This window comes from Brachyhypopomus gauderio, chromosome 7 (assembly GCF_052324685.1).
Source record: "Brachyhypopomus gauderio isolate BG-103 chromosome 7, BGAUD_0.2, whole genome shotgun sequence".
Classification (NCBI taxonomy): domain Eukaryota; kingdom Metazoa; phylum Chordata; class Actinopteri; order Gymnotiformes; family Hypopomidae; genus Brachyhypopomus; species Brachyhypopomus gauderio.
In genome coordinates this window covers 3,136,730-3,208,818 of record NC_135217.1, presented here as the reverse complement: position 1 = coordinate 3,208,818, position 72,089 = coordinate 3,136,730, and the positions used below count along the sequence as shown (strand labels likewise).

The 72,089-nt window shown below is 39.8% G+C and overlaps 3 protein-coding genes across 3 annotated transcripts; all 3 read right to left on the bottom strand.

The window, feature by feature from the left end:
• Positions 1-3,415: 3,415 nt before the first annotated feature.
• Positions 3,416-17,885, bottom strand: LOC143518353 (uncharacterized). Its single transcript, XM_077010793.1, has 15 exons — positions 17,857-17,885; positions 17,645-17,659; positions 14,965-15,150; positions 13,096-13,329; positions 12,783-12,973; positions 12,563-12,656; positions 11,586-11,771; positions 9,714-9,947; positions 9,401-9,591; positions 9,181-9,274; positions 8,227-8,412; positions 6,566-6,799; positions 6,253-6,443; positions 3,742-3,847; positions 3,416-3,612 (listed from the first exon to the last, which is right to left on the bottom strand). Exons 1-15 carry the CDS (start codon positions 17,879-17,881, stop codon positions 3,416-3,418), a joined length of 2,364 nt encoding a protein of 787 aa, XP_076866908.1. The 5' UTR covers positions 17,882-17,885.
• Positions 17,886-57,362: 39,477 nt separating this feature from the next.
• On the bottom strand, positions 57,363-64,866 carry LOC143518352 (uncharacterized). Its single transcript, XM_077010792.1, has 17 exons — positions 64,862-64,866; positions 64,665-64,737; positions 64,417-64,458; positions 64,025-64,049; positions 63,766-63,800; positions 63,367-63,408; positions 62,839-62,863; positions 62,580-62,614; positions 62,183-62,224; positions 61,655-61,679; positions 61,396-61,430; positions 60,999-61,040; positions 60,471-60,495; positions 60,212-60,246; positions 59,816-59,857; positions 59,435-59,459; positions 57,363-58,662 (listed from the first exon to the last, which is right to left on the bottom strand). Exons 1-17 carry the CDS (start codon positions 64,864-64,866, stop codon positions 58,586-58,588), a joined length of 630 nt encoding a protein of 209 aa, XP_076866907.1. The 3' UTR covers positions 57,363-58,585.
• Positions 64,867-66,786: 1,920 nt separating this feature from the next.
• On the bottom strand, positions 66,787-71,134 carry LOC143518351 (uncharacterized). Its single transcript, XM_077010790.1, has 6 exons — positions 70,987-71,134; positions 69,722-69,746; positions 68,063-68,467; positions 67,255-67,452; positions 66,950-67,143; positions 66,787-66,819 (listed from the first exon to the last, which is right to left on the bottom strand). The coding sequence occupies exons 2-6, from the start codon at positions 69,741-69,743 to the stop codon at positions 66,787-66,789; spliced, it is 852 nt and encodes a 283-aa protein (XP_076866905.1). The 5' UTR covers positions 69,744-69,746; positions 70,987-71,134.
• Between the last annotated feature and the right edge of the window lie 955 nt (positions 71,135-72,089).

The following is a 72,089-nucleotide window of genomic DNA, read 5'->3' as shown; positions in this document are numbered from 1 at the left end:
AATCTGAGATGAGAGAAGTAGGAATATTAGTCACATGTGCTCCTACACCTGTGATCATGTGACTAGCAAGACCGGGGTTTATGACATTAACCCTTTACTCGACAGACTGCTGCATTACACATGTATGGTATATTACATGTGTAATAAACTCAAAAAAACCAACTGGGTTTTTTAGACAGGGTTCTACAGCATGTCACCAGGAAGGTCTTAATCGAGGATTCAGTGAATTGACAAAGCAACAGTGAACAAGTCTTTTAGAAATTAGCAAAATCATAATCACTCAAAACCACATCATGTAATTTCACATCACAGTCTACCACTGAAACTCCACTGGACCACCAACATACACACACAGCTTTAGTATTAACAAACCTAAGAACATGGTTTATTATGGTTTATTATGATTACATTATTATATTATAATCATGTAATAATGTAATCATGTAATAAATTAATCATGTATTGATATTCTGATATTCCATATATCCATTTAAATTAAACAGAGTCTAGTACACTTCTCTGAAATAGTCCCAGTAGCCCACACCAAGGGTACAGATGATAAACCTGTGATTGACACTAAGTGTAGCCATTAGATAAAACTGAGATTAGGATAATTTAGGCTGTGATCACGTTGTGTTTGCATAGATTAACACATTTCTGTCTGAAGTATCTACTCACCTCCGTTTGTCTTCTTGTCAGGAGACACAAGGTTAATGTGCTTTCTCTTTCTGTTGGGGTTTTATATGACACAGACTACAGCAGTTGAATAGTCCAGTTAACACTGTACATCAATATACAGGATAAAACACATTCACATACATTTCTGTGTCAAATTCAAGGCATTTATTTCATATTTATTTATATCAGACCATTTTAATGCATTTCACAACTATGTTCTCAGCTTCATTTTTTTCTATACTGCATCAGGTCCTGATACTCAAATAACTGTTAGTAATCTCCCCTTTGGCCACCAGTGGTCCTCCATAAAACTAGTCACCATGGCTACCTGCACTACCTGCCTAACGGTCTTTTGTCAGTCTATATATATATATATATATATATATATATATATATATATATATATATATATATATATATATATATATATATATATATATATATATTAGTGCTGTCAATTCCAGGTGCCGTGATTGAAAGTCCTCACCAGGATTTTGCTCTGGCTTCCTGGATTTTGTTGATTCCACTAATTTTACCTGGATTGCTAATTAGAAAATCTAGCAAGCTTGAGCAAAATCCTGGTGAGGACTTTTAATCGCGGCACCTGGAATTGACAGCACTAATATATATATATATATATATATATATATATATATATATATATATATATATATATATATATATATATATATATATATGTGTGTGTGTGTGTGTGTGTGTGTATCCTGTCTTTGTAACAGTTGACTGCTGGTTATTGAATTCTTCATTTGGATTAGTATAACAGATTTTGAGTTTGTGCACTTTATCCATTAAATCCCCTGTTTTTCCTGAGACTGGCGTGATCGCTTCCTTTTTTATTTGCACTCCATGCCTGTCACAATTATATATCAATAATGATCAGCTTGCCAAATTTCATCAGCATGATCGACTGTACTCACAATACAGCTCAACCATCACAAGAGAATGAATTAGGAAACAGTTTGTCAAAAAATCTTTCCCTATATTGATGTGTACATGATCCACTGTCCCAGTCTATAGTCCATCTCTGAGTGTGAGGAACTTTGATCTAAGATAACTGAGCTTATCTGCTCTTATTTACCACAGTCCCTCTGCTAGTTAAAGTGTCAGTCTCCTCCACACCCTTCACCTCTGCTCTTTCATTCACTCTTTAACAAGATTAGACATTGTGCCTGATTTCATACCAATTGTGGTTATCCTCCATTTTATTAATTCTTTAATTATTTAACAATTGTTAGGGCTATAACATCTATCAACCACTTTAGCCCAGCGCGTTCGTTTGATGGGAAAGAGATAGCAGGAACAACATACCAAAATTATAGCAATACCAAAAAGGCCTTTATTAAAACAGAGATATATCTCGGGGATCTCACACATTCTAACATTTACATCAGAGAGATCCAAAGTTTACTGGTAACAAGCAGTTTATATACTACTCCTCCACCCCTTCAGTACTTTTGCATGGTCATCAGTGGCGTGCACACATAGACATCAGGTTGATTGACAATGAAAGTCTAGTATCTGATTGGCTGCAGTCGAAAATGATTGACACATGCTCCGCCCCTTACCCACGCCCACCAGGGCTCCGGCCTGCAGCCTTCTCACCTAATAGGGTGTCCTTACAGGCAGTTGGTGCAAGTCACCTTCTGTGGAGCTTATCAGTATAGAACATATTCTACAGACACTTCACTCCAAACTGTTCTTTGTTGCAACAATATGCTATGTGGCCCCTTGTGAGGCCCTTCTAAGATTATGAATAAACTTTAATACTTTATAGCAGGGTTAATCAACTTTATTTTTCTGCGGGCCAAATTTGGCAGATAGCTCTGACCTGTGGTCTGGGGGGCTTGGGGGTGTGGCGAACGGACGTTGTTGAGGAAGGGAGGGTGGCGAATGTTTATTTTCAATAGCCCTGAAATAAAATTAATTTTATTTAAAATTAATTCTCCCGTCAAAGTAAAAAAATATTTGTAATAATTTATTCTGGGTCCGGATGGGATGGTATTTGGGTCCGTATCCGGTTAATCAGGAATGAGATTGGGTCCAGACGGGACTGCGTTCGGGTCCGGATCCAGACCACGGTCCGCCTGTTAGTGACCTCTGCTTTATAGCAGCACTTATTTATTTAATTAACAATTATATATCTAATTTTAATGTAAATTTAGTGATGAGCAAAATATACTTTTGCTAATGTTATTGCTAAGCAAAAACCTATTTTCTCAACACTATTGATGTGAAAGGTTGCACATATACCAGTGCCAGAGACCAGTTTACATTTTTATGCATTTACTGTACAATAAAACATTCTGGAAAATGATTAATTTAACTGTTTGTCTTGCTGGATCTGATTAGAAGTTACAATGTGTTTTGAAACATTCAGTGTAGACGTTAAGATTTAGGAACATTATTATTTAACTATTAGCTCATTACTACAAGCATGAACTAACATTTAGACTACACCATAAAATCTGTAGAACACCAGTTTGTCAGTAATTGTTTTAATGGTTTCATAAACACATCAGCATCATCATAGTGGAGCAGGGTGTGAGATGGTATGTGGAAGTGTACTACATCTGCAGTTCAGGTCTGCTCCTGAACTCTGAAACAAGCAATAATTTGATATTCCATCTAATAGTGTACATTATACACAACACACACTTCCACAAGCATTTCTGTGTAGAATGAACTAAAGTTCAATGCTTATTGAAAATGTTTTTCATCATACTCTTTTAATGTATTCCACAACTCTGTTCACAGCTTCATTGTTCTCTCTACACTGCAGCAGGCCCTGGTCCTCATGGAATAGACAGTCCACTGTGGTCGTGTTCTCCCTGGTTACAGATCTGCTGCTGTCTGGTACAGTGTAGTATGGGTCAAATGTGTGATGGAGCACCACTAGAACAGCAGGCTTGGAGTCTGTGGACAGAGAGAAAGACTTGTTTTTGTGAGCAGGAATTTATCTAGTCAAACATGATGGAGCAGTGTGTGCCCAATATCTTCACAACGAAGAGGCTCAAAGTTAAGAGTGAAGAGGCTCAGAGTTACCTGCTTCAGTAATGAGCTTCAGTGCTGCTTCAATGTCAGTTCCAGCCCGAGACACAATGGGGCAGAACAGCAGAATGACATCACACTCCTCCACTGTAGACACCTCCTGCAGGTTTGGAATTTGTTTGTAGAGTTATTGTAATAAGTAGTCATGAGAACCAAGTGTTTTTCCACTTATGATGCAGAATAACTTAATCTGTTTTCTGAATTTCCTTCTGGAATCTAAAATTCAATAAAATAATTTATTGCAGGCTTCCCTTAACTGATTGTATGACCTAGAAACAGTACATAATTCACAAAACCGTTATACCTCTACAGCAGAGATTTCTCACAAATTCCAAAAAAAGTAGTAATTTAAAGCAATATTTTATTTTCAGAAAATGACAACTGGTGAACATAAAAAGATGTGGTGTTTTGAACCTTCAGTGTTACAAAGAAAACACCACATTATTAAACGCCACAATACTAATGCTTTAACTTGGAGTTGAGAAATCAGAATTTGGTAAAATAACCCTGATTCTTTCCATGTCAGCTTTGATGAATCTTGGCATTCTGTGTACCTCTGTCATTTCAACACTACTCAGTAAACCTGGTGTGGTTCAGGTGATCACCTAATCACTAGCCCATTAGGAAGAACAGACTTGGCTGTGTTTAAACTCAAAAGATACATCAACAGAAGCTCAGCACCTGAATATCTGGTACACAGTGATGGCTTAGTTACCTTGAAAAAGTAATCCGATTACTGACTACTGATTACTCCTTTTAAAAGTAATTTAGTTACGTTACTGATTACTTGATTTTAAAAGTAACTACGTTAGATTACAAGTTACTTTAGTAGTTACATTCAGCAGCAAAATTAATTTTTCCAATTTTTCACTTTATTGGAAGTGCATTTTAACAGTTACAAGGTATTGAAGCAGGTTCGGTAACTGAGGCAGAAACTGCTTAATCCAAAAATCCCAAGGAGGGAAACTTTATTGATAACGCAACTCTGGCACGCGCAGGCGCCGCCACCCCCAGTGTCACTTAAAGGTCTAAGACACCTTGAGTGACCAAGTGTCTGTCCGTTAGGGAATTCACAGTGAGCAGTAGTAGTCGCTACAGTATCTCCTGACATTACGTTTGTGTAGCTGCGCGGTATTTTGTAAATTTATTTGTAAACATAATACAAGCGAACTATTCAGTCAGACAGCTTGTGAAACGAAATACCATTACAATTTCAAGCATTTTAAAGTAGGCTACGTTAGCCAAAATTCCAGCACTTTTCAAACGTGGAACACAAAGCAACATCAAAATTCTTCAGGTAAATGTTCCTTCCCCTGTTTTTGAGGGGAATTTCTTTATACTACCACATATCGTTACGGTAGGACACTGCAAAAAATGACTTGTAAAACGTGCTCGCGCTCTCACAGGGTCACGCGCAGCGTGCGGAGTCGAGCGCTACGGTCAGACGCAAAAGTAGAACTGAGCCAAGAACAAAGCAAAAATATATATTTTTACTAGGGAAAATAAAAATAGTAACCTACAGTTACTTGGATAAATAACTTTAATCTGATTACTGGACTGGAAGTAGTAGCGCGTTATATTACTCGTTACCGAAAAAAGTGGGAAGATTAGAGTACTGACATCACTGCTGGTACATGGCAGTTGTCTTTCTCTAGTGGATTGTTCACGTTCTTGTGGTTTTTATTTTAAATATGCAAACCCAAGAGCTTAACTACGCAAAACAAACAACCAAGACCTCCGTCAAAATGACTGTGAGAAAAGAGCGAAAATAAAATGGCGAAGTAAACAACGTGCAGGGAAAAATTCATGAAGAACAAAAAAACTTGCGGAAAACTCAATGCGAATAACAACTTCAACTTCAACCAAACAAAAGATGCCAGGGGAAGTAGCTGGCTAACCGACTGTCGTGGTAAGTAACAGAAAAACCATTACCAACGCAACCAAAACATGACAACAACGGAAAAATTCAGGATGCCAAGAAGACGCAGGAGTGAAACCACTCGAAATAGTAGGACAGCAAAACTTCTCCCAACGGAGAAACAGGTGACTTGAGAAGTACAGTTGGATGCCACATGATACCAATTCAGAGACAGAGAAACTGGCTGCGTACTCATAGCAAGGCTACAAACAACTCGGCAATAACTAGCCGCAACTGAAGTAAGGGAACAGACAGCTGCAGCGCATCACCTCTGATTACGGAAGCTGACTCGTGGGCTCCCCCAAGTGGCCTCAGGTGGAGCGACCCTGGAGCCAGCCCTAACAGTTCTACTGCATGTGTCCTCTTAGCAGACATACCTTCAGCTGTCCCTACTTCATTCTTTCGTTTTTTGTCATTTCTCTTCGCTTTACTTTTTATCTTTGCTTGAATTGATGGACCAGCCGCTGGATTCTGAAACAAGCAAAACATTTGATATTCCCATTAATACTGTACAAAATATACAGCATTTCTGTATAGAATTAACTAAAGAGGGAATATGTATTATTAAATATATATTTCTGTCATACCCTTTTAATGTATTCCACAACTCTCCTCATAGCTTCATTGTTCTTTCTGCACTGCAGCAGACCCTGATCCTCATGAAACAGACAGTCCACTGTGGTCGTGTTCTCCCTGGTTACAGATCTGCTGCTGTCTGGTACAGTGCAGTATGGGTCAAATGTGTGATGGAGCACCACTAGAACAGCAGGCTTGGAGTCTGTGGACAGAGAGCAAGCCTTATCTTGTCAGCTTTATCTTTATTTTATGACTTTATCTTGTCAAACATGATGGAGCAGTATGTGCCCTATATCTTATCACAGTGAAGAGGCTCAGAGTTACCTGCTTCAGTAATGAGCTTCAGTGCTGCTTCAATGTCAGTTCCAGCTCGAGACACAATGGGGCAGAACAGTAAAATAACATCACACTCCTCCACTGTAGACACCTCCTGCAGGTCTGGTATTTGTTTGTGGAGCATTTGCAGAAAACGTTCATGAGCACCAAGTGTTTGTCCACTTATGATAGAGACTTTTTTGACCCTCTGTTGGGGACGGGGGCTCAATGACCATCTGGAGTCTAAAACCAAATAAGAGAATCTGCTGCAGGCTTCACTTCATAACTGTGGGTGTAACATGTAGGAACAGAACATAATGCACATAAACCTACATACTGTATATAAACTTTATACATTTCATACAGGACCACTGAGGTGTACTGAACAGGAGTGAGTTTCCCAAAATGTTCTTAGCACTAAGTACTTCTTAACCTCGTACGTTAGAACGAGGTTATGAAGTACTTAGCGCTAAGAACGTTTGGGGAAACACCCCAGAAGTGTAAAAAACAAAAAAATATGAAAAGATGAAAAAGCACAGGGAACATGATCTCTGTCATGGCAGAAAAAGGGACAGACTTCTTACAGCTCTGGAAATATAAAGTGACCACTGCAAAATTATTCTTTTTTTTTCCACACTTCCCTCCCTGCCACATTAGCCACTATGGCCCTGTACTCTGGAACTCCTTACCAGAGGAGCTCAGAGCATCCCTGTACACCTTTAAGGGCTCTCCACCTGGTCCTTTCTAGGTGAGCTACTGATCGTGTAGCACTTTTCACTTTTGACACTTTTTCGTAGACGTGACCAGGGACGGACTGGGGAGAAAAAGTTCCTGACAGACTGGCCCACTATATCTCGACAGACTAGCTCACTAATGTGTGTGTGTGTGTGTGTGTGTGTATATATACTGGCTATGAATCTATACATGACACATAGTGTATATGACAGTTTTATTGTCATATGGACAATATTACTATATTACTTCCAGCAATAATATGATTACAAAACCACATAGTGGCATAACAAAATAACTAACAAACCTAACAACTTTACCCTGACAAAATACTGGGGAAAACAACTGGAAAGATATAGAAACCTACATTGTTGACTCAGTGAGTAACCTCTGCAGCTTTTCTTTTTTCTCTCTCTCAGCTTTTCAGTGCCACCTTTACGTTTAGCAGTTTGTTTAGACCCTGACTTGGACTGTTCTATCTTTACGGCAATGCTGACTTATTTTTTCACATTTCAGTAGTGTCAACCGTGTCACGGAGGGATCATCTAGAGACGATTTCAAAGCCTAACAAATTAAGGGCTCTCCACCTGGTCCTTTCTAGGTGAACTACTGATCGTTTAGCACTTTTGACTCTCTGACAGGTAGATTTTTTCCCGTCTAAATTACATATTCGTTTTAATAATTACATATTCATTTTAATAATTACTTTAATTTATCATTTACATTTTCCACCTATTTCATTTTAATTGTATAAATTGTCTACAAATTGTCTGTAAAGCACTTTGATTTGCATGTATGTATGAGAGGTGCTATACAAATAAAGATATTTTTTTATTATTTTAATGCTAATGTTTTCATTACTACTTCACTTGCTGGAGCATCACAGTTGTCTTCCTCCAGTGTGTCAGTCACTTCCACCTGTGTACGTTTCCTCTCACCTGTCATGTCTCTTTCCATTCTTTCACCTGATACTTTTCTTGTGTTTTTATTCATCCGTTTTTTGTCTTCTACTTTCTGTTCAGAGCCAGCATGGTCCAGTGTGTTTCTAACGTATCTGGAACCTCCTTCTGCTGATACTGGTGTAGCACCTTCATCCTTCATGCTTACACCAACCTTTGATTTCCCTAAAAGAAAAAAACGCATAAACAGACTGCTGCCTTTGGACAATTGATTTTTACAATCCGTGAATCTGGCATTAGCGTGATACATATAAACTACACACAAACATGGGGTAAAAGGTGCAGGTAAGTGACCATGAATTAGGCCTTTCTTCATAGTGTAGAAGATGGGCAGATGAGCATATCAGAGTGGAGGATATTCATGATGAACAAGGTGGGTGTGGTTTGTTTGATCGGGTTGGTTCGGGTGTTCAAGGAATGTTTTGTAGATGTGACCAGGGACGGACTGGGGAGAAAAAGTAGCCCGGGAGTTCCTGACAGACTGGCCCACAATATCCCTACAGACTGGCTCACTAATGTGTGTGTGTGTGTGTGTGTGTGTGTGTGTGTGTGTGTGTGTGTATATATATACTGGCTATGAATCTATACATGACACATAGTGTATATGACAGCTTTTATTGTCATATGGACAATATTACTATATTACTTCCATCAATAATATGATTACAAAGCCACATAGTGGCATAACAAAATAACTAACAAACTTAGAAACTTAACCAATTCAGAGACAGAGAAACTGGCTGCGTACTCATAGCAAGGCTACAAACAACTCGGCAATAACAAGCCGCAACTGAAGTAAGGGAACAGACAGCTGCAGCGCATCACCTCTGATTACGGAAGCTGACTCGTGGGCTCCCCCAAGTGGCCTCGGGTGGAGCGATCCTGGAGCCAGTCCTAACAGTTCTACTGCATGTGTCCTCTTAGCAGACATACCTTCAGCTGTCCCTACTTCATTCTTTCGTTTTTTGTCATTTCTCTTCGCTTTACTTTTTATCTTTGCTTGAATTGATGGACCAGCCGCTGGATTCTGAAACAAGCAAAACATTTGATATTTCCATTAATACTGTACATTATTATACAAAATATACAGCATTTCTGTATAGAATTAACTAAAGAGGGAATATGTATTATTAAATATATATTTCTGTCATACCCTTTTAATGTATTCCACAACTCTCCTCATAGCTTCATTGTTCTTTCTGCACTGCAGCAGACCCTGATCCTCATGAAACAGACAGTCCACTGTGGTCGTGTTCTCCCTGGTTACAGATCTGCTGCTGTCTGGTACAGTGCAGTATGGGTCAAATGTGTGATGGAGCACCACTAGAACAGCAGGCTTGGAGTCTGTGGACAGAGAGCAAGCCTTATCTTGTCAGCTTTATCTTTATTTTATGACTTTATCTTGTCAAACATGATGGAGCAGTATGTGCCCTATATCTTATCACAGTGAAGAGGCTCAGAGTTACCTGCTTCAGTAATGAGCTTCAGTGCTGCTTCAATGTCAGTTCCAGCTCGAGACACAATGGGGCAGAACAGCAGAATAACATCACACTTGTCCACTGTAGACACCTCCTGCAGGTCTGGTATTTGTTTGTGGAGCATTTGCAGAAAACGTTCATGAGCACCAAGTGTTTGTCCACTTATGATAGAGACTTTTTTGACCCTCTGTTGGGGACGGGGGCTCAATGACCATCTGGAGTCTAAAACCAAATAAGAGAATCTGCTGCAGGCTTCACTTCATAACTGTGGGTGTAACATGTAGGAACAGAACATAATGCACATAAACCTACATACTGTATATAAACTTTATACATTTCATACAGGACCACTGAGGTGTACTGAACAGGAGTGAGTTTCCCAAAATGTTCTTAGCACTAAGTACTTCTTAACCTCGTACGTTAGAACGAGGTTATGAAGTACTTAGCGCTAAGAACGTTTGGGGAAACACCCCAGAAGTGTAAAAAACAAAAAAATATGAAAAGATGAAAAAGCACAGGGAACATGATCTCTGTCATGGCAGAAAAAGGGACAGACTTCTTACAGCTCTGGAAATATAAAGTGACCACTGCAAAATTATTCTTTTTTTTTCCACACTTCCCTCCCTGCCACATTAGCCACTATGGCCCTGTACTCTGGAACTCCTTACCTGAGGAGCTCAGAGCATCCCTGTACACCTTCAAGAAAAGCCTCAAATCCTCCATGTTTAGATCTGCGTTTCCTTAGGGGATTTCCATTATTTTATCATTTTATCTTATTAAATGATTTTATTTAATCATGATTAGATTACATTTCAGCTACAGAACACTGAGGACTACACACATTTATACAGCAACTATTTGTGAACCCTGATGGCTACGAGCTACGTCTAGAGATGTTTTCAAAGCCTAACAATTTAAGGGCTCTCCACCTGGTCCTTTCTAGGTGAGCTACTGATCGTGTAGCACTTTTGACTTTTGACACTTTTTCGTAGACGTGACCAGGGACGGACTGGGGAGAAAAAGTTCCTGACAGACTGGCCCACTATATCTCGACAGACTGGCTCACTAATGTGTGTGTGTGTGTGTGTATATATATACTGGCTATGAATCTATACATGACACGTAGTGTATATGACAGTTTTATTGTCATATGGACAATATTACTATATTACTTCCAGCAATAATATGATTACAAAACCACATAGTGGCATAACAAAATAACTAACAAACCTAACAACTTGACCCTGACAAAATACAGGGGAAAACAACTGGAAAGCTACTGAAACCTACATTGTTGACTCAGTGAGTAACCTCTGCAGCTTTTCTTTTTTCTCTCTCTCAGGTTTTCAGTGCCACCTTTACGTTTAGCAGTTTGTTTAGACCCTGACTTGGACTGTTCTATCTTTACGGCAATGCTGACTTATTTTTTCACATTTCAGTAGTGTCAACCGTGTCACGGAGGGATCATCTAGAGACGATTTCAAAGCCTAACAAATTAAGGGCTCTCCACCTGGTCCTTTCTAGGTGAACTACTGATCGTTTAGCACTTTTGACTCTCTGACAGGTAGATTTTTTCCCCTCTAAATTACATATTCGTTTTAATAATTACATATTCATTTTAATAATTACTTTAATTTATCATTTACATTTTCCACCTATTTCATTTTAATTTTATAAATTGTCTACAAATTGTCTGTAAAGCACTTTGATTTGCATGTATGTATGAGAGGAGCTATACAAATAAAGATTTTTTTTATTATTTTAATGCTAATGTTTTCATTACTACTTCACTTGCTGGAGCATCACAGTTGTCTTCCTCCAGTGTGTCAGTCACTTCCACCTGTGTACGTTTCCTCTCACCTGTCATGTCTCTTTCCATTCTTTCACCTGATACTTTTCTTGTGTTTTTATTCATCCGTTTTTTGTCTTCTACTTTCTGTTCAGAGCCAGCATGGTCCAGTGTGTTTCTAACGTATCTGGAACCTCCTTCTGCTGATACTGGTGTAGCACCTTCATCCTTCATGCTTACACCAACCTTTGATTTCCCTAATAGAAAAAAAACGCATAAACAGACTGCTGCCTTTGGACAATTGATTTTTACAATCCGTGAATCTGGCATTAGCGTGATACATATAAACTACACACAAACATGGGGTAAAAGGTGCAGGTAAGTGACCATGAATTAGGCCTTTCTTCATAGTGTAGAAGACGGGCAGATGAGCATATCAGAGTGGAGGATATTCATGATGAACAAGGTGGGTGTGGTTTGTTTGATCGGGTTGGTTCGGGTGTTCAAGGAATGTTTTGTAGATGTGACCAGGGACGGACTGGGGAGAAAAAGTGGCCCGGGAGTTCCTGACAGACTGGCCCACAATATCCCTACAGACTGGCTCACTAATGTGTGTGTGTGTGTGTGTGTGTGTGTGTGTGTGTGTGTGTGTGTGTGTGTGTGTGTGTGTGTGTGTGTATATATACTGGCTATGAATCTATACATGACACATAGTGTATATGACAGCTTTTATTGTCATATGGACAATATTACTATATTACTTCCATCAATAATATGATTACAAAGCCACATAGTGGCATAACAAAATAACTAACAAACTTAGAAACTTGACCAATTCAGAGACAGAGAAACTGGCTGCGTACTCATAGCAAGGCTACAAACAACTCGGCAATAACAAGCCGCAACTGAAGTAAGGGAACAGACAGCTGCAGCGCATCACCTCTGATTGCGGAAGCTGACTCGTGGGCTCCCCCAAGTGGCCTCAGGTGGAGCGACCCTGGAGCCAGCCCTAACAGTTCTACTGCATGTGTCCTCTTAGCAGACATACCTTCAGCTGTCCCTACTTCATTCTTTCGTTTTTTGTCATTTCTCTTCGCTTTACTTTTTATCTTTGCTTGAATTGATGGACCAGCCGCTGGATTCTGAAACAAGCAAAACATTTGATATTCCCATTAATACTGTACATTATTATACAAAATATACAGCATTTCTGTATAGAATTAACTAAAGAGGGAATATGTATTAAAAAATATATATTTCTGTCATACCCTTTTAATGTATTCCACAACTCTCCTCATAGCTTCATTGTTCTTTCTGCACTGCAGCAGACCCTGATCCTCATGAAACAGACAGTCCACTGTGGTCGTGTTCTCCCTGGTTACAGATCTGCTGCTGTCTGGTACAGTGCAGTCTGGGTCAAATGTGTAATGGAGCACCACTAGAACAGCAGGCTTGGAGTCTGTGGACAGAGAGCAAGCCTTATCTTGTCAGCTTTATCTTTATTTTATGACTTTATCTTGTCAAACATGATGGAGCAGTATGTGCCCTATATCTTATCACAGTGAAGAGGCTAAGAGTTACCTGCTTCAGTAATGAGCTTCAGTGCTGCTTCAATGTCAGTTCCAGCTCGAGACACAATGGGGCAGAACAGCAGAATAACATCACACTCCTCCACTGTAGACACCTCCTGCAGGTCTGGTATTTGTTTGTGGAGCATTTGCAGAAAACGTTCATGAGCACCAAGTGTTTGTCCACTTATGATAGAGACGTTTTTGACCCTCTGTTGGGGACGGGGGCTCAATGACCATCTGGAGTCTAAAACCAAATAAGAGAATCTGCTGCAGGCTTCACTTCATAACTGTGGGTGTAACATGTAGGAACAGAACATAATGCACATAAACCTACATACTGTATATAAACTTTATACATGTCATACAGGACCACTGAGGTGTACTGAACAGGAGTGAGTTTCCCAAAATGTTCTTAGCACTAAGTACTTCTTAACCTCGTACGTTAGAACGAGGTTATGAAGTACTTAGCGCTAAGAACGTTTGGGGAAACACCCCAGAAGTGTAAAAAACAAAAAAATATGAAAAGATGAAAAAGCACAGGGAACATGATCTCTGTCAAGGCAGAAAAAGGGACAGACTTCTTACAGCTCTGGAAATATTAAGTGACCACTGGAAAATTATTCCTTTTTTTTTCACACTTCCCTCCCTGCCACATTAGCCACTATGGCCCTGTACTCTGGAACTCCTTACCTGAGGAGTTTAGAGCATCCCTGTACACCTTCAAGAAAAGCCTCAAATCCTCCATGTTTAGATCTGCGTTTCCTTAGGGGATTTCCATTATTTTATCATTTTATCTTATTAAATGGTTTTATTTAATCATGATTAGATTACATTTCAGCTACAGAACACTGAGGACTACACACATTTATACAGCAACTATTTGTGAACCCTGATGGCTACGAGCTACGTCTAGAGACGTTTTCAAAGCCTAACAATTTAAGGGCTCTCCACCTGGTCCTTTCTAGGTGAGCTACTGATCGTGTAGCACTTTTGACTTTTGACACTTTTTCGTAGATGTGACCAGGGACGGACTGGGGAGAAAAAGTTCCTGACAGACTGGCCCACTATATCTCGACAGACTGGCTCACTAATGTGTGTGTGTGTGTGTATATATACTGGCTATGAATCTATACATGACACGTAGTGTATATGACAGCTTTTATTGTCATATGGACAATATTACTATATTACTTCCAGCAATAATATGTTTACAAAACCACATAGTGGCATAACAAAATAACTAACAAACCTAACAACTTGACCCTGACAAAATACAGGGGAAAACAACTGGAAAGCTACTGAAACCTACATTGTTGACTCAGTGAGTAACCTCTGCAGCTTTTCTTTTTTCTCTCTCTCAGCTTTTCAGTGCCACCTTTACGTTTAGCAGTTTGTTTAGACCCTGACTTGGACTGTTCCATCTTTACGGCAATGCAGACTTATTTTTTCACATTTCAGTAGTGTCAAACGTGTCGCGGAGGGATCATCTAGAGACGATTTCAAAGCCTAACAAATTAAGGGCTCTCCACCTGGTCCTTTCTAGGTGAACTACTGATCGTTTAGCACTTTTGACTCTCTGACAGGTAGATTTTTTCCCCTCTAAATTACATATTCGTTTTAATAATTACATATTCATTTTAATAATTACTTTAATTTATCATTTACATTTTCCACCTATTTCATTTTAATTTTATAAATTGTCTACAAATTGTCTGTAAAGCACTTTGATTTGCATGTATGTATGAGAGGTGCTATACAAATAAAGATTTTTTTTATTATTTTAATGCTAATGTTTTCATTACTACTTCACTTGCTGGAGCATCACAGTTGTCTTCCTCCAGTGTGTCAGTCACTTCCACCTGTGTACGTTTCCTCTCACCTGTCATGTCTCTTTCCATTCTTTCACCTGATACTTTTCTTGTGTTTTTATTCATCCGTTTTTTGTCTTCTACTTTCTGTTCAGAGCCAGCATGGTCCAGTGTGTTTCTAACGTATCTGGAACCTCCTTCTGCTGATACTGGTGTAGCACCTTCATCCTTCATGCTTACACCAACCTTTGATTTCCCTAAAAGAAAAAAACGCATAAACAGACTGCTGCCTTTGGACAATTGATTTTTACAATCCGTGAATCTGGCATTAGCGTGATACATATAAACTACACACAAACATGGGGTAAAAGGTGCAGGTAAGTGACCATAAATTAGGCCTTTCTTCATAGTGTAGAAGACGGGCAGATGAGCATATCACATATTGGAGGATAGAAATATATATATGGAGGATATTCATGATAAACAAGGTGGGTGTGGTTTGTTTGATCGGGTTGGTTCGGGTGTTCAAGGAATGTTTCGTACATGTGACCAGGGACGGACTGGGGAGAAAAAGTAGCCCGGGAGTTCCTGACAGACTGGCCCACTATATCTCAACAGACTGGCTCACTAATGTGTGTGTGTGCGTGTGTGTATATACTGGCTATGAATCTATACATGACACGTAGTGTATATGACAGTTTTTATTGTCATATGGACAATATTACTACATGGGTTAAAGCAAGAAATTTTCATTTGACTGAAAATTTTTCCTGGCAAAAGACAATGCTAGCAATTACTGAAAATGTGGTGTAGTTGGGACACGACCTCTTTTGCCTAATTCTACACAATAAACACATTTATAAAGTATATTTATCTAAACAGCCTGTGTAAGGAGAGAAGAGAGAATCTATGAAGCGACAAAATGCAACACCTGAGCAATAAATGTACATAAATCTGGGGGTCCTCTTCAGAAAACTATTTAAAGATCAAGTCAAATTTAGTGAATCCTGGTGAGTTTTAAAAGGTATGAAGCTCTCTTGTTTTTATCAAATTCACTATTCACAAAAACATAAGCCGTAAGATTACCTGCTTTAAGTAGGTATGTTACAAAAAAAATTACACTGGATAGAGCTTTTAAATACAAACAGAACAAAACCATCCATGTTAAGCCTGGTTTAAGCCATTATATTTGACGCGGCGCGTGCGGGCGCGGGCGGCGCGTGCGCCGAAAATGACGTAATCGCGGTGGCTCCACCCGTGCGCGAGAGCCTCGCGTGCTGGTGATTCGCAAGGTCGTGCTCCTCTCGAATTTTGTAACTTCGCACGCGCCGCGCCTCAGCACAATGAACAAAGTCATGTTTGCAGGGTTCATACACCTTTATAAGGTGGAATTAAAGCACTTGCACGTCACTTTCAAGGTCCATTTCAACACGTTTTCAATGTTACATTTAATTAAGTTAAATATTTATACATATACTCGAAATGATTCGAAATAATTCGCTTTTTATCACATTTTTTAATGGTTGTTTATTTTCAAAACACCCAATCTTAATGTCTTCACGTTCTCTCATGTTTCCTGGAATTACAAGAGGCTCGTATTTGTTAACGTAATGCAAGAAAACTGTTCAGTCAGACAGATATTTGTTGTGAAACGAAGTAGTTACAATTTCAACATTTTAAAGTACTTTAGCCTAAATTCCAGCACTTTTCAAACCTGGAACACATAGCAACATTAAAATTCTCCTGTTTTTGAGCGGTGTTTCTTTATACTACCACATATCGTTTCGGACAAGACTGCAAAACGAATGTGACGCGTCAACTAGCCTCCGCCGTTCGCGCAAGTTTGCACGAGGTGTACAGAGTCGCGCGCTACGGTCACGTCAGGCAGGAGGGAGGTCACTTTTCTACATAATGTCCGTAAATCTGAAGGCGGAATGACAAGTCAATCAAATGACACCGCCGTCATCCATCCAGCGCTGATGAGCGCCAGTGAGAATCATATTTCGGCCACAAAAGATAGCACGCACGCGCGTGTGGTTTATTATGATTTGACGGATTTTTTTCCCCAAAAAAATCAAATGACGGAAATCCGTCGTAGTGACGGAGAACTTTAACCCATGTATTACTATATTACTTCCAGCAACAATATGATTACAAAACCACATAGTGGCATAACAAAATAACTAACATACCTAACAACTTGAGCCTGACAAAATACAGGGGAAAACAACTGGAAAGCTACTGAAACCTACATTGTTGACTCAGTGAGTAACCTCTGCAGCTTTTCTTTTTTTCCTCTCTCAGCTTCTCAGTGCCACCTTTACGTTTCGTAGTTTGTTTAGACCCTGACTTAGACTGCTCCATCTTTACGGCAATGTGGACTTATTTTTTCATGTTTCAGTAGCGTCAACTGTGTCGCGGAGTGATCACATGATGAGTTAGACCCTCAGCAGTGTCAGTGTGCAACTGGCGTCTCTCTCTTGACTTGTCACTCGTGGGATACAAACAGGGAGATATCATTAATGTGGCATTAGTATGGACAAGGCTTTTCCAGTTTGTGACTACTTGTATTATTAAGTGTCACAGCTGCTGTATGTTTTCGTAGTCTGGCCCGGATTTTCTGGGACAAGTTGGTTTTTTTTCTGATCCCCGCTGCATAACGGCTGCCCAGCGGCCCGCTAACCCATCGGCCCACCAGAGCAATCCCCGGTAGTAATGTATGCAAGTCCACCCCTGGATGTGACCACTCACCACAGCCCTTTATTTCTGCAGTGAAAATGAGAAAGACCCTGTTATCTCCATATTATTCTTACGTGTTAAGTTCCATATTCAAATGACACTAGTCCATTAAAAAACAGAGTCAAAGTCTAAGATGAAAGAACTCTGCAGGACATTAATATATATGTGATTTGATCGGGTTTGTTCAGATGTTCCAGGAGTGTTTTGTAGATGTGACCACTCACCACAGCAACTTTTCATGGAGCCCATTATTTCTGCTGTGAAAAATGAGAAAAACCCTGTTATCTCCATATTATTATTATTCCATGTATTGGTGAGAACGCAGTCATATCAAACAGTAGGTAAATGTGCAGACAAAACAGTAATATAAACGTAACATCAGACTCTGAGATGAGAGATGTATGGTGCTCCTAGACCTGTTATCATGTGACCAGCAAAACCAGGTATTATTACATTATGCCAGTTTATGTTATTTCAATTGATTTTTGCTACGTTTGCTTTTTAAGCTATCTTAGAAAATTCAGTTCTTCTGATCATTAGAATATTAGTCCACGATATGTAGGCTATGCATGATGTATATCTATTTACTCCAGTAAACATACTATTAGTGATAACGCTTGTGAGGCATTCAAATTGTGCTTAAGTCCCTAAATCATATCTGACCATTAAATCTGATGCATTTAATGAATGGTCACACGACTGCAAAATTATTTTAACTGTGGACGAAGAGCAGGCGTCCAGCGGTTTCGCTCGCACACACATGCAGTTCTACGGCATGTTATCGTACATATTTGAAATGGAGATTCAACGGTTTGAAAAAGCAACAACGAACTGTTATTTTAGAAATCAAAAAGACCAAATCAAGAGTCAAACTGCACTCAAAACCACATTAAAAAGGGGGGACAGATCTAGTGGAAATCTCCTAGTTCAACATTTCACTCTCCCACAGACACTCTACTGGACCACCCATATACACAGACTGATTTACCATTTAATCACCTATGTACACAGTTTACTATGTCAATAAAGTTAATCTTTCATAAGGACACGAACGAAAAACCTGTGGTTGTTTTGGAAACTAGCTGTAGCCATTAGCTAGAACCGAGAATGATTTTTTTAGTTCGTGATCATGCCGCGTTTGCAGAGATTTTTTAACGCATTTCAGTCTGAGGTATCTACTCACCTCCGTTTTTCTTCTTGTAGTGAGACGCGAGACTAAAGTACTTTCACTTTCTCTTTGAATGACGTATTACACCGACAGTGTTGATACTCCAGGTAATCTCTCCCACCTGAGATAAAAGTGTTAACAGCTGTCTGTTTGTTTTACAGACGATTGAAAGTCTGGTTATTGAGTACACATACGTGTAAGCATAATGGTTGATTTTGTTTTATGCAGTATTTTTGTACAAATTCATTTTTTACTTCTTTCTTAATTACTACTACTGTGTATTGTGTAAGACTGCTTCCTTCAGAACATCAACCTGCCCTGGGACAGTGGATGGAAATTAGCCATTTGTCTGGCGCATTTAGATCATGAAATAATTATGTTGATTAATGTGTATTGCCCCTGTTTAAATAAAATAAATACAAATACAAATACTGTACATCAATTTTCAAAGCAAACACTTTCACACACATTTCAGTTTAGAATAAACTAAAGAGGGAAATTTAATGTCATGTCCCTCTAATGCATTCACAATTGTGCTGTTCTTTCTACACTGCAGCAGTGCCCTATCTTCATAGGTGTTTGCCATCCCCTCTCTGGACACCAGAGGGCGTCCTCTCCAGGTTCTTAAATAAAATGTGCCATATTTGACAATTGTGATTTTTCACCGCAATCAAAATTTGTCCTCCGCTTTTTACCCATCTGTGATCAGCAGGAGGTGTGTGTTGTGCCTCACACATTACACCACCTGGGGGTTGTTTAGCCCTCTTGTGTTTGATTGTATGTTTGTGGGTCTGTCTGTTATGCTGATTTGTTTGTTTGTTGTCTTATACCAGGGGTCGGCAACCTTTGAGACGTGGAGTGCCAACTTTAACATTTCTAAGATAAGATAAGATAAGATAAGATAAGATAAGAAAGATAAGATAAGAATATAGCCGCAAGCGGCGATTGGCGGGTTCACACACAAATAGGCATATTTTGGCCTCAATAGGCAAAAGGAAGCCCAAAAGGTCCTTTAGACCTAAAAGTGAAAAGAAGCTGTTTGGGTTTGGCCAGTGTGTGCTCTACAGATAGTGTGTGATGACATCTGCGTGTGTCAGAAAGGGAGACACAGAAATAGCACATCTGGCTAGGGCTGCATCTATGTGAACAATATAGGAAGGCCTGCATGTGTCTATACATGATTGGGCCTGTATATTACAGACAGAGAGAGATTGAGGGTGCCAGAGACTATGCTTTGTTAATTCACTCCTTGCACACCTTGCACGCCTAACATGACTGCCCGTGTATTCAAAGTATGAATGTAGTCTGCAAAGCCTGGCATTACATGACTGGCATGACTGACATAACTGATATGACTGGCATGACTGAAATGACATCACTGGCATGATGAACAAAAGTAATATGACTGATATGACTGACATAACTGGAATGAGTGACATGACTGGCATGACTGTAATGACATGACTGATATGACTGACATGACTTATGTCTGACATGACTGGACTGAAATGACTGACATGACTGGACTGACATGACTGTTATGACTGGACAGATATGCATACAAACTATACATACATTTAGGTAGAAGTGTGTGTGTGTGTGTGTGTGTGTGTGTGTGTGTGTGTGTGTGTGTGGTAGTGTATGTACTCAAACTATGACAACATATACTAATACATAAGTATACATAGAAACTATACATACATATAGGTATAAAGGTGTGTGTGTTTGTGTGAGAGAGAGACAAAAAGAAGCCAAATATCAGTTTGTATAAGCATGTGTTAGTCACTGAGATATGGGTGGGTATGGCTAGGGAAGTGTCATTGTGAATGCTATAGGAAGGCCTGCTTGCGCCTGTATGTGTGTGTGCCTGGTTAATAGACACAGAGAGATCTAGGTAGCCAGAGCAATGTTTACTTAGGGCACAGAGATGGGAGGGGGAATGTGGGTGAGAGTGTGAGAGAGACTGAGAGTGTGAGTTTCAGCTTGTGTGCGTGTGAGAAGGAGAAGGTGACAGAGGGACTTTACATGCATTCTTATGCATTGTATATAATACTGCACTGTAGAGCCATACGATAACCGATTTAGATGAAACTTGACAAATTTGTTCAGGATGGGATTCTGAATGGGCTTGTGCATTTTGGTCAGAATTGGGTAAAATATGAAAGAGCTTTAAGAATATGAATATTATATGTATCGATGCTGTCCATTAAAAAAATATTTAGCAGGTATAAGTGTCCTCAAATCCAAAATCGTTGGATTGTTTTTTGATTTCACACTCTGTAGAGTATTATAAGACTTTGCTTGACATGATAGTATGAAAATCCTAGGAGGAGTATGAAAAGTGATGATTTCAAACTATTATTAACTGTAAATAAACTGTGCATTTTTTAATAGGACATGTAATGGGAAAGTTGTTCGCACTACTGCAAGGAATCAAAAGAGTCCAATTGCATGTTCCCAAGTGGAATTATGTAGGGGATACACTTGCTTTTTTTGCAATAGCGCCCCCCAGTGGCCAATCGACACCCGGCTGGATTATGTCATAGGGGGCGTGCACTTGTCCACACCCAAGAGGTTTCGTGCAGATCGACCAATGGTAAGCCTGTCAAACGCGTGCCGATCACTGATTGGCCGATTACGTCAGCCATTTTGGAAGTATGGCATGTCTGCTTTAGGACCTGGTTTCCAGAGGCCCATAGATGATGTCTGTCAAGTTTCATGTGGATCTGCCTATCTGAGTGCATGGGGCAAATTTTTGCATGTTATAGCGCCCCCTAGCAGGTGAGGTATGGCAACCTCTGCGAGCTGCCCCAGACCCTCACACGGAAGCTGTCTGTGAAGTGCCATCTCATTACATGCAAGTTTTCTTAAGTTAGAGCTCCATATGTGCAAAATTTACTATTGAATTTACGCCCCCTCATTTGATTGGCTTATACTGACTAGGTAGTGAAGAAATTAGCATTTTGGTTGGATACATTTTAAAGTTCAGACTCTTCTGAACGTTTTGATACCACATATGTGCATGTCTGTGAAAAATCCAGGGACTAGTTCGCGCTCAAAGATGTGTGTGATTTTGCACATTATGCAAATTAACTCGAAATCTAAGTGGGCGGAGCTTAATGGTTGTATATTAATTGTCCTATTGAATTTAGTCAAGGAATGTATAGGAACTGGAATTTTGGTTCTAGGACCTACGGTGTAGGAGATATGGACAAAACGTCAATATGGTCCGCTATAGCGCCACCATCAGGCCAATTTGGGTCCCTGTATGGGAATCTGGTCCTTGGAGTTAACTGAACCTTTTTGCCAAGTTTGGGGTTTCTAGGCATTACGGTCTAGGCTGCACAATATGTTTTAGGTCAAAAAATGGGACAAAGAATAATAAGAAAGAAAAATAGGCCTCTTGGCCTCAATAGGCAGAGGCCCAAAAGGTCCTTTAGACCCTAAATGTGAAAAGAAGCTGTTTGAGTGGAAAAAATGCACAAATAAATCAATGTGCAAAAAAAGGTTCAATTGGGGCACTAAAGGCCCAAAAGGATCAAAATAATGTGTATTGGGAAATTGAGTCAGATCACAGAACTAAATCACATGCTTAGATCAGCTTTGTGTGTGTGTTTGTGTGGTATTTCATGTGAGCAATAGTTTTCAGTCCGTTCCGATGTTTGGCCACTAGATGGAGCCCAAGTACTACCATACTGATATCTCATTAATCTCAGTAATGCAATATGACATTTTGGTGAATTAAAAGGTTCATTTGTGGTCAGGCAGTGCACTTTTTGTTATAAGATGCAATTGCAATGTTATAGAACTTATTGATCTGGATCATACAAGACCAATTACTTGTCTGTATTCTGCATAACAAGATTGCAGCATGAGTTTTTATGTTTTCTTAGGTTTTTGGGTACTGTAGCGCCCCCGACAGGCCAATTTAAACCAAACTTGGCCTACCTCACAAGGACTTCAGGATATAAAAGCCTTTCAAATTGGGAGTTGATTGCATACATGCTTTATGAGTTATAGCAATATAGGTCATATATGGCATGGCCACAATGATATAATGGGAAAATGGACCAATCAGAAAAATAAAAATCCAACATTTTTTTAATCACGTTTTACCTACAGAGTCTACTGATTATGCTCATAGCAATTTTGCCATAATTGGATCCAATTCCCTATGACTAGTTTGTAAATAGCTATTTTCAAACAATTGATGAATGTGACAAAAGTATGCATTTTTTAATAGGACTTGTAATTGCAAAGTTGTCAGGTCTACTGCAAGGAATAAAAAGAAATAAGTTGCATGTTCCTAAGTGAAAATTTGGAGGAGTTATGCATGATTTTCACAAATAGCGCCACCTAGTGTCTAAATGTTTCAAAACTGCACAGCATGACACATAGTCCTGGGATATGCACAGTGGTGAGGTTTCATGTTGTTTGGCCAATGGTAAGTCTGTCAAATGGCCAATTAATTCAAATAAAAATTAATTGGCTCATGGCGGCCATGTTTTTTGAGTGATGATGTCATCATTATGTGTCTTGATACCATTTGGGCCACTGATGATGCCTGTAAAGTTTTGGCTTGATGTGACTAATGGTTTCTGAGAAACAGTTTTTCTCATGTTATAGCGCCCCCTATTGGACAATCGTGGCCAGCTTTGACCTATTACCTTGGAGTCATGTGCCCTAACAACTGTTAAAATTTTATGAAGATCCGTCAAAGCGTTGCTGAGATATGGCTGTTTAAGTAAATTTGGCCACGCCTTGGAGCTATTGATTGACATGTGACCACCAGACTGTATGCAAATCTCAAAATGTTTTTAAGCAACTTTGATAATGAGATTCTCCCGAATATTTTGACACCAAGGTTGTGGTGATCGGATGAAAAACCAGGGACTAGTATAAAAAAGTAGGTTTTGCATATTATGCAAATTAGCAAAAAATCTAAGTAGGCGGAGCTTAATAGTTCAAATTTATTTTTTATTTGCCTTGACCCAAGGAATCCAACAGAAGTGGAATTTTGTTTCTAGGCCCTACGTTGTGGGAGATATGGACCAAAACGCAAAATGCTGCGCTATAGCGCCACCATCAGGCCAATGTGGGTCCCTGTCTCTATTTCTCTCATTGCACACCTGCTGCACCTTGTTGCCAAGTTTGGTCTTTCTGGGCCTTATGGTCTAGGCTGCAGTATGCGTTTTACAGGGGGAAAAATAATAATAAGAAATATAGCCGCAAGCGGCAATTGGCGGGTTCACACACGAATAGGCCTCTTGGCCTCAATAGGCAAAGGCAAAGGTCCTTTAGACCCTAAATGTGAAAAAGAAGCTGTTTGAGTGGAAAAAATGCACAAATAAATCAATGTGCAAAAAAAGGTTCAATTGGGGCACTAAAGGGCTAAAAGGATCAAAATAATGTGCATTGGCAAAATAATTCAGATCACAGAACTAAATCACATGCTGAGATCAGCTTTGTGTGTGTTTGTGTGGTATTTCATGTGAGCAATAGTTTTCAGTCAGAATATGGCCACTAGATGGAGGCCAAGTACTACCATACTGATATCTCATTAATGTCAGTAATGAAATAGGATATTTTGGTGAATTAAAAGGTTCGTTTCTGGTCAGGCTGTGTACTTTATGTAAAAAAAAAAGATTCAGTTGAGGCACTAAAGGCCGAAAAGGATCAAAATAATGTGTATTGGCAAAATGATTCAGATCACAGAACTAAATCACATGCTGAGATCAGCTTTGTGTGTGTTTGTGTGGTGTTTCATGTGAGCAATAGTTTTCAGTCAGTTTCGGTGTTTGGCCACTAGATGGAGCCCAAGTACTATCATACTGATATCTCATTAATATCAGTAATGCAATGACATTTTGGTGAATTAAAAGGTTCATTTCTGGTCAGGCAGTGCACTTTTTGTTATAAGATGCAATTGCAATGTTATAGAACTTATTGATCTGGATCATACAAGACCAATTACTTGTCTGTATTCTGCATAACAAGATTGCAGCATGAGTTTTTATGTTTTCTTAGGTTTTTGGGTACTGTAGCGCCCCCGACAGGCCAATTTGAACCAAACTTGGCATACCTCACAAGGACTTCAGGATATAAAAGCCTTTCAAATTGGGAGTTGATTGCATACATGGTTTATGAGTTATAGCAATATAGGTCATATATGGCATGGCCACAATGATATAATGGGAACATGGACCAATCAGATAAATAAAAATCCAACATTTTTTTAATCAGTTTTTACCTACAGAGTCTACTGATTATGCTCATAGCAATTTTTCCATAATTGGATCAAATTCCTATGACTAGTTTGTAAATAGCTATTTTCAAACAATAGATGAATGTGACAAAAGTATGCATTTTTTTTTAGGACTTGCAATTGCAAAGTTGTCAGGTCTACGGCAAGGAATAAAAAGAAGCAAGTTGCATGTTCCTAAGTGAAAATTTGGAGGAGTTATGCATGATTTTCACAAATAGCGCCACCTTGTGGCCAAATGTTTTAAAACTGCACAGCATGACACATAGTCCTGAGATATGCACAGTGGTAAGGTTTCATGTTGTTTGGCCAATGGTAAGTCTGTCAAATGGCCAATTAATTCAAATAAAAATTAATTGGCTCATGGCGGCCATGTTTTTTGAGTGATGATGTCATCATTGTGTGTCTTGATATCACTTGGGCCCCTGATGATGCCTGTAAAGTTTTGGCTTGATGTGACTAATGGTTTCTGAGATACAGTTTTTCCCATGTTATAGCGCCCCCTAGTGGACAATCGTGGCCAGCTTTGACCTATAACCTCGGAGTCATGTGCCCTAACAACTGTTAAAATTTTATGAAGATCCATCAAAGTGTTGCTGAGATATGGCTGTTTAAGTAAATTTGGCCACGCCTTGGAGCTATTGATTGACATGTGACAACCAGACTGTATGCAAATCTCAAAATGTTTTTAAGCAACTTTGATAATGAGATTCTCCTGAATATTTTGACACCAAGGTTGTGGTGATCCGATGAAAAACCAGGGACTAGTACAAAAAAGTAGGTTTTGCATATTATGCAAATTAGCAAAAAATCTAAGTAGGCGGAGCTTAATAGTTCAAATTTATTTTTTATTTGCCTTGACCCAAGGAATCCAACAGAAGTGGAATTTTGTTTCTAGGCCCTACGTTGTGGGAGATATGGACCAAAACGCAAAATGCTGCGCTATAGCGCCACCATCAGGCCAATGTGGGTCCCTGTCTCTATTTCTCTCATTGCACACCTGCTGCACCTTGTTGCCAAGTTTGGTCTTTCTGGGCCTTACTGTCTAGGCTGCAGTATGCGTTTTACAGGGGGAAAAATAATAATAAGAAAAACTTCAGCAATTACAATAGGTTTCCCACACTGTGTGTGTGAACCCTAATAACAAGCGGCAATTGGCGGGTTCACACACGAATAGGCCACTTGGCTTCAATAGGCAATAGACCCAATAGGTCCTTTAGACCCAAAAGAAGCTGTTTGAGTGGAAAAAATGCACAAATAAATCAATGTGCAAAAAAATTTTCAATTGGGGCACTAAAGGCCCAAAAGGATCAAAATAATGTGTATTGGCAAAATGATTCAAATCACAGAACTAAATCACATGCTGAGATCAGCTTTGTGTGTGTGTTTGTGTGGTGTTTCACGTGAGCAATAGTTTTCAGTCCGTTCTGATGTTTGGCCACTAGATGGAGCCCAAGTACCACCATACTGATATCTCATTAATCTCAGTAATGCAATAAGACATTTTGGTGAATTAAAAGGTTCATTTCTGGTCAGGCAGTGCACTTTTTGTTATAAGATGCAATTGCAATGTTATAGAACTTATTGATCTGGATCATACAAGACCAATTACTTGTCTGTATTCTGCATAACAAGATTGCAGCATGAGTTTTTATGTTTTCTTAGGTTTTTGGGTACTGTAGCGCCCCCGACAGGCCAATTTGAACCAAACTTGGCATACCTCACAAGGACTTCAGGATATAAAAGCCTTTCAAATTGGGAGTTGATTGCATACATGGTTTATGAGTTATAGCAATATAGGTCATATATGGCATGGCCACAATGATATAATGGGAAAATGGACCAATCAGATAAATAAAAATCCAACATTTTTTTAATCAGTTTTTACCTACAGAGTCTACTGATTATGCTCATAGCAATTTTTCCATAATTGGATCAAATTCCTATGACTAGTTTGTAAATAGCTATTTTCAAACAATAGATGAATGTGACAAAAGTATGCATTTTTTAATAGGACTTGTAATTGCAAAGTTGTCAGGTCTACTGCAAGGAATAAAAAGAAACAAGTTGCATGTTCCTAAGTGAAAATTTGGAGGAGTTATGCATGATTTTCACAAATAGCGCCACCTAGTGGCCAAATGTTTTAAAACTGCACAGCATGACACATAGTCCTGGGATATGCACAGTGGTGAGGTTTCATGTTGTTTGGCCAATGGTAAGTCTGTCAAATGGCCAATTAATTCAAATAAAAATTAATTGGCTCATGGCGGCCATGTTTTTTGAGTGATGATGTCATCATTGCGTGTCTTGATATCACTTGGGCCCCTGATGATGCCTGTAAAGTTTTGGCTTGATGTGACTAATGGTTTCTGAGATACAGTTTTTCCCATGTTATAGCGCCCCCTATTGGACAATCGTGGCCAGCTTTGACGTATGACCTCGTAGTCATGTGCCCTAACAACGGTTAAAATTTTATGAAGATCGGTCAAAGCGTTGCTGAGATATGGCTGTTTAAGTAAATTTGGCCACGCCTCGGAGCTATTGATTGACATGTGACAGCCAGACTATATGCAAATCTCAAAATGTTTTTAAGCAACTTTGATAATGAGATTCTCCTGAATATTTTGACACCAAGGTTGTGGTGATCCGATAAAAAACCAGGGACTAGTATAAAAAAGTAGGTTTTGCATATTATGCAAATTAGCAAAAAATCTAAGTAGGCGGAGCTTAATGGTTCTTGAGGCTTTTTTGTTTGGCTTGAGCCAAGGAATCCATCAGAAGTGGAATTTTGTTTCTAGGCCCTACGGTTTGGGAGATATGGACCAAAACGCAAAATGGTGCGCTATAGCGCCACCATCAGGCCAATGTGGGTCTCTGTGCTTTAGCACGGTCTCGCAAAGAGACTACACCATTCTGCCAAGTTTGGTGTCTCTGGGCCTTACGGTCTAGGCTGCAGTATGCGTTTTATGCGGAGAAAAATAATAATAAATATAGCCGCAAGCGGCAATTGGCGGGTTCACACACGAATAGGCCACTTGGCTTCAATAGGCAATAGACCCAATAGGTCCTTTAGACCCAAAAGAAGCTGTTTGAGTGGAAAAAATGCACAAATAAATCAATGTGCAAAAAAATGTTCAATTGGGGCACTAAAGGCCGAAAAGGATCAAAATAATGTGTATTGGCAAAATGATTCAGATCACAGAACTAAATCACATGCTGAGATCAGCTTTGTGTGTGTTTGTGTGGTGTTTCATGTGAGCAATAGTTTTCAGTCAGTTTCGGTGTTTGGCCACTAGATGGAGCCCAAGTACCATCATACTGATATCTCATTTTTATCAGTAATGCAATGACATTTTGGTGAATTAAAAGGTTCATTTCTGGTCAGGCAGTGCACTTTTTGTTATAAGATGCAATTGCAATGTTATAGAACTTATTGATCTGGATCATACAAGACCAATTACTTGTCTGTATTCTGCATAACAAGATTGCAGCATGAGTTTTTATGTTTTCTTAGGTTTTTGGGTACTGTAGCGCCCCCGACAGGCCAATTTGAACCAAACTTGGCATACCTCACAAGGACTTCACGATATAAAAGCCTTTCAAATTGGGAGTTGATTGCATACATGGTTTATGAGTTATAGCAATATAGGTCATATATGGCATGGCCACAATGATATAATGGGAAAATGGACCAATCAGATAAATAGAAATCCATTATTTTTTTACTCAGTTTTTACCTACAGAGTCTACTGATTATGCTCATAGCAATTTTTCCATAATTGGATCAAATTCCTATGACTAGTTTGTAAATAGCTATTTTCAAACAATAGATGAATGTGACAAAAGTATGCATTTTTTAATAGGACTTGTAATTGCAAAGTTGTCAGGTCTACTGCAAGGAATAAAATGAAACAAGTTGCATGTTCCTAAGTGAAAATTTGGAGGAGTTATGCATGATTTTCACAAATAGCGCCACCTAGTGGCCAAATGTTTTAAAACTGCACAGCATGACACATAGTCCTGAGATATGCACAGTGGTGAGGTTTCATGTTGTTTGGCCAATGGTAAGTCTGTCAAATGGCCAATTAATTCAAATAAAAATTAATTGGCTCATGGCGGCCATGTTTTTTGAGTGATGATGTCATCATTGTGTGTCTTGATATCCCTTGGGCCCCTGATGATGCCTGTAAAGTTTTGGCTTGATGTGACTAATGGTTTCTGAGAAACAGTTTTTCCCATGTTATAGCGCCCCCTATTGGACAATCGTGGCCAGCTTTGACCTATGACCTCGGAGTCATGTGCCCTAACAACTGTTAAAATTTTATGAAGATCCGTCAAAGCGTTGCTGAGATATGGCTGTTTAAGTAAATTTGGCCACGCCTTGGAGCTATTGATTGACATGTGACAACCAGACTGTATGCAAATCTCAAAATGTTTTTAAGCAACTTTGATAATGAGATTCTCCTGAATATTTTGACACCAAGGTTGTGGTGATCCGATAAAAAACCAGGGACTAGTATAAAAAAGTAGGTTTTGCATATTATGCAAATTAGCAAAAAATCTAAGTAGGCGGAGCTTAATGGTTCTTGAGGCTTTTTTGTTTGGCTTGAGCCAAGGAATCCATCAGAAGTGGAATTTTGTTTCTAGGCCCTACGGTTTGGGAGATATGGACCAAAACGCAAAATGGTGCGCTATAGCGCCACCATCAGGCCAATGTGGGTCTCTGTGCTTTAGCACGGTCTCGCAAAGAGACTACACCATTCTGCCAAGTTTGGTGTCTCTGGGCCTTACGGTCTAGGCTGCAGTATGCGTTTTATGCGGAGAAAAATAATAATAAGAAGAAATATAGCCGCAAGCGGCAATTGGCGGGTTCACACACGAATAGGCCACTTGGCTTCAATAGGCAATAGACCCAATAGGTCCTTTAGACCCAAAAGAAGCTGTTTGAGTGGAAAAAATGCACAAATAAATCAATGTGCAAAAAAATGTTCAATTGGGGCACTAAAGGCCCAAAAGGATCAAAATAATGTGTATTGGCAAAATGATTCAAATCACAGAACTAAATCACATGCTGAGATCAGCTTTGTGTGTGTGTTTGTGTGGTATTTCATGTGAGAAATAGTTTTCAGTCCGTTCCGATGTTTGGCCACTAGATGGAGCCCAAGTACTACCATACTGATATCTCATTAATCTCAGTAATGCAATATGACATTTTGGTGAATTAAAAGGTTCATTTCTGGTCAGGCAGTGCACTTTTTGTTATAAGATGCAATTGCAATGTTATAGAACTTATTGATCTGGATCATACAAGACCAATTACTTGTCTGTATTCTGCATAACAAGATTGCAGCATGAGTTTTTATGTTTTCTTAGGTTTTTGGGTACTGTAGCGCCCCCGACAGGCCAATTTGAACCAAACTTGGCATACCTTACAAGGACTTCAGGATATAAAAGCCTTTCAAATTGGGAATTGATTGCATACATGGTTTATGAGTTATAGCAATATAGGTCATATATGGCATGGCCACAATGATATAATGGGAAAATGGACCAATCAGAAAAATAAAAATCCAACATTTTTTTACTCAGTTTTTACCTACAGAGTCTACTGATTATGCTCATAGCAATTTTTCCATAATTGGATCAAATTCCTATGACTAGTTTGTAAATAGCTATTTTCAAACAATAGATGAATGTGACAAAAGTATGCATTTTTTAATAGGACTTGTAATTGCAAAGTTGTCAGGTTTACTGCAAGGAATAAAAAGAAACAAGTTGCTTGTTCCTAAGTGAAAATTTGGAGGAGTTATGCATGATTTTCACAAATAGCGCCACCTAGTGGCCAAATGTTTTAAAACTGCACAGCATGACACATAGTCCTGGGATATGCACAGTGGTGAGGTTTCATGTTGTTTGGCCAATGGTAAGTCTGTCAAATGGCCAATTAATTCAAATAAAAATTAATTGGCTTATGGCGGCCATGTTTTTTGAGTGATGATGTCATCATTGTGTGTCTTGATATCACTTGGGCCCCTGATGATGCCTGTAAAGTTTTGGCTTGATGTGACTAATGGTTTCTGAGATACAGTTTTTCCCATGTTATAGCGCCCCCTATTGGACAATCGTGGCCAGCTTTGACGTATGACCTCGGAGTCATGGGCCCTAACAACGGTTAAAATTTTATGAAGATCGGTCAAAGCGTTGCTGAGATATGGCTGTTTAAGTAAATTTGGCCACGCCTTGGAGCTATTGATTGACATGTGACAACCAGACTGTATGCAAATCTCAAAATGTTTTTAAGCAACTTTGATAATGAGATTCTCCTGAATATTTTGACACCAAGGTTGTGGTGATCCGATGAAAAACCAGGGACTAGTATAAAAAAGTAGGTTTTGCATATTATGCAAATTAGCAAAAAATCTAAGTAGGCGGAGCTTAATGGTTCTTGAGGCTTTTTTGTTTGGCTTGAGCCAAGGAATCCATCAGAAGTGGAATTTTGTTTCTAGGCCCTACGGTTTGGGAGATATGGGCCAAAACGCAAAATGGTGCGCTATAGCGCCACCATCAGGCCAATGTGGGTCCCTGTCTCTATTTCTCTCATTGCACACCTGCTGCACCTTGCTGGCAAGTTTGGTCTTTCTGGGCCTTACGGTTTAGGCTGCAGTATGCGTTTTACAGGGGGAAAAATAATAATAATAATAATAAGAAAAATCTCAGCAATTACAATAGGTTTCCCACACTACGTGTGTGAACCCTAAAAAGAAAGAAAAATCCGAGCAATTACAATAGGTTTCCCACACTATGTGTGTGAACCCTAATAAGAAAAATCTCAGCAATTACAATAGGTTTCCCACACTACGTGTGTGAACCCTAACAAGTTGCATATTCCTAAGTGAAAATTTGGAGGAGTTATGCATGATTTTCACAAATAGCGCCACCTAGTGGCCAATAGTTTCAAAACTGCACAGCATGACACAAAGTCCTGAGATGTGCACAGTGGTGAGGTTTCATGTTGTTTGGCCAATGGTAAGTCTGTCAAATGGCCAATTATTTCAAATAAAAATTAATTGGCTCATGGCGGCCATGTTTTTTGAGTTATGATGTCATCATTGTGTGACTTGATATCACTTGGGCCCCTGATGATGCCTGTAAAGTTTTGGCTTGATGTGACTAATGGTTTCTGAGAAACAGTTTTTCCCATGTTATAGCGCCCCCTATTGGACAATCGTGGCCAGCTTTGACCTGTGACCTCAGAGTCATGTGCCCTAACAACTGTTAAAATTTTATGAAGATCCGTCAAAGCGTTGCTGAGATATGGCTGTTTAAGTAAATTTGGCCACGCCTTGGAGCTATTGATTGACATGTGACAACCAGACTGTATGCAAATCTCAAAATGTTTTTAAGCAACGTTGATAATGAGATTCTCCTGAATATTTTGACACCAAGGTTGTGGTGATCCGATGAAAAACCAGGGACTAGTATAAAAAAGTAGGTTTTGCATATTATGCAAATTAGCAAAAAATCTAAGTAGGCGGAGCTTAATGGTTCTTGAGGCTTTTTTGTTTGGCTTGAGCCAAGGAATCCATCAGAAGTGGAATTTTGTTTCTAGGCCCTACGGTTTGGGAGATATCGACCAAAACGCAAAATGGTGCGCTATAGCGCCACCATCAGGCCAATGTGGGTCTCTGTGCTTTAGCACGGTCTCGCAAAGAGACTACACCATCCTGCCAAGTTTGGTCTCCCTGGGCCTTACGGTCTAGGCTGCAGTATGCGTTTTATCAGTAGAAAAATAATAATAATAAGAAAGAAAGAAAGAAAAAACCCGACAATAACAATAGGTTTCCCACACTGTGTGTGTGAACCCTAATAATAATAATAAGAAAGAAAAAACCCGACAATTACAATAGGTTTCCCACACTACGTGTGTGAACCCTAAATATAGCCGCAAGCGGCAATTGGCGGGTTCACACACAAATAGGCCACTTGGCTTCAATAGGCAATAGACCCAATAGGTCCTTTAGACCCAAAAGAAGCTGTTTGAGTGGAAAAAATGCACAAATAAATCAATGTGCAAAAAAATGTTCAATTGGGGCACTAAAGGCCCAAAAGGATCAAAATAATGTGTATTGGCAAAATGATTCAGATCACAGAACTAAATCACATGCTGAGATCAGCTTTGTGTGTGTTTGTGTGGTGTTTCATGTGAGCAATAGTTTTCAGTCCGTTTCAATGTATGGCCACTAGATGGAGCCCAAGTACTACCATACTGATATCTCATTAATCTCAGTAATGCAATATGACATTTTGGTGAATTAAAAGGTTCATTTCTGGTCAGGCAGTGCACTTTTTGTTATAAGATGCAATTGCAATGTTATAGAACTTATTGATCTGGATCATACAAGACCAATTACTTGTCTGTATTCTGCATAACAAGATTGCAGCATGAGTTTTTATGTTTTCTTAGGTTTTTGGGTACTGTAGCGCCCCCGACAGGCCAATTTGAACAAAACTTGGCATGCCTCACAAGGACTTCAGGATATAAAAGCCTTTCAAATTGGGAGTTGATTGCATACATGGTTCATGAGTTATAGCAATATAGGTCATATATGGCATGGCCACAATGATATAATGGGAAAATAGACCAATCAGAAAAATAAAAATCCAAAATTTTTTTAATCACTTTTTACCTACAGAGTCTACTGATTATGCTCATAGCAATTTTGCCATAATTGGATCAAATTCCTATGACTAGTTTCTAAAGAGCTATTTTCAAACAATTGATGAATGTGACAAAAGTATGCATTTTTTAACAGGACTTGTAATTGCAAAGTTGTCAGTTCTACTGCAAGGAATAAAAAGAAACAAGTTGCATGTTCCTAAGTGAAAATTTGGAGGAGTTATGCATGATTTTCACAAATAGCGCCACCTAGTGGCCAAACGTTTTAAAACTGCACAGCATGACACATAGTCCTGAGATATGCACAGTGGTGAGGTTTCATGTTGTTTGGCCAATGGTAAGTCTGTCAAATGGCCAATTATTTCAAATAAAAATTAATTGGCTCATGGCGGCCATGTTTTTTGAGTGATGATGTCATCATTGTGTGTCTTGATATCACTTGGGCCCCTGATGATGCCTGTAAAGTTTTGGCTTGATGTGACTTATGGTTTCTGAGATACAGTTTTTCCCATGTTATAGCGCCCCCTATTGGACAATCGAGGCCAGCTTTGACCTATGACCTCGGAGTCATGTGCCCTAACAACTGTTAAAATTTTATGAAGATCCGTCAAAGCGTTGCTGAGATATGGCTGTTTAAGTAAATTTGGCCACGCCTTGGATCTATTGATTGACATGTGACAACCAGACTGTATGCAAATCTCAAAATGTTTTTAAGCAACATTGATAATGAGATTCTCCTGAATATTTTGACACCAAGGTTGTGGTGATCCGATGAAAAACCAAGGAGTAGTAGGAAAAAGTAGGTTTTGCATATTATGCAAATTAGCAAAAAATCTAAGTAGGCGGAGCTTAATGGTTCTTGAGGCTTTTTTGTTTGTCTGGAGCCAAGGAATGCACCTGAAGTGGAATTTTGTTTCTAGGACCTACGGGGTGGGAGATATGAACCCAAACGCAAAATGCTGCGCTATAGCGCCACCATCAGGCCAATTTGGGTGTCTGTACTTAAGCACGGTCCCGCAAACAGACTACACCAGTCTGCCAAGTTTGGTCTCCCTGGGCCTTACGGTCTAGGCTGCAGTATGCGTTTTATGCGGAGAAAAATAATAATAAATATAGCCGCAAGCGGCAATGAGCGGGCTCCTCGCAAGTGGCATAGGTACCGACTTGCATGCCTGCGGCGAAGGCATAGTAGATATGGCTAGGCCAGTGTGTATGTGAAACCTATTGGTAGGCCAGTGCATGTGTGTGCATGTGTAATAGAGAGAGAGTAGGCATGGCTAAGGCAGTGTGTATGTGAAGCTTATAGGGAGGCCTGTTTTTTCTGTGAGTGCATGTGAAATAGAGAGAGGGAGGGGGAGACAGAGACCATGGGTTGTTAAGTGTTAGAAGGTTGGGGGAGTGTGGGGGGGAGTGGATGAGAGGGGCACTCTGCGTGTGTGAGAAGTGAGTGCATGTGAAATAGAGAGAGGGAGGGGGAGACAGAGACATGGGTTGTTAAGTGTTAGAAGGTTGGGGGAGTGTGGGGGGAGTGGATGAGAGGGGCACTCTGCGTCTGCGAGAATGAGAGCGTGCGTGCCTGCAAAAGGCTCTCTACCGCTCCTTGCACTGCTGAGTATGGAAATTGAAAATATTCACTGTAGAGTCATTTGTGGACGGATTTAGCTCAAACTTGGCAAATATCAGCTCAATGGTCATGTGAATGTGCATGTCAATTTTCATAAACATAGGACATACTATAGCGGAGTTATTAAAATATGAATTTGATGTGTTATGATGGTACCATTGTGATGCATATGAAAAATATAAATTTGTGGAAATCTTAGGATTTTTTGCACAACATTTGCATTGCATAGTCTGCTAAGTATATCAAGGTGTGATTTGAGGTGATGGAGTGAAAATCCTAGGCGTAGTATGGAAAGTGGAAATTATACATATTTGATAATATGTGAAAATCCGTACATTTTTGTAAAGCACTTGCAATTACAAAGTTGTTAAGGATTCTACGTAGAATCATATGAGTCCAAGTTTGTTGTTTAATGTCATACTATGTGGGCGTAATTCAGGAGTTTCTAGTATAGCGCCACCTAGTGGTGCAATTGCCATCATACCCCAGTATGTCTTAGAGGGTGTGCACCTGAACATGCCATGTGAGTTCCAGGTCAATTGACATATGTAAAGCTTGTAAAGCTTGTGAAATTGTATACTGACAGCTAATTGGTCGATGGTGGCGGCCATATTGGACATATGATGGTGCAGACCTAGGACCTGTCTCAGAGGTGCATGTAGATGATGCATACCAAGTTTCGTGTTATTTGGCCAATCGGTGTGTGCAGGAGAGTTTTTTGGCAGTTATAGCGCCCCCTAGGTGTGAATGTGTGCCAAAATGTATGGGCAGGTGTAGACGCCCAACAGGTACATGTATATGAAATTTGGTGTGAATATGTAAAAGTATGCATGAGATACAGCAGAAAATGTGCATTTTTGGCTGTGAAATTTTTGCCCCTTGACTTGTGTGGCATGTGGCCACGCCCATGTGCAGAAATGTGCATTTTTTGTTAAAGATTATTAAAGTTCAGACTCTTCTGAACGTTTTGATACCACATATGTGCATGTATGTGAAAAATCCAGGGACTAGTTAGCTCTCAAAAATGTGTGCGATTTTGCATATTATGCAAATTAGCTCGAAAACGAAGTAGGCGGAGCTTATGGGTTCTTGAGGCTTTTTGGTAGGTTTGGAGACAAGGAACATGTATATGAAAGAATTTTAAATTTAGGACATACGTGGTACTGGCAATTTACTTGAATGCGTTTGCGTGCGCTGTAGCGCCACCTATGGGCGGATTTGGCTGGCGTCTTGCGCCTGAGTAGCGGGAGGGACTACTACCTATTGACCAAGTTTCAAGTCTGTAGGCCTTACGGTTTGGGCTGTGCGAACCGTTTTAAGGCAGAAAAAGAATAATAATAATAAGAACATGAAGGAGAAAAATCCTAACAATTACAATAGGCCTCCAGCACCTTTGGTGCTCGGAGCCCTAATAATAAGAAAGAAAGAAAGAAGAAAAATCCTAACAATAACAATAGGTTTCCCACACTACGTGTGTGAACCCTAAAAATTTCAGCAATTACAATAGGTTTCCCACACTGTGTGTGTGAACCCTAAATATAGCCGCAAGCGGCAATTGCGGGTTCACACACGAAAAAGGCAAAAAAGCCCAAAAAATTGGCAAAATGATTCAGATCAGAAGTAAATCACATGCTGTGAGTAGCTTTGTGTGTATGTGTGTTTGTGTGTTTTTTGATTTAAGCAGTACATCTTGGCTTGAGCCAAGGAATACAATAGAAGTAGTATTTTGTTTCTAGGCCCTACAGTGTGAAAGATATTGGAAAATAAAAGTGAAAAGAAGCTGTTTGGGTTTGGCCAGTGTGTACTCTACAGATAGTTTGTGATGACATCTGCGTGTGTCAGAAAGGGAGACACAGAAATAGCACATCTGGCTAGGGCTGCATTTATGTGAACAATATAGGAAGGCCTGCATGTGTCTATACATAATTGGGCCTGTATATTACCAACAGAGAGAGATTCAGGGAGCCAGAGACTATGCTTTGTTAATTCACTCCTTGCACACCTTGCACGTCTAACATGACTGTCCGTGTATTCAAAGTATGAACGTAGTCTGCAAAGCCTGCCATAACATGACTGACATGACTGGCATGACTGACATAACTGATATGACTGGAATGACTTCACTGGCATGATGAACAAAAATAACATGACTGATATGACTGACAACTGGCATGACTGGAATGAGTGACATGACTAGCATGACTGTAATGACATGACTGATATGAGTGACATGACTGGCATGACATGACTGATATGACTGACACGACTTATGTCTGACATGACTGGACTGACATGACTGACATCTGCTTGTGTCAGAAAAGGAGACACAGAAATAGCACATCTGGCTAGGGCTGCATCTATGTGAACAATATAGGAAGGCCTGCATGTGTCTATACATAATTGGGCCTGTATATTACCGACAGAGAGAGATTGAGGGAGCCAGAGACTATGCTTTGTTAATTCACTCCTTGCACACCTTGCATGCCTAACATGACTGTCCGTGTATTCAAAGTATGAATGTGGACTAACATGACTGATATGACTGACATAACTGGCATGACTGTAATGATTTGATTATTTGACTTATATGACTGACATGACTGATATGACTGATATGACTGGACTGAAATGACTGGCATGGCATGCCTGATATGACTGATACGACTGACATTGCTGGCATGAATGACATATACTATACATATACTATAAATATGCATACAAACTATACATACATTTAGGTAGAAGTGTGTGTGTGTGTGTGTGTGTGTGTGTGTGTGTGTGTGTGTGTGTGTGTGTGTGTGTGTGTGTGTGTGTGTGTGTGTGTTTTAGTCAAAGAGTAATGGGTATACATGGCTAGGGCAGTGTGTATGTTAAACCTATAAGTAGGTGTGTGTGTGTGTGTGTGTGTGTGTGTGTGTGTGTGTGTGTGTGTGTGTGTGTGTGTGTGTGTGTGTGTGAGAGAGAGAGAGAGAGTGTGTTTTCAAAAACAGAAGCTAAACGTCAGTTTGTGTGTTTGTATCTGGGTTACTCATAGCGAAATGGGTAGGTATGGCAAGGGCAGTGTGAAAGCTACAGAGGCCTGTGTTTTTGTAAGTGCATGTGAAAGAGAGGGGGGGGAGGTAGAGCCCATGGGTTGTAAAGTGTTGGAAGCAAGGGGGAGTGTGAGGGGAGTGGAGGAGGGGGGGGCAGAGTGTGTGAGAAAGGCACGTGCGTGTGTGGCTTAGCAGCTGTGTATGCCTCCCTCCACTGCTTTGTATGGAAAATGAAAATATTCACTGTAGAGCTGTTTGTGGACGGATTTGGCTCAAAATTGGCACATCGCACCACAATGGTCATGTGAATGTGGATTTCAATTTCCATAACAATCAGACATACTATGGCGTAGTTATTGAACTGGGAATTTGATGTGTTATGATGGTAGCATTGTGATGCATATGAAAAATATTAATTTGTCAAAAACTTAGGATTTTTTCGCTAATCTTAGCATTTCAGAGTCTGCTGAGTATTACAAGGTGTGATTTAAGGTGATGGAGTTAAAATGCTAGGACTAGTATGAAAATGGCAAGTTATATATATTTGATAATAGTGAAAAAAGTGGTACAGTTTTGCAAAGCACATGTAATTACAAAGTTGCTAGGAATTCTGCATACAATCATATGAGTGCAAGCATTACTTGATAAGTGAAAATATGTAGGAGAAATTCTGGATTTTCTAGTATAGCGCCACCTAGTGGTGCAATTCCCTTCCAACATGGGTATGTCTTAGAGGGTGTGTACATGAACATACCATGTCAGTTTCATGTGTATGTACCTATGGTAAGTCTGTCAAATGGCCAATTAATTCAAATTAAAATTAATTGGCTTATGGCGGCCATGTTTTTTGAGTGATGAGGTCATCATTGTGTGTCTTGATACCACTTGACCCCATGATGATGCCTGTAAAGTTTTGGCTTGATGTGACTAATAGTTTCTGAGAAACAGTTTTTCCCAAGTTATAGCGCCCCCTATTGGACAATCGTGGCCAGCTTTGACCTGTGACCTCTGAGTCATGTGTCCTAACAACTGATAAGTTTTCATGAAGATTGGTCAAAGCATTGCTGAGATATAGCTGCTGAAGTAAATTTGGCCACGCCTCAGAGCTATTGATTGACATGTGACAACTAGGCTGTATGGAAATGTCACAATGTTGTCGATAGGTTTTGATAATAAGATTCTTCTGAGTAGTTTGATACCAAGATTGTGGTGATCAGATGAAAAACCAAGGAGTAGTAGGCAAAAGTAGGTTTTGCATATTATGCAAATTAGCAAAAAATCTAAGTAGGCGGAGCTTCATAGTTGTATATGAAATGTCCTATTGAATTGAGCCAAGGAATGCATAGGAAGTGGAATTTTGTTTCTATGACTTATGGTATGGAAGATATGGGCCAAAAAGTCACATAGTGTGCTATAGCGCCACCATCAGGCCGATGTGGGTCCCTATAAGTGAGTGTGGTCCTTTTGACCTAGAGAACAAGTTTGGCAAGTTTGGTGTGTCTAGGCCTTACGGTTTAGGCTGCAGTATCATTTTTAGACAGCAAAATGGGCAAAAGAATAATAATAAGAAGAAGAAGAAAGAAAAATACCAGCAATTACAATAGGGTTCCCACACTATGTGTGTGAACCCTAAATAGCCGCAAGCGGCAATTGCGGGTTCACACACGAAAAAGGCAAAAAAGCCCAAAAAATTGGCAAAATGATTCAGATCAGAAGTAAATCACATGCTGTGAGTAGCTTTGTGTGTATGTGTGTTTGTGTGTTTTTTTATTTAAGCAGTACATAATGGCTTGATCCAAGGAATGCAACAGAAGTAGAATTTTGTTTATAGGCCCTACAGTGTGAAAGATATTGGAAAATAAAAGTGAAAAGAAGCTGTTTGGGTTTGGCCAGTGTGTGCTCAGTGTGTGATGACATCTGCATGTGTCAGAAAGGGAGACACAGAAACAGCACATCTGGCTAGGGCTGCATCTATGTGAACAATATAGGAAGGCCTGCATGTGTCCATACATGATTGGGACTGTATATTACCGACAGAGATTCAGGGAGCCAGAGACTATGCTTTGTTAATTCACTCCTTGCACGCCTAACATGACTGTCCGTGTATTCAAAGTATGAACGTAGTCTGCAAAGCCTGCCATAACATGACTGACATGACTGGCATGACTGACATAACTGATATGACTGGAATGACTTCACTGGCATGATGAACAAAAATAACATGACTGATATGACTGACAACTGGCATGACTGGAATGAGTGACATGACTAGCATGACTGTAATGACATGACTGATATGAGTGACATGACTGGCATGACATGACTGATATGACTGACACGACTTATGTCTGACATGACTGGACTGACATGACTGACATTTGCTTGTGTCAGAAAATGAGACACAGAAATAGCACATCTGGCTAGGGCTGCATCTATGTGAACAGTATAGGAAGGCCTGCATGTGTCTATACATAATTGGGCCTGTATATTACCGACAGAGAGAGATTGAGGGAGCCAGAGACTATGCTTTGTTAATTCACTCCTTGCACACCTTGCATGCCTAACATGACTGTCCGTGTATTCAAAGTATGAATGTGGACTAACATGACTGATTTGACTGACATAACTGGCATGACTGTAATGATTTGATTATTTGACTTAAATGACTGACATGACTGATATGACTGATATGACTGGACTGAAATGACTGGCATGGCATGCCTGATATGACTGATACGACTGACATTGCTGGCATGACTGACATATACTATACATATACTATAAATATGCATACAAACTATACATACATTTAGGTAGAAGTGTGTGTGTGTGTGTGTGTGTGTGTGTGTGTGTGTTTTAGTCAAAGAGTAATGGGTATACATGGCTAGGGCAGTGTGTATGTTAAACCTATAAGTAGGTGTGTGTGTGTGTGTGTGTGTGTGTGTGTGTGTGTGAGAGAGAGAGAGTGTGTTTTCAAAAACAGAAGCTAAACGTCAGTTTGTGTGTTTGTATCTGGGTTACTCATAGAGAAATGGGTAGGTATGGCAAGGGCAGTGTGAAAGCTACAGAGGCCTGTGTTTTTGTAAGTGCATGTGAAAGAGAGGGGGGGGAGGTAGAGCCCATGGGTTGTAAAGTGTTGGAAGCAAGGGGGAGTGTGAGGGGAGTGGAGGAGGGGGGGGCAGAGTGTGTGAGAAAGGCACGTGCGTGTGTGGCTTAGCAGCTGTGTATGCCTCCCTCCACTGCTTTGTATGGAAAATGAAAATATTCACTGTAGAGCTGTTTGTGGACGGATTTGGCTCAAAATTGGCACATCGCACCACAATGGTCATGTGAATGTGGATTTCAATTTCCATAACAATCAGACATACTATGGCGTAGTTATTGAACTGGGAATTTGATGTGTTATGATGGTAGCATTGTGATGCATATGAAAAATATTAATTTGTCAAAAACTTAGGATTTTTTCGCTAATCTTAGCATTTCAGAGTCTGCTGAGTATTACAAGGTGTGATTTAAGGTGATGGAGTTAAAATGCTAGGACTAGTATGAAAATGACAAGTTATATATATTTGATAATAGTGAAAAAGTGGTACATTTTTGCAAAGCACATGTAATTACAAAGTTGCTAGGAATTCTGCATACAATCATATGAGTGCAAGCATTTCTTGATAAGTGAAAATATGTAGGAGAAATTCTGGATTTTCTAGTATAGCGCCACCTAGTGGTGCAATTCCCTTCTAACATGAGTATGTCTTAGAGGGTGTGTACATGAACATACCATGTCAGTTTCATGTGTATGTACCTATGGTAAGTAGGTCAAATGGCCAATTAATTAAAATTAAAATTAATTGGCTTATGGCGGCCATGTTTTTTGAGTGATGAGGTCATCATTGTGTGTCTTGATACCACTTGACCCCATGATGATGCCTGTAAAGTTTTGGCTTGATGTGACTAATGGTTTCTGAGAAACAGTTTTTCCCATGTTATAGCGCCCCCTATTGGACAATCGTGGCCAGCTTTGACCTGTGACCTCTGAGTCATGTGTCCTAACAACTGATATATTTTCATGAAGATTGGTCAAAGCATTGTTGAGATATAGCTGCTGAAGTAAATTTGGCCACGCCTCAGAGCTATTGATTAACATGTGACAGCCAGGCTGTATGGAAATGTCACAATGTTGGCGATGGGTTTTGATAATGAGATTCTTCTGAGTAGTTTGATACCAAGACTGTGGGGATCAGACGAAAAACCAAGGAGTAGTAGGCAAAAGTAGGTTTTGCATATTATGCAAATTAGCAAAAAATCTAAGTAGGCGGAGCTTCATAGTTGTATATGAAATGTCCTATTGAATTGAGCCAAGGAATGCATAGGAAGTGGAATTTTGTTTCTATGACTTATGGTATGGGAGATATGGGCCAAAAAGTCACATAGTGTGCTATAGCGCCACCATCAGGCCGATGTGGGTCCCTATAAGTGAGTGTGGTCCTTTTGACCTAGAGAACAAGTTTGGCAAGTTTGGTGTGTCTAGGCCTTACGGTTTAGGCTGCAGAATGATTTATAGACAGCAAAATGGGAAAAAGAATAATAATAATAAATATAGCCGCAAGCGGCAATTGCGGGTTCACACACGAAAAGGCAAAAAAGTCCAAAAAATAGGCAAAATGATTCAGATCAGAAGTAAATCACATGCTGACATAACTGATATAACTGGCATGATGGAATGACTTCACTGGCATTATGAACAAACATAACATGACTGATATGACTGACAACTGGCATGACTGGAATGAGTGACATGACTAGCATGACTGTAATGACATGACTGATATGAGTGACATGACTGGCATGACATGACTGATATGACTGACATGACATATGTCTGACATGACTGGACTGACATGACTGACATCTGCTTGTGTCAGAAAAGGAGACACAGAAATAGCTCATCTGGCTAGGGTTGCATCTATGTGAACAATATAGGAAGGCCTGCTTGTGTCTATACATGATTGGGCCTGTATATTACCAACGGAGAGAGATTGAGGGAGCCAGAGACTATGCTTTGTTAATTCACTCCTTGCACACCTTGCACGCCTAACATGACTGTCCGTGTATTCAAAGTATGAATGTGAACTGACATGACTGATATGACTGGACTGAAATGATTGGCATGACACCACTTACATGACTGGCATGACTGACATGACTGATATAACTGACATGACTGGCATGGCATGCCTGATATGACTGATACGACTGACATTGCTGGCACGACTGACATATACTATACATATACTATAAATATGCATACAAACTATACATACATTTAGGTAGAAGTGTGTGTGTGTGTGTGTGTGTGTGTGTGTGTGTGTGTGTGTGTGTTTGTGGTAGTGTATGTTCTGACATTAATCAGATTAAGCAAATAAAGTCACCCATTGTCAATTGTCTTGAATCTCAAGAAGATATGCAGGGGCCCTTGGGCCATATAGGATATGAGCATTGTTTAGAGTAAATAATTAACCTTGGATTTGAATACATGTAGCATGCTCTGAAGTATCAGTGTCCATTTAACTGGCTTATGAGTCACCAAGGCCCAAAAGGTCACAAAACATTGTAATGGCAAAACAATTCAGATAATAGATCTAAATCACTTGCTGAGATTATCTTAGTGTTTCTTTGGATGACAAAAATAAGCTAAACATCTGTTAGTGTGTTGGAAATGGCTAGAGAACTGTGTATATGAAGCATAATTGTAGTCCTGTGTGTGAATGTGTATGGAGAAAAAAGTTAAATATCTGTGTGTGTGTGTGTGTGTGTGTGTGTGTGTGTGTGTGTGTGTGTGTGTGTGTGTGTGTGTGTGTGTGTGTTTTAGTCAAAGAGTAATGGGTATACATGGCTAGGGCAGTGTGTATGTTAAACCTATAAGTAGGTGTGTGTGTGTGTGTGAGAGAGAGAGAGTGTGTTATCAAAAACAGAAGCTAAACGTCAGTTTGTGTGTTTTTATCTGGGTTACTCATAGAGAAATGGGTAGGTATGGCAAGGGCAGTGTGAAAGCTACAGAGGCCTGTGTTTTTGTAAGTGCATGTGAAAGAGAGAGAGGAGGGGGGGAGGTAGAGCCCATGGGTTGTAAAGTGTTGGAAGCATGGGGGAGTGTGAGGGGAGTGGAGGAGGGGGGGGCAGCCTGTGAGAAAGGCACGTGCGTCTGTCTCTACTTCTCCCTCCACTGCTGAGTATGGAAAATGAAAATATTCACTGTAGAGCTGTTTGTGGACGGATTTGGCTCAAAATTGGCACATCGCACCACAATGGTCATGTGAATGTGGATTTCAATTTCCATAACAATCAGACATACTATGGCGTAGTTATTGAACTGGGAATTTGATGTGTTATGATGGTAGCATTGTGATGCATATGAAAAATATTAATTTGTCAAAAACTTAGGATTTTCTCGCTAATCTTAGCATTTCAAAGTCTGCTGAGTATTACAAGGTGTGATTTAAGGTGATGGAGTTAAAATGCTAGGACTAGTATGAAAATGACAAGTTATATATATTTGATGATAGTGAAAAAGTGGTACATTTTTGCAAAGCACATGTATTTACAAAGTTGCTAGGAATTCTGCATACAATCATATGAGTCCAAGCATTTCTTGATAAGTGAAAATATGTAGGAGAAATTCAGGATTTTCTAGTATAGCGCCACCTAGTGGTGCAATTCCCTTCTAACATGAGTATGTCTTAGAGGGTGTGTACATGAACATACCATGTCAGTTTCATGTGTATGTACCTATGGTAAGTCTGTCAAATGGCCAATAAATTCAAATTAAAATTAATTGGCTTATGGCGGCCATGTTTTTTGAGTGATGAGGTCATCATTGTGTGTCTTGATACCACTTGACCCCATGATGATGCCTGTAAAGTTTTGGCTTGATGTGACTAATGGTTTCTGAGAAACAGTTTTTCCCATGTTATAGCGCCCCCTATTGGACAATCGTGGCCAGCTTTGACCTGTGACCTCCGAGTCATGTGCCCTAACAACTGATAAATTTGCATGAAGATTGGTCAAAGCATTGTTGAGATATAGCTGCTGAAGTAAAATTGGCCACGCCTCAGAGCTATTGATTGACATGTGACAGCCAGGCTGTATGGAAATGTCACAATGTTGGCGATAAGTTTTGATAAGGAGATTCTTCTGAGTAGTTTGATACCAAGATTGTGGTGATCAGATGAAAAACCAAGGAGTAGTAGGCAAAAGTAGGTTTTGCATATTATGCAAATTAGCAAAAAATCTAAGTAGGCGGAGCTTCATAGTTGTATATGAAATGTCCTATTGAATTGAGCCAAGGAATGCATAGGAAGTGGAATTTTGTTTCTATGACTTATGGTATGGGAGATATGGGCCAAAAAGTCACATAGTGTGCTATAGCGCCACCATCAGGCCGATGTGGGTCCCTATAAGTGTGTGTGGTCCTTTTGACCTAGAGAACAAGTTTGGCAAGTTTGGTGTGTCTAGGCCTTACGGTTTAGGCTGCAGTATCATTTATAGACAGCAAAATGGGAAGAAGAATAATAATAAGAAATATAGCCGCAAGCGGCAATTACGGGGTCCAAGCGCAGGGTATGGGCACCATCTGGCACGCCTGAGATGCGTAAGCATGTGTGTGTAATCACTGGGTAGGTATGGGTGAAGCAATGTGTATATGAAACCTATAGGTAGGCCATTGCATGTGTGTGCATGTATAAGAAAGATGTAGGGGTAATTCAGGAAATTCTAGTATAGCGCCACCTAGTGGTGCAATTCCCGTCATACTTGAGTATGTCTTAGAGGGTGTGTAGATGAACATAATATGTGAGTTTCATGTTGATTGGCATATGATAAGCTTGTGAAATGTGAACTGAAAGCTGATTGGTCGATAGCGGCGGCCATATTGGACATATGATGGTGCAGGTCAAGGACCTGTGTCATAGGTGCATATAGATGATGCGTACCAAGTTTGGAGTTATTTGGCCAATCGGTGTGGGCAGGAGAGTTTTTTGGCCGTTATAGCGCCACCTAGATGTGCATGTCTGCCAAAATGTATGTACCGGTCTAGACACCCAATAGGTACATGTGTGTGAAATTTGGAGTGAATACATGAAAGTATGCCTGAGATACAGCAGAATATGTGGATTTTTGGCGAATGAATTTTCTACGCTTGACTTGTGATGCATGTGGCCACGCCCATGTGCAGAAATGTGCACTTTGGCTCCATAACAATTAAAGTTCAGACTCTTGTGAGCGCCTGGATACCACATATGTGCATATATGTGAAAAATCCAGGGACTAGTACGCGCTCAAAAATGTGTGCAAATTTGCATATTATGCAAATTAGCTCGACATGTAAGGGGCGGAGCATATGGCTTCAATGGAACTTTTTTTAGATGAGCTCATGCCTGATCAGATGCAGTTTGAATTTTATCTCTAGGACATACGGTGTAGGAGAAACACCTGTGTAAACTTTTTCATGCGTTTGTGTGCGCTGTAGCGCCACCTATGGGCGGATCGTGCTGACGTGTTGCACCTGAGTAGCGGAGAGGAGTACTACAAGTTGGCCAAAGGAGAAGTCTGTAGGTCTTACGGTTTGGGCTGCACAACGCGTTTTAAGGCAGAAAAAAAATTGGCATATGAAAAGCTTGTGAAAGGTGTACTGAAAGCTGATTGGTCGATAGCGGCGGCCATATTGGACATATGATGGTGCAGGTCAAGGACCTGTGTCATAGGTGCATATAGATGATGCGTACCAAGTTTGGAGTTATTTGGCCAATCGGTGTGGGCAGGAGAGTTTTTTGGCCGTTATAGCGCCACCTAGGTGTGCATGTCTTCCAAAATGTATGTGCCGGTCTAGACACCCAATAGGTACATGTGTGTGAAATTTGGAGTGAATACATGAAAGTATGCCTGAGATACAGCAGAATATGTGCATTTTTGGCGAAGGAATTTTCTACGCTTGACTTGTGATGCATGTGGCCACGCCCATGTGCAGAAATGTGCACTTTGGCTCCATAACAATTAAAGTTCAGACTCTTGTGAGCGCCTGGATACCACATATGTGCATGTATGTGAAAAATCCAGGGACTAGTACGCGCTCAAAAATGTGTGCAAATTTGCATATTATGCAAATTAGCTCGACATGTAAGGGGCGGAGCATATGGCTTCAATGGAACTTTATTTAGATGAGCTCATGCCTGATCATATGCAGTTTACATTTTGTCTCTAGGACATACGGTGTAGGAGAAACACCTGTGTAAACTTTTTCATGCGTTTGTGTGCGCTATAGCGCCACCTAGGGTCGTATCGGGCTGGCGTGTTGCGCCTGAGTAGCGGAGAGGAGTACTACAAGTTGGCCAAAGGAGAAGTCTGTAGGTCTTACGGTTTAGGCTGCACGATGCGTTTTAAGGCAGAAAAAAAATAATAATAATAATAATAATAATAATAATAATAATAATAATAATAAAAATCGGAACAATTACAATAGGGTTCCAGCACCGGTGGTGCTTGGACCCCTAAAAACGCTAACAATTACAATAGGGTTCCCACACTATGTGTGTGTGAACCCTAATAATAAATATAGCCGCAAGCGGCAATTGCGGGTTCACACACGAAAAAGGCAAAAAAGCCCAAAAAATTGGCAAAATGATTCAGATCAGAAGTAAATCACATGCTGTGAGTAGCTTTGTGTGTATGTGTGTTTGTGTGTTTTTTGATTTAAGCAGTACATCTTGGCTTGAGCCAAGGAATACAATAGAAGTAGTATTTTGTTTCTAGGCCCTACAGTGTGAAAGATATTGGAAAATAAAAGTGAAAAGAAGCTGTTTGGGTTTGGCCAGTGTGTACTCTACAGATAGTTTGTGATGACATCTGCGTGTGTCAGAAAGGGAGACACAGAAATAGCACATCTGGCTAGGGCTGCATTTATGTGAACAATATAGGAAGGCCTGCATGTGTCTATACATGATTGGGCCTGTATATTACCGACAGAGAGAGATTCAGGGAGCCAGAGACTATGCTTTGTTAATTCACTCCTTGCACACCTTGCACGCCTAACATGACTGTCCGTGTATTCAAAGTATGAACGTAGTCTGCAAAGCCTGCCATAACATGACTGACATGACTGGCATGACTGACATAACTGATATGACTGGAATGACTTCACTGGCATGATGAACAAAAATAACATGACTGATATGACTGACAACTGGCATGACTGGAATGAGTGACATGACTAGCATGACTGTAATGACATGACTGATATGAGTGACATGACTGGCATGACATGACTGATATGACTGACACGACTTATGTCTGACATGACTGGACTGACATGACTGACATCTGCTTGTGTCAGAAAAGGAGACACAGAAATAGCACATCTGGCTAGGGCTGCATCTATGTGAACAATATAGCAAGGCCTGCATGTGTCTATACATAATTGGGCCTGTATATTACCGACAGAGAGAGATTGAGGGAGCCAGAGACTATGCTTTGTTAATTCACTCCTTGCACACCTTGCATGCCTAACATGACTGTCCGTGTATTCAAAGTATGAATGTGGACTAACATGACTGATATGACTGACATAACTGGCATGACTGTAATGATTTGATTATTTGACTTATATGACTGACATGACTGATATGACTGATATGACTGGACTGAAATGACTGGCATGGCATGCCTGATATGACTGACATTGCTGGCATGAATGACATATACTATACATATACTATAAATATGCATACAAACTATACATACATTTAGGTAGAAGTGTGTGTGTGTGTGTGTGTGTGTGTGTGTGTGTGTGTGTGTGTGTGTGTTTTAGTCAAAGAGTAATGGGTATACATGGCTAGGGCAGTGTGTATGTTAAACCTATAAGTAGGTGTGTGTGTGTGTGTGTGTGTGTGTGTGTGTGTGTGAGAGAGAGAGAGTGTGTTTTCAAAAACAGAAGCTAAACGTTAGTTTGTGTGTTTGTATCTGGGTTACTCATAGCGAAATGGGTAGGTATGGCAAGGGCAGTGTGAAAGCTACAGAGGCCTGTGTTTTTGTAAGTGCATGTGAAAGAGAGAGAGGAGGGGGGAGGTAGAGCCCATGGGTTGTAAAGTGTTGGAAGCAAGGGGGAGTGTGAGGGGAGTGGAGGAGGGGGGGGCAGAGTGTGTGAGAAAGGCACGTGCGTGTGTGGCTTAGCAGCTGTGTATGCCTCCCTCCACTGCTTTGTATGGAAAATGAAAATATTCACTGTAGAGCTGTTTGTGGACGGATTTGGCTCAAAATTGGCACATCGCACCACAATGGTCATGTGAATGTGGATTTCAATTTCCATAACAATCAGACATACTATGGCGTAGTTATTGAACTGGGAATCTGATGTGTTATGATGGTAGCATTGTGATGCATATGAAAAATATTAATTTGTCAAAACCTTAGGATTTTCTCGCTAATCTTAGCATTTCAGAGTCTGCTGAGTATTACAAGGTGTGATTTAAGGTGATGGAGTTAAAATGCTAGGACTAGTATGAAAATGGCAAGTTATATATATTTGATAATAGTGAAAAAATGGTACATTTTTGCAAAGCACATGCAATTACAAAGTTGCTAGGAATTCTGCATACAATCATATGAGTGCAAGCATTTCTTGATAAGTGAAAATATGTAGGAGAAATTCGGGATTTTCTAGTATAGCGCCACATAGTGGTGCAATTCCCTTCCAACATGGGTATGTCTTAGAGGGTGTGTACATGAACATACCATGTCAGTTTCATGTGTATGTACCTATGGTAAGTAGGTCAAATGGCCAATTAATTAAAATTTAAATTAATTGGCTTATGGCGGCCATGTTTTTTGAGTGATGAGGTCATCATTGTGTGTCTTGATACCACTTGACCCCATGATGATGCCTGTAAAGTTTTGGCTTGATGTGACTAATGGTTTCTGAGAAACAGTTTTTCCCATGTTATAGCGCCCCCTATTGGACAATCGTGGCCTGCTTTGACCTGTGACCTCCGAGTCATGTGTCCTAACAACTGATAAATTTTCATGAAGATTGGTCAAAGCATTGTTGAGATATAGCTGCTGAAGTAAATTTGGCCACGCCTCAGAGCTATTGATTGACATGTGACAGCCAGGCTGTATGGAAATGTCACAATGTTGGCGATAGGTTTTGATAATGAGATTCTTCTGAGTAGTTTGATACCAAGATTGTGGTGATCAGATGAAAAACCAAGGAGTAGTAGGCAAAAGTAGGTTTTGCATATTATGCAAATTAGCAAAAAATCTAAGTAGGCGGAGCTTCATAGTTGTATATGAAATGTCCTATTGAATTGAGCCAAGGAATGCATAGGAAGTGGAATTTTGTTTCTATGACTTATGGTATGGGAGATATGGGCCAAAATGTCACATAGTGTGCTATAGCGCCACCATCAGGCCGATGTGGGTCCCTATAAGTGAGTGTGGTCCTTTTGACCTAGAGAACAAGTTTGGCAAGTTTGGTGTGTCTAGGCCTTACGGTTTAGGCTGCAGTATCATTTATAGACAGCAAAATGGGCAAAAGAATAATAATAATAAGAAATATAGCCGCAAGCGGCGATTGGCGGGTTCACACACCAATAGGCATTTTGGCCTCAATAGGCAAAAGGAAGCCCAAAAGGTCCTTTAGACCTAAAAGTGAAAAAAAAGCTGTTTGGGTTTGGCCAGTGTGTGCTCTACAGATGTAGAGTGTGATGACATCTGTGTGTGTCAGAAAGGGAGACACAAAAATAGCACATCTGGCTATGGCTGCATCTATGTGAACAGTATAGGAAGGCCTGCACTTGTCTATACATGATTGGGCCTGTATATTACTGACAGAGAGAGATTGAGGGAGCCAGAGACTATGCTTAGTTAATTCACTCCTTGTACACGTAGCACGCCTAACATGACTGCCTGTGTATTCAAAGTATGAATGTAGTCTGCAAAGCCTGGCATGACTGACATGACTGGCATTACTGACATAACTGATATGACTGGCATGACTGGAATGACATCACTGGCATGACGAACAAAATTAACATGACTGATATGACTGACATAACTGGCATGACTGTAATGATTTGAAGATTTGACTGACATGACTGGACTGACATGACTGATATGACTGACATGACTTACATGACTGGCAGAACATGACTGGCATCACTGACATGACTGATATAACTGACATGACTGGACTGGCATGTCTGATATGACTGACATCACTGGTATGACTGACATATACTATACATATACTATAGATATGCATACAAACTATACATACATTTAGGTAGAAGTGTGTGTGTGTGTGTGTGTGTGTGTGTGTGTGTGTGTGTGTGTGTGTGTGTGTGTGTGTGTGTGTGTGGTAGTATATGTATTCAAACTATGACAACATATACTAATACATACATACATAAGTATACATAGAAACTATACATACATATAGGTATAAAGGTGTGTGTGTCTGTGTTTGTGTGAGAGAGAGACAAAAAAGAAGCCAAATATCAGTTTGTATAAGCATGTGTTAGTCACTGAGATATGGGTGGGTATGGCTAGGGAAGTGTCAATTGTGAATGCTATAGGAAGGCCTGCTTGTGCCTGTATGTGTGTGTGCCTGGTTAATAGACACAGAGAGATCTAGGTAGCCAGAGCAATGTTTACTTAGGGCACAGAGATGGGAGGGGGAATGTGGGTGAGAGTGTGAGAGAGACTGAGAGTGTGAGTTTCAGCTTGCGTGCGTGTGAGAAGGAGAAGGTGACAGAGGGACTTTACATGCATTCTTATGCATTGTATATAATACTGCACTGTAGAGCCATACGATAACCGATTTAGATGAAACTTGACAAATTTGTTCAGGATGGGATTCTGAATGGGCTTGTGCATTTTGGTCAGAATTGGGTAAAATATGAAAGAGCTTTAAGAATATGAATATTATATGTATCGATGCTGTCCATTAAAAAAATATTTAGCAGGTATAAGTGTCCTCAAATCCAAAATCTTTGGATTGTTTTTTGATTTCACACTCTGTAGAGTATTATAAGACTTTGCTTGACATGATAGTATGAAAATCCTAGGAGGAGTATGAAAAGTGATGATTTCAAACTATTATTAACTGTAAATAAACTGTGCATTTTTTAATAGGACATGTAATGGGAAAGTTGTTCGCACTACTGCAAGGAATCAAAAGAGTCCAATTGCATGTTCCCAAGTGGAATTATGTAGGGGATACACTTGCTTTTTTTGCAATAGCGCCCCCCAGTGGCCAATCGACACCCGGCTGGATTATGTCATAGGGGGCGTGCACTTGTCCACACCCAAGAGGTTTCGTGCAGATCGACCAATGGTAAGCCTGTCAAACGCGTGCCGATCACTGATTGGCCGATTACGTCAGCCATTTTGGAAGTATGGCATGTCTGCTTTAGGACCTGGTTTCCAGAGGCCCATAGATGATGTCTGTCAAGTTTCATGTGGATCGGCCAATCTGAGTGCATGGGGCAAATTTTTGCATGTTATAGTGCCCCCTAGCAGGTGAGGTATGGCAACCACTGCGAGCTGCCCCAGACCCTCACACGGAAGCTGTCTGTGAAGTGCCATCTCATTACATGCAAGTTTTCTTAAGTTAGAGTTCCATTTGTGCAAAATTTACTATTGAATTTACGCCCCCTGATTTGATTGGCTTATACTGACTAGGTAGTGAAGAAATTAGCATTTTTGTTGGATACATTTTAAAGTTCAGACTCTTCTGAACGTTTTGATACCACATATGTGCACGTATGTGAAAAATCCAGGGACTAGTTCGCGCTCAAAGATGTGTGTGATTTTGCACATTATGCAAATTAACTCGAAATCTAAGTGGGCGGAGCTTAATGGTTGTATATTAATTGTCCTATTGAATTTAGTCAAGGAATGCATAGGAACTGGAATTTTGGTTCTAGGACCTACGGTGTAGGAGATATGGACAAAAAGTCAATATGGTCTGCTATAGCGCCACCATCAGGCCAATTTGGGGTCCCTGTATGGGAATCTGGTCCTTGGAGGTAACTGAACCTTTTTGCCAAGATTGGGTTTTCTAGGCATTACGGTCTAGGCTGCACGATGCATTTTATGTCAAAAAATGGGCAAAAGAATAAGAAAAATAAGAAAAATACCAGCAATTACAATAGGGTTCCCACACTATGTGTGTGTGAACCCTAAAAACGCTAACAATTACAATAGGGTTCCCACACTATGTGTGTGTGAACCCTAAAAATCCTAACAATTACATAGGGTTCCCACACTATGTGTGTGTGAACCCTAATAAGATAAGATAAGATAAGATAAGATAAGAAAGATAAGATAAGCCTTTATTAGTCCCGCAATGGGGGAATTCACAACTCCCAGCAGCAAAGTGACAGTAGGACAAAGTGACAAAGTGACAGTAGTACAAGGGACAAGACTCCAAACTTACACGATACATATATACATATAGAATATAAGCGAAAAGAACTATAAGCAAAAAGTGTATTGTTATCGAGAGCAGTGCTGATTGTACAGTCCAACTGCAGCAGGGGTGAAGGATCTCCGGTAACGCTCTGTAACACACTCTGGGTGACGCAGTCGGTCACAAAAGGTGCTGCCCAGAGCTGATAAAGTCTCAAACATGGGGTGGGATTCATTGTCTATAAGAGTTGCTAGTTTTTTTAGCGTCCTTCTTTCTCCCACCACCTGTACCGTGTCCAAGGGTTCTCCCAGAACAGAGCTGGCCTTTCTAATCAGTTTGTCCAGTCTGTTCCTGTCTGCATTAGTGATGCTGCTGCCCCAGCACACTACTCCATAAAAAAGGGCTGATGCCACCACAGTGTCAAAAAAGGTCTTAAGGAGTGGCCCCCGCACTCCAAACGACCTTAGTCTTCTTAATAAATAGAGTCTGCTTTGACCTTTTTTGTAAAGTGCAGCAGTGTTGTCCGACCAGTCCAGTTTTGTGTTTAGGTGAACACCCAGGTACTTGTACGAGTTCACCATGTCGATGTCAGTTCCCTGGATGTTCACCGGTGTTGGGTGAGGGTGACTGCGCTTTCGGAAGTCCACCACCAGCTCCTTAGTTTTCCCAGGATTTATCTGGAGGCGGTTAGCTTGGCACCAATCCACAAAGTTCTGAATAACCAGTCTGTATTCTCGATCATCCTCATTACTGATGAGACCGATAACAGCTGAGTCGTCTGAGAACTTTTGGAGGTGACAGTTCTGTGTGCTATACCTAAAGTCTGCAGTGAACAGGGTGAAAAGGAACGGTGCCAAGACAGTTCCTTGTGGGGCCCCTGTATTACATACCACCAAGTCCGACACACAGTCCTGCGAACTCACATATTGTGGCCGATGAGTAAGATAGTCCAAAATCCAGTCAGACATGTGAGAGTCCACACCTATTAAATCCAGCTTGTCCCTCAAAAGTCCAGGTTGGATGGTATTAAAAGCACTTGAGAAATCAAAAAACATGATCCTCACTGTGCTTCCCTGGTTTTCCAGATGAGAAAGCGCTCTTTGCAGCAGATAGATATCAGCATCTTCCACACCAACACCAGTCTGGTAGGCAAACTGAAGTGGATTCATTGATGACTTCACTAGTGACCGAAGATGTACAAGCACCAGTCTCTCCATCAGATGAGACGTCAGTGCCACTGGCCTGTAGCTGTTTAGGTCCTTAGGGTGTGGAGTCTTTGGTACCGGTACCACGCAGGATGTTTTCCACAGTTGTGGAACTCGACCGACCTTCAGGCTCATGTTGAACATGTATTCAACAATTTCACTCAGTTGTTCTGCGCAGCACTTCAGTAGTCTGGCGCTGATGCCATCAGGACCCGCCACTTTACATGGTTTAATCTTCTTAAGCTTATTTCTCACTTGGGTCGTTGTGAGGGTTAAGTTGGGGCATGGGGGTAGAGAGGGATCAGGTGTTCCAGGGATTCGTGAACGACTTCTAGTCAATGAATGTGCCGAGTAGCAAGCGAGTTTAAATTGTTGAGCGGGGGGGGGGGGGGCAACGTAAATTGTTGAGGGGGGGGGGGGGGGGGGGTGGGAGATCGCGATCGATCGCCAAGTATCAGAGATGGGGACTCCAGTTTGGGACTCGGACTCGAGTTGGACTTAAGTCGCATACACAGTGACTTCAGACTCGACTTAGACTTGCATTCAAAAGACTTGCAACTTGACTTGGACTCGTGATTTCAGACTCGTGAACAATCTTTTATTTGTAATGTTCTTTTGTGTTTCATTTGACAATCTCTTCTCCGCCTGTCTGTATGCTTTTCACTTCCCGCTGACGTAACATTTTCGGCGAGCGGACCCTCGCGCCCGGTCGCGACAAGTATAAAGGCTGGATTACTTTCGCGAGTGACTGTAGCGCGCGTCTCCGCACACCTCCCACGAACATGCGCGAACGGTTTATACTTGGTGCATCAAGCCTAGCTTTTCTGTTCCACCATTCATAAGTTTTGGGTACAAGCACAAGTAGCAAATAGAAGAGCAGCAAACTGCAGCGTGTGTGGCATAAAACTACAGGATGCTGGTTCCACCACATCTAATTTTACTCGCCACCTGAAAACCTACCCGGAAAGGTTAGTCACTGCCTGAAAGGTTATTAGCAATATTGCAATATTGGTATTGACTTGCCACCAGTGCACCAGTAGAGAGGGTGTTCAGTCATGGAGGCCTCATAATGCGCCCTCACCGAGCCAGGCTAAGTGCAAGTACCCTGTCAATCCTGATCTTTTTAAAATGTAATGCGTTAGTTGCATAAACATTTTCCTTGTATTGAGACACTGAAAGACACTTTGAAGTTCAAATAGATTGTGTTTGATCCAGTTCATTAGGAGACAAAGTTGTTGCTGCAGGGCTTTTTATGTCAGAATCATCATTATTGTAAAATTTGAATTCTGTTTTTAATTTTTATTTTATAATCACTAATTTGGTTGCTATTTTCTTTATATGCAGACCTTTCATATATATAGTTTAAAAATGTGATTTTTTTTACTATTAAATGTGTGTGTGTGCTTGTATGCCCAGTGGTGGATGGTGCTCTGTCACTAGGGTCTGTCCTCTCTCCCCTTCCTGCACCCCATTCAGTCCCTCAGTGGGCTGTGGTTTCTGGTAGAGAGTACGCTGTGTGTAATTGGCTGCTGCTTCTCGCTGGTGTGCTATTGGTCATGTGAGAGTTGTACCTGTGTTAAAATTGTAAAGCAACCTTGGGTATCTTGAAATGTGCTATAAAAATTGAACATTCTGAAAAGAGATACAGAGGAAACAAGTTGAAGGAATGAATCTTCAACTTATATAGTGCATGAAGAGACACACACACTCAGGGAGAATTTGTCAGGGATTGCCAATTTACCTAACCTCCATGTCTTTGGACTGTGGGAGGAAACCCACGCAGACACAGGGAGAACATGGAAACTCCACTCAGATAGGGACTTGAACCCAAGACCCCAGTGCTGAGAGGGAAACGTCCTAACCACCAAGCCACCATGTTGCCCACAGAAAAAGAAACTGCTGACTGATTTCTTTCTCAAGAAAGGTCTTTTTATATCAAAATTACAGCCTACAGTAACTGGTTATCCCATTTCCATTCTGTTACATACCACTGTGATAGCAGCCGTGAAAATAATCTTTCATTTTGTTGGCTACCACATAATTGTGATATAGAAGCCATATTTGTCTTAGATGTATTTATTTTCATGATAGGCCCTAACTATTAGCCTATACAAGTGTCCCAAAAGCCTAACATAGAGTCAATGTTGGTTCAAATATTTTTCCAATTGTTAGCAAAGTTAATTTGTAAAATGAATCTCACTCAGTTTCAGTTGTGATGCCCCTGCCGCAGCAGGTGCAAGTGGTGTCAATTGAGAGGAGGTGAACCTATTTTAGCTATATTGTAATCTTAAGGAAAAGCACTCGATAAACCAGTGTTTCTCAACCGGGGTGCGATGCTGCCCGCCATGGTCATCAAATTTACAGATTCTGTCTTCATTATGTTATGAATGTTAATCGACGTCATGTCCATCAGTTGCCGATGTCAAGACGGCGGTGCGAGCAGCTGTCACTCTTGAATCGTTGCTCCGCTTTTTTTTGCCGTCACTTTTAACACTCAATAGTAAAGCTCTGGTTACCTTCCCTGGCCATGTGATATGGGGTCACATTTCCTCCAAATCCGCTCCCTCTTCAACTCCTTAATTCAATATATGACCTGCAGCTACAAAGCATTTTTGGTGAGATATGCACTTCTGTATGCTGCCTGTTACTGTTACTGGTAGTGAGAGAAAATTCAGCAAGATGAAGCTGGTGAAATATTATTTAGGATCAACAATGAGCCAGGAGAGATTAAACAGCCTTGCCTTTCTCCCCAATGAAAGTGAATTGGCAAGACAACTGGACTTCAAGCACCTCTTCCATGATTTTGAGTGGGCAGTCATGGCCTGGTGGTAGGGAACTGGTCTTGTGACCGGAGGGTTGTGGGTTTGATTCCCAGACCTGAGGCCATGACTGAGGTGCCCTTGAGCAAGGCACCTAACCCCAACTGCTCCCCGGGCGCCGGGCTAGGGCTGCCCACCGCTCTGGGCACGTGTGATCCACAGCTCCCTAGTAATCACTAGTGTGTGTGTGTGTTCTAACTGCACAGATGGGTTAAATATTGGTTATTTAATATTATTAATTACACTCCTGCAGCTCTCAGCTATGTCCTTTTTCCTTTTTCCTTCTCACTTCCAGCACTTTGCTGTTACTTTATTGAATCTCTTTTCTCTTCCTCAGCTGTTGAATGTTTTCCTGCAGTGTTGTGGTTTCATCTTCAGTCTCTGGTGTTGTCCTGCACAGTTCCAGCACACAGACGTGTTCTCTCTGTCCTCTACAGCTGTTCTCTCTGCACTCTTGTGAGTCTTTAGTCTCCTCTTACTGGACCTCGAGGGCTCAATGGTTATAATATTTCACTCCGTCCCTTTAATCCACTTTCCCACCACAATGTAACAGTGAAACAATATAACAATGGAATTGATTCAGCATCATATCTAAACAGTAACAGCAAATATACTAGCAAAAACAGCTTCAACAACTTAACCCATTATTTCAGGACCTTATGATCTATTAGTGAAAAGTTATACACTTAGAAATTCCAGTTCTGTCTACTTAATCCCAAATCCATGAGCAAGTATCTGGGAAGTAATGTGATAAAATCCTCATGTGAGTTTCTTCTTCTTCTTCTTCTAAGAACACATAAAAGAACACAATACTGTAACTTACTGCTGTAACACATCATTACTGTAACATAATTACTGTAAGCAGCAGAGCCAATTAACTGTGATTAATTAAATCTTCAGATCTGCAGAACATACATCTCCATTACTCACTCATGCCCACACTAAGAAACAGAACAGTTTTTGTAACATTTATGAAAATTAGCTTTAGTTCCTTTGTGTGTCTGTGTATTTCTGTGCTGTATGTGTTTAATTAATACTAACTAATATATGACCAATAGAGATGTATTATGTCTCCAGTCTAAGAATTTTTAATTGTCAAACGTATCATGCTATCACAGAAGCATCCAGATTTATCAAACACATTTTCTTATGACAAATTTAAGATGCACAAGAGAATCTTTCTTTCAGAAAAAAATCCTGAACTGGGTTTCATAAAACAAGCATTTAAGAACTTAATTTATTATCCTATTTTAATATAAGTTAATTATCCAGTGTGATAACACAATCAATCAAATTACAATTCTGTAGTAAATAACAATGCAGTTTAAATTTCATTCAAAAAACAAAGAAACAACAATGAAGCAATGGAAGAAGCAACGATGTTAGGCTTTCATAATCAGCAAATAAACAGACTTCATTTCATATTCTCAGTGTCAGTGAGAGTCTGAACAAATAGTGTATATAAAGCCAATACACACTAACTGTACATGCACACTGATCATCTTGTGGGATCACACCATTAATGATTAAATCAATTGAACAGTAGACAGACACTTACTTGACTGTGGTAGTTTCACCTCTTCCTAAAATGGGAATATGATGAGTTTCTACATTAATATAATGACTAAATCAGTAAAAGCTGTTAAAGTGAAATCATTCAAATACTCCACAGTGCTAAGGTGAGTCTCACTAAGATGATCACTCTGTACTAGTGTCACACCCCACTACCTCATCCACTCCTGTGATCCTCATATTACATTCATATCACCTCAATATTACTGTAACGTTACACTAATATTACATTACTATTACACCAACATTACTCCAGTAACAGGAGTCAGTATTGCACCAATATTACACCAACATTACTCCAGTAACAGGTGTCAGTATTACATCAATATTACACCAATATTACTCCAGTCACTGGAGGCAGTACTACCTTATTTGAGGGTTCATTTGATGGAGCAGGATCATTATGTTGCTGGAACAGGAAAAAAAATATTGTATTATCAGCTGCTTCAGGAATTCTGCAATTACACTACAACAATGTGAAACTACATACAGTGAGTCTGACTGACTGACCAATCATGATGTGACTAAACTGCTAAATGAAAACTTGATTCTATTATTATATTACATTCCATTACACTGCTACACAAATAATGTTGCTTGGAAACCAAGATGACATTTGTGTTCATTAAAACTTGACTTGGTGCAACATTTTGCGTTCAGGGAAAAGTGAATGTGTCCATTAAAAGGTGAAAACACTTGGACATGAATGCTGAATGAGTTGGTTGGTATGTTTTATGAATTCAGGACTAATGGACAAACTCACTAATGGCAACTTTGACGCACTATCCGAGTCAATGCCTGAAAAAGATGCAGATGGGATTATTTTAAAGACTTAAATTGCCTTGATCAATAATAACAAGACATTAATTCATATTGTCAGTGTCAGCGAGAGTCTGAACAAAGAGTGTATATGAAGGCAATACACAATGACTGTACATGAACATTGATCATCTTATGAGACCACACAGCAAGTGTAAAAACCATTAACGATTAAATCAATTGAACAGTAGACAGACACTTACTTGACTGTGGTGGTGTCACCTCTTCCTAAAATGGGAATATGATGAGTATCTACATTAATATAATGACTAAATCAGTAAAAGCTGTTAAAGTGAAATCATTCAAATACTCCACAATGCTAAGGTGAGTCTCACTAAGATGATCACTCTGTACTAGTGTCACACCCCACTACCTCATCCACTCCTGTGATTCTGATATTACATTCATATCACCTCAATATTACTGTAACGTTACACTAATATTACATTACTATTACACCAACATTACTCCAGTAACAGGAGTCAGTATCGCACCAATATTAAACCAATATTACACCAACATTACTCCAGTAACAGGAGTCAGTATTGCACCAATATTACACTAATATTGCACCAATATTACACCAATATTACACCAACATTACTCCAGTAACAGGAGTCAGTATTGCACCAATATTACACCAATATTACACCAACATTACTCCAGTAACAGGTGTCAGTATTACGTCAATATTACACCAATATTACTCCAGTCACTGGAGGCAGTACTACCTTATTTGAGGGTTCATTTGATGGAGCAGGATCATTATGTTGCTGGAACAGGAAAAAAAAATATTGTATTATCAGCTGCTTCAGGAATTCTGCAATTACACTACAACAATGTGAAACTACATACAGTGAGTCTGACTGACTGACCAATCATGATGTGAATAAACTGCTAAATGAAAACTTGATTCTATTATTATATTACATTCCATTACACTGCTACACAAATAATGTTGCTTGGAAACCAAGATGACATTTGTGTTCATTAAAACTTGACTTGGTGCAACATTTTGCGTTCAGGGAAAAGTGAATGTGTCCATTAAAAGGTGAAAACACTTGGACATGAATGCTGAATGAGTTGGTTGGTATGTTTTATGAATTCAGGACTAATGGACAAACTCACTAATGGCAACTTTGACGCACTATCCGAGTCAATGCCTGAAAAAGATGCAGATGGGATTATTTTAAAGACTTAAATTGCCTTGATCAATAATAACAAGACATTAATTCATATTGTCAGTGTCAGCGAGAGTCTGAACAAAGAGTGTATATGAAGGCAATACACAATGACTGTACATGAACATTGATCATCTTATGAGACCACACAGCAAGTGTAAAAACCATTAACGATTAAATCAATTGAACAGTAGACAGACACTTACTTGACTGTGGTGGTGTCACCTCTTCCTAAAATGGGAATATGATGAGTATCTACATTAATATAATGACTAAATCAGTAAAAGCTGTTAAAGTGAAATCATTCAAATACTCCACAATGCTAAGGTGAGTCTCACTAAGATGATCACTCTGTACTAGTGTCACACCCCACTACCTCATCCACTCCTGTGATTCTGATATTACATTCATATCACCTCAATATTACTGTAACGTTACACTAATATTACATTACTATTACACCAACATTACTCCAGTAACAGGAGTCAGTATCGCACCAATATTAAACCAATATTACACCAACATTACTCCAGTAACAGGAGTCAGTATTGCACCAATATTACACTAATATTGCACCAATATTACACCAATATTACACCAACATTACTCCAGTAACAGGAGTCAGTATTGCACCAATATTACACCAATATTACACCAACATTACTCCAGTAACAGGTGTCAGTATTACGTCAATATTACACCAATATTACTCCAGTCACTGGAGGCAGTACTACCTTATTTGAGGGTTCATTTGATGGAGCAGGATCATTATGTTGCTGGAACAGGAAAAAAAAATATTGTATTATCAGCTGCTTCAGGAATTCTGCAATTACACTACAACAATGTGAAACTACATACAGTGAGTCTGACTGACTGACCAATCATGATGTGAATAAACTGCTAAATGAAAACTTGATTCTATTATTATATTACATTCCATTACACTGCTACACAAATAATGTTGCTTGGAAACCAAGATGACATTTGTGTTCATTAAAACTTGACTTGGTGCAACATTTTGCGTTCAGGGAAAAGTGAATGTGTCCATTAAAAGGTGAAAACACTTGGACATGAATGCTGAATGAGTTGGTTGGTATGTTTTATGAATTCAGGACTAATGGACAAACTCACTAATGGCAACTTTGACGCACTATCCGAGTCAATGCCTGAAAAAGATGCAGATGGGATTATTTTAAAGACTTAAATTGCCTTGATCAATAATAACAAGACATTAATTCATATTGTCAGTGTCAGCGAGAGTCTGAACAAAGAGTGTATATGAAGGCAATACACAATGACTGTACATGAACATTGATCATCTTATGAGACCACACAGCAAGTGTAAAAACCATTAACGATTAAATCAATTGAACAGTAGACAGACACTTACTTGACTGTGGTGGTGTCACCTCTTCCTAAAATGGGAATATGATGAGTATCTACATTAATATAATGACTAAATCAGTAAAAGCTGTTAAAGTGAAATCATTCAAATACTCCACAATGCTAAGGTGAGTCTCACTAAGATGATCACTCTGTACTAGTGTCACACCCCACTACCTCATCCACTCCTGTGATTCTGATATTACATTCATATCACCTCAATATTACTGTAACGTTACACTAATATTACATTACTATTACACCAACATTACTCCAGTAACAGGAGTCAGTATCGCACCAATATTAAACCAATATTACACCAACATTACTCCAGTAACAGGAGTCAGTATTGCACCAATATTACACTAATATTGCACCAATATTACACCAATATTACACCAACATTACTCCAGTAACAGGAGTCAGTATTGCACCAATATTACACCAATATTACACCAACATTACTCCAGTAACAGGTGTCAGTATTACGTCAATATTACACCAATATTACTCCAGTCACTGGAGGCAGTACTACCTTATTTGAGGGTTCATTTGATGGAGCAGGATCATTATGTTGCTGGAACAGGAAAAAAAAATATTGTATTATCAGCTGCTTCAGGAATTCTGCAATTACACTACAACAATGTGAAACTACATACAGTGAGTCTGACTGACTGACCAATCATGATGTGAATAAACTGCTAAATGAAAACTTGATTCTATTATTATATTACATTCCATTACACTGCTACACAAATAATGTTGCCTGAAAACCAAGATGACATTTGTGTTCATTAAAACTTGACTTGGTGCAACATTTTGCGTTCATGGAAAAGTGAATGTGTCCATTAAAAGGTGAAAACACTTGGACATGAATGCTGAATGAGTTGGTTGGTATGTTTTATGAATTCAGGACTGTAATGGACAAACTCACTAATGGCAACTTTAACGAACTATCCGAGTCAATGCCTGAAAAAGATGCAGATGGGATTATTTTAAAGACTTAAATTGCCTTGATCAATAATAACAAGACATTAATTCATATTGTCAGTGTCAGCGAGAGTCTGAACAAAGAGTGTATATAAAGGCAATACACAATGACTGTACATGAACATTGATCATCTTATGAGACCACACAGCAAGTGTAAAAACCATTAACGATTAAATCAATTGAACAGTAGACAGACACTTACTTGACTGTGGTGGTGTCACCTCTTCCTAAAATGGGAATATGATGAGTATCTACATTAATATAATGACTAAATCAGTAAAAGCTGTTAAAGTGAAATCATTCAAATACTCCACAATGCTAAGGTGAGTCTCACTAAGATGATCACTCTGTACTAGTGTCACACCCCACTACCTCATCCACTCCTGTGATCCTCATATTACATTCATATCACCTCAATATTACTGTAACGTTACACTAATATTACATTACTATTACACCAACATTACTCCAGTAACAGGAGTCAGTATTGCACCAATATTACACCAATATTACACCAACATTACTCCAGTAACAGGAGTCAGTATTACATCAATATTACACCAATATTACTCCAGTCACTGGAGGCAGTATTACCTTATTTGAGGGCTCATTTGATGGAGCAGGATCATTATGTTGCTGGAACAGGAAAAAAAAATATCCTCACCAGTGCTAAGGTGAGTCTTTCTAAGATGATCACTCTGTATTAGTGTCACACCCCACTACCTCCTCCACTCCTGTGATCATCATATTACTCTCATATCACCCCAATATTACTCTAATGTTACACGAGTATTACATTACTATTGCACCAATATTACTCCAGTCACAAGAGTCAGTATTACCTCATTTGACGACTCATTTGATGGAGTCGGGTACTGAAAAAAAATTACTGTATTATGAACTGCTTCAGGAATTCTGCAATTACAATACAACTATGTGAAACTACATACAGTGAGTCTGACTGACTGACTAATCATGATGTGAATAAACTACTAAATGAAAACTTGATTCTATTACATTGCATTACACTGCTACACACATCATGTTGCTGGGAAACCAAGATGACATTTGTGCTCATTATGGCTTGACTTGGTGCAACATTTTGCATTCAGGGAAAAGTAAACGTATCCATTAAAAGATGAAAACACTGGTTCCAGGATAGAAGAGGTTTAATGAAGTAGAGGTGTTGTCACTTACCCAAAAACTATTATGCTGAAAACACAGAAAAAAGCAACAGTTAGTCTCTCTCCAATAAACAGCCAAAGAAGAAAGACACATTTGTAAAACTGAATGAGTTGATTGGTGTGTTTTATGAATTCAGGACTGTAATGGGGAAACTCACTGGGTGGAACTCTGATGCACTATCCAAGTCACTGCCTGAAAAGGATTCAGATGGGATAATTTTAAAGACTTAATTTGCATTGTTCCATAATAAGCAGACTTCATTTCATATTCTCAGTGTCAGTGAGAGTTTATATGTGAAGGGCGAGGGAGTGCAATAAAAAAAGGAAGCCATCATGCTAGTCTCAGGGAATATGTATTTTTTATGGATAAAGTGCACAAACTCAAAACCTTTGAACTAATCCAAATTAAGAATACAATAATCAGTAGTCAATTGGTACAAAGACAAGCCATATATAGGCCAACAAACGACCCTCAGGTGTCGGGAATCCTAATTTGCCCCACCCACCTGAGGGACGAACACAACAATTAAATGCATTGAACAGCAGAAAGACACTTACCTGACTGTTGTGGCTTCTCCTGGTCCTATAAAGGGAATATGATGAGTTTCTTCATTAATGTGATAACTAAAACAGTAAACAAATGTTCAAGTTAAAGCGTTCAAATCCTCAACCATGCAGAGTCTCACTAAGATGATCACTCTGTACTAGTGTCACACCCCACTACCTCCTCCACTTACCTGCCACTGCAGCTACACTGATCATTGGCCACACCCCTGCACCTGTCTCCATTACCTGCACTGATCATTGGCCACACCCCTGCACCTGTCTCCATTACCTGCACTGATCATTAGCCACACCCCTGCACCTGTCTCCATTACCTGCACTGATCATTGGCCACACCCCTGCACCTGTCTCCATTACCTGCACTGATCATTGGCCACACCCCTGCACCTGTCTTCATTACCTGCACTGTTTAAATCTGGTTGTTCATTTCCCAGTGTGGGGAGTCTGCTGTCTACCTTTGAGTTTTAGCTGATTTGTCCAGCATGTGTGTTCTCCCTCTGTACAGTGACCTCTACCATCTGTAAATCAGTTTCCTTTGGGGTCAACACCCCTGGACTTAAATGAAATGACTTGATCTTGTGAAACGTTCAAATCATCACATGCCACAGTGACATCTAGTGGGCAACCAGGGCCTAAATCCACAACTTTTTCTTTACAGAAACAGAACTGGGAGAATGTGTTTTTTAATGAAAAATGACATGAAATATTGCCCCATAGCATATTGTGTTTCTAAATAAATTTTAGTTTAGTCATGAAAAAATATCATTTTGCAGAGAACAGGGTTGTTTTAATTATGTCATTCATTTTACATTGCAAGTTAGGGAAATGCTTGTGTAATCCTTTATTTATTAAACATTACAAGTAATTAGTGAACATTCTGATCTCAGACCAGCTGCTTGAAGTGCGGACTAAAATGTGCGAAAAGATTAGAAACGTTTCGAAAATGTGTGACGTAACGAAACCCGTTCGTTACAGTCACGTGACTTTCCCATTTTGATACGGACTTTGAAATAAGTGTTTCGGAACACCGTGATTCAAATGAATCGATTCAGTTGGATTTCGCGTTTTGAGTTTGACGTCACTACCTGGACTCTGTTTGGGGATCACATGACATGCTGTCTGTGTCCAAATTGAGTTTGACTGCTTTTTTGCTTTTTATGTTTAATAAAAAAACTCCAGTTGAATCCTATGTCTCTCGTCAATTCTGACAACTATTTTATGGATGACTGAAGACTGTAGGTGTAGGAGTCTGTAGGTGTGGTTTGTTTCACCCAAATCATTAACAGTCTAAAATTAAAGTCTTGATCCTACATCAGTACTCAGCTTCAGAGATAAACAGAAAACTAACGTGCAAAAATTGTAGAGTATAATTTCAGTACCTGACGTTTTAGCTTTTCTACCACTTTCTTTAGTGCTTCCTCATTTTTCAAGCACTTCAATAATCCACAGTCCTCATAGAACAGACAGTCCACTGTGGTCGTGTTCTCCCTGGTTACAGATCTGCTGCTGTCTGGTACAGTGCAGTCTGGGTAAAATGTGTGATGGAGCACCACTAGAACAGCAGGCTTGGAGACTGTGGACAGAGTACATTTTATCAAAATGTGTTTTGGTCAAGTCAGGTTTGTTATGTTCTTGAAAAGTAAACAGTTACTATTTCAGTAGTTAAGACAGATGCATGTCTTACCTGCTGCTTCAGGGAGTTTTTTCAGTGCTGCTTCAATGTCAGTTCCAGCCCGAGACACAATGGGACAGAACAGCAGAATGACATCACACTCCTCCACTGTAGACACCTCCTGTAGGTCTGGTGTTTGTTCATGGAGACGGCTGATAAATCCTTCATGACTTCGTAAAGTGTTTCCAGCTACAATGGTGCAGTATGTAACTGTGAGGAAACAGAGAGCATTTTCAAAGATTAATCTAGAAATATTACACCAACTCAGTTTGTGCCGATCTGCACTCCTGCATAGTTTATCTTCATCCCTCTAACACACCTGATCAATTCTAGATTGTTTTCCCTTCTAATCCACAATGAGATTAAGCCACATGAGGAAACTCTGCACAATCCACAGAAGCTTTTGTCCCAAATCAAGCACTCTAAGACTGTAAAGTATGTGAAAAAGAAGAGTGCTAAAGACTAGTGAGTATCAGAGCCTCAATCCAGGATGAAACAACCAAGATCCAGGAGAACACCAGAAAGATGGACCTGGTGATTAGTGAAACAAGCTCTGAGTACAGGATCAACAAAGGGTGGGACAGAGAGATTAATGCAAGATGCTACCAGGCAGAGCATACATGAAAACTCCATAACCAGTATGTATATTCACATAGAGATATTAAAGAGATATTCAAAAATTATAGTGAAGTTCACAACGTTTACATAGAAACAAGACAGAGACACATAGGTCCTTCATCAGCTGTGCAAACACATTAGTAGGTAGCAAATATAACTGCAAAGAGGTTAATCTGTAAACTATAACAAGAAAGTTTTTTACCTTTCGCTCCTTTATTTTGCCATTTCCTTTTTACATTTTGCTGTGTCTCTTGTCCATCTAGCTGTTTGTCTCTTTCTTTTTGCTCTTTCTCTCGTCCATCTAGCTGTTTCTCTCTTTCATCTGCAAGTTTCTCTCTTTCATCTAGCTGTTTCTCTCTTTCATCTAGCTGTTTCTCTCTTTCATTTTGCTCTTTCTCTCTTTTATTTATCTGTTTCCCTTTTTCTTTTTGGTCTTCCATCTCATCTGTGTGTTGTTCTCTGTTCTCTGGTTGGTCTGTCACATCATTCCTTCTGTTCATCTCTTCTGTTGCTCTGGTCTTTCTCCCCGTCTCTGCACTGCCTTCATCTTCACCCTCCACACCTTCTACACCCTCATGATGGACACTGTGGTGCTCAGCTGAGTGTCCTGTTTAAGAACAAGAGTTTGTAATGAGTGAGTGATGATACAGCTGCATTACCAGGTCGACACATACAGTTTACACATACAGTATCATTAGTTTATTCTTTTGGCCATAGAATTATATAGGCAAACCTTCCTATAGCATTTCTCTAAAATCTTCACCCATAATGTGATCTTCTTTACATGTTCCACTATTTGGTATTAACAACATAAATCACATTATACATAATGTTATCCACAAAACACACAAGAATACACAAACACATACATAAAAACATGCAGGTAAATATATAAATATATAGTATAATTTCCAGGTGATCACATTTAGATATGGTTAAACATATAATCTAGTAATTTGGCCATTCCTCATCCAGTTTATCATTCTTTCTGTAAAGCCATCCATTTGTACACACACACACACACACACACACACACACACACACACACACTCACACACACACCTGCTTGGTTGCCTCCCTCGCTGTTGCACTGAACATTGCCAATAACCTGTCTCTCAATGGTCACTTATCCAATATCCTCTCTCTCAATGGTCACTAATCCAACAACCTCTCTCTCAATGGTCACTAATCCAAGGAGATGATTGTTGACTTCAGGACGAGGAGCATAGTGCACACATCATTAAGCATTGAGGGGATGATGGTGGAAAAGGAGAGTAGCTTTAAGTCCTCTGTGTCCACATAGTCGATGTAGAAGGAAAGAAAAATCTCAGCTAAATCTCCAAACCAAGCAAACATTTTGATAACCCAGCGAAATCTCCACTAACCCCTCACATCACTGCCACTTCCTGTTTCAGCCTTTGCCATATAGAAAGAGGTACCGAAGCATTCAAGCCAGAACCACCAGACTGAAAAGAAGCTGTCAGTCTCCAGCAACACCAGCAACACCCTTCTCCACCTACAGGGGGCACCAACACTTGTGGCGTATATCTGAAAGCAAACTCCTCCTTCTCCAACTACAGGTTTTACATACAAAACTGTATGTAAGTAAAGGAACAAAGGAGTTAAACTGGGATTTTTTTTCAAAAGAAATTTAAAAATGGCTTAATGATCTGATCCTAAAACAAAAAGTATGACCATCTTTTGATGAGTGAAATTTCTGATTTGTGAATTTGTCATTATCTTGATGATCATAAAGCACACACAGACATGGGAAGATACAGGCAGGTAAATGTGACTGGGTCTCATCACCTTTCTTCACATGTGAGTGAGACAGGTATCACTGACACAGTTCTCCACTCACCTGAGTTACTGTCAGAGCTCATGTCCTGCAGAGAATAATAAGAAAGACAGTGTTATGATCCATATTCAAATCACACCCATAATCCTGTCAAAAGAGTGTTATGATCCATATTCAAATCACACCCCTAACCCTGTCAAGATTGTGTGTAAATTCAGATGAAAGAACTATGGCCTTTGTTGCTCAGGTAACCAAAAGCAGGGTTGTTCATTTAATCCTTTACTGATTATTCAGACTGCTGCATTACCCATATATTAAATATAAATACACACCAAAGAAGAACATCTGACCAAACAGGAAACAGAACAATGTGAGGTGTGAACACATCTGGTTCTACTGCATGTCATCACAAAGATGGTCATGGAGAGCCGGCCCAAGAGCTCATGGGAGACGCACACACCCCTTCATCCATGCACGCACCCTCAGCCATGCATGCACCCTCAGCCATGCACACACCCCCTCAGCCATGCACACACCCCCTCATCCATGCACACACCCTCAGCCATGCATGCACCCTCAGCCATGCACACACCCCCTCATCCATGCACACACCCTCAGCCATGCACGCACCCTCAGCCATGCACACACCTTCAGCCATGCAGACATACACACCCACCTGTAGATCTCTCTATATATAAACCCACAGGTCCAGTTCACCCGTGCTGCACATTCAACACAGTGATTGACAGTGATGCTGGACCCTCCCACGCTGCTCTCTGAGACCATAATAAATATAAATATGTGCTTTTGCCACCGTCACCCACTGCTTCTAATCCATTAACACCTCGGGTATTACAAAGATATTAAATGACATTTATCGGGTTGAAAAAGCAACAATGACCAGTTTCTTTAGACATAAGGAAAATCACAATTTACCTCAACAAAACACAAAACCACATCAACACATTAAAAGGGGGGACAGACCTACTGGCAATCTCCTAATTCAACACATCACACTCTTCCACTGAAACTCCCCTGTACCACCCATAAACCCACACTACTTCAGCATTTACTCACCTGTGTACACAGTTTATTACAGAATCATTAAAGGTAAGTTTATTATATTACATATACGCATTTACATTAATAAATCAAACACAACATTTCTCTAAAAGATTACACCAAATGTGAAAATAAATAACCTGTGATTGTTTTGCATAAGGGTGCTAGCTGTAGCCATTACCTATAACTGAGTTTATGATATTTTAGTCTATGATCATACTCTGTTTACAGAGATTAACACATTTCAGTCTGAAGTATCTACTCACCTCTGTTTATCTTCATGTAGTAAGAAGTGAGACTAATGTACTTTCACTGCATTACCCATATACTTAATACTAAGACACACTAAAGAATAGCAAGTTAATGTTTGTATCTGACCAAACAGGAAATGGTACAATTAGAGGTGTGCACAGTGTGAAGGTGTGAAGATTCTGAGGGTTGTAAAAGTACTTTCAATTTCTATTTAGATGATGTATTACCAGAGGTGGGTAGAGTATTCAAAAATTTTACTCAAGTAAAAGTACTGTTACTTGAACCAAATGTTACTCAAGTAAAAGTAAAGTATGCATCCAAAAAAGTACTTTGATTAAAAGCTACTCAAGTAGAGTAAATGCATGAGTACTGTCTTGTGTCAATAAATTACATCATGGGAAATAGAATTACTGGAAACAATGACTTTTAATGATAACAAAAATAACTTATTATAAATATAATATATAAATAATGTTTGTTCCTAATTATTAGGCCTGTGTAACTTTAATGTGTTCCACAAAGGCACTGATGAGACTGTCAGCCAATACGTGTAGCTACAACTTGATGCCAACTGAATCAATTTATAGCAAACTTAATCATCATATATTGCTAGTGTGTACACTCAGAGTGTGAACTGGTTTTTAGTATTGCACTGCATTACCTTTAATAATTACATCATACAAACGTTATGCCTCAGAGATATTTCATTACACAAAATTATACATACTTATCGCATCGCAGGGTTGCCAACTGTCACACATTGAGCGTGAGACACACGCATTTGACTGTCTTCACACGCTCTCACGCCACAGTTCCGATATCTCACGCCGAAAAAAACATCTAGTTTATTTACCTCTGATCCACATCTATGATTCAATGAGTTATAGTTCGCTCTGGCGCCAACCACTGGCGATCGATAGATCGCGATATAATACTTTATTTGTGTCCATTTTACACCGCTCCGGTAACAATTTACGTTCACCCGCCCCTGTCCCCCGCCCCCCGCGCATCGTGTTTCCTCATATTTGATGTTGAGTTCTTGTAGGCTGAAATTTCCACACGTTTTGCAGACACAACTGACAGCGCATTATATAACTGTCTGTCTTTTTTACACGTT

What these genes read in the sequence shown, in the direction of transcription:
- LOC143518353 (XM_077010793.1), bottom strand. Translation starts at nt 17,881, where the DNA reads ATGGGCTCCATGAAAAGTTGCTGTG. An exon ending in AATGGAAAGAGACATGACAG is followed by an intron (nt 13,330 to 14,964) that starts GTGAGAGGAAAC and finishes ATTTGGTTTTAG; the next exon opens with ACTCCAGATGGTCATTGAGC. An exon ending in GAAGCTCATTACTGAAGCAG is followed by an intron (nt 3,613 to 3,741) that starts GTAACTCTGAGC and finishes CTCTGTCCACAG; the next exon opens with ACTCCAAGCCTGCTGTTCTA.
- LOC143518351 (XM_077010790.1), bottom strand. Translation starts at nt 69,743, where the DNA reads ATGAGCTCTGACAGTAACTCAG. An exon ending in GCAAAATAAAGGAGCGAAAG is followed by an intron (nt 67,453 to 68,062) that starts GTAAAAAACTTT and finishes GTTTCCTCACAG; the next exon opens with TTACATACTGCACCATTGTA. An exon ending in AAAACTCCCTGAAGCAGCAG is followed by an intron (nt 67,144 to 67,254) that starts GTAAGACATGCA and finishes CTCTGTCCACAG; the next exon opens with TCTCCAAGCCTGCTGTTCTA.
- LOC143518352 (XM_077010792.1), bottom strand. An exon ending in GGTGACACCACCACAGTCAA is followed by an intron (nt 62,615 to 62,838) that starts GTAAGTGTCTGT and finishes CATCTTTTTCAG; the next exon opens with GCATTGACTCGGATAGTGCG. An exon ending in GGTGACACCACCACAGTCAA is followed by an intron (nt 60,247 to 60,470) that starts GTAAGTGTCTGT and finishes CATCTTTTTCAG; the next exon opens with GCATTGACTCGGATAGTGCG.